General features: G+C 41.4%; 3 protein-coding genes and 1 long non-coding RNA gene across 4 annotated transcripts in view; 1 reads left to right on the forward strand and 3 right to left on the reverse strand.

Moving 5' to 3' along the window:
* Window positions 1-11,342: 11,342 nt before the first annotated feature.
* On the reverse strand, window positions 11,343-31,236 carry LOC130200294 (uncharacterized). Its single transcript, XR_008832976.1, has 2 exons — window positions 30,531-31,236; window positions 11,343-11,823 (listed from the first exon to the last, which is right to left on the reverse strand). It is a non-coding gene; the product is annotated as an uncharacterized LOC130200294 (long non-coding RNA).
* A 16,592-nt stretch (window positions 31,237-47,828) lies between these two features.
* On the reverse strand, window positions 47,829-56,948 carry st8sia1 (ST8 alpha-N-acetyl-neuraminide alpha-2,8-sialyltransferase 1). Its single transcript, XM_056424446.1, has 5 exons — window positions 56,770-56,948; window positions 55,820-55,964; window positions 51,725-51,834; window positions 49,696-49,788; window positions 47,829-48,721 (listed from the first exon to the last, which is right to left on the reverse strand). The coding sequence occupies exons 1-5, from the start codon at window positions 56,946-56,948 to the stop codon at window positions 48,241-48,243; spliced, it is 1,008 nt and encodes a 335-aa protein (XP_056280421.1). The 3' UTR covers window positions 47,829-48,240.
* A 3,173-nt stretch (window positions 56,949-60,121) lies between these two features.
* cog5 (component of oligomeric golgi complex 5) overlaps window positions 60,122-72,089 on the forward strand; it is a 26,031-nt gene continuing 14,063 nt past the window's right edge. Inside the window, exons 1-6 of the mRNA XM_056424535.1 lie at window positions 60,122-60,190; window positions 61,517-61,656; window positions 62,748-62,805; window positions 63,251-63,305; window positions 63,835-63,904; window positions 64,150-64,270. Of these exons, the coding sequence (XP_056280510.1) occupies window positions 60,139-60,190; window positions 61,517-61,656; window positions 62,748-62,805; window positions 63,251-63,305; window positions 63,835-63,904; window positions 64,150-64,270 (496 nt within the window). The 5' untranslated portion in view covers window positions 60,122-60,138. The remainder of the gene's footprint in view (window positions 60,191-61,516; window positions 61,657-62,747; window positions 62,806-63,250; window positions 63,306-63,834; window positions 63,905-64,149; window positions 64,271-72,089) is intronic.
* Window positions 65,719-71,770, reverse strand: LOC130200351 (G-protein coupled receptor 22-like). The gene is made up of 3 exons (XM_056424571.1): window positions 68,702-71,770; window positions 68,239-68,385; window positions 65,719-66,978 (listed from the first exon to the last, which is right to left on the reverse strand). The coding sequence occupies exons 1-3, from the start codon at window positions 68,822-68,824 to the stop codon at window positions 65,941-65,943; spliced, it is 1,308 nt and encodes a 435-aa protein (XP_056280546.1). The 5' UTR covers window positions 68,825-71,770; the 3' UTR covers window positions 65,719-65,940.

Below are 72,089 nucleotides of genomic sequence, written 5' to 3' on the forward strand. Positions count from 1 at the left end.
ATAATGGATGTTTTAAATGTCCAACAAAGTTAATACAAGTTTTAAAAGGCCATTTTAAACCATCTGTTAACCTTTCAAAATCTATGAAAGAAAGACATGGGCATTTCCTTCCAGGTCTTTGGCCCGATACTAATGTATTGCATGTGCATGCGTGTGCGTGTACGGATTGGCCTTTGCAGTGAATTAAATAATTTAGTGAATCAAAGGAGCATTATTAGTTGTCCCCATTTTGTTTGTTTGTTTGTTTGTGTATTTTATTCAGTCAATCAAATCAAATACAATACAATATTATTCTAGATAATATACAAAAGAAAAAGTCTGAAAAGGTATAGGTAGAAGCAAAAAATGCTTATAAATTCCTATCCTAAATTAAAATCAAAATAAATCAGAAAATTAATATAAAATAAAGAAAAAACAACAAACAAAATAAAATAAAATAAATATTTATATATAGCATACTACCACATACATCTTCCATATAAATACGTTTTTAATCACATTTATAACTCTCAAGAATTGTTTTTTAAATAATTCCCTTGAAAACCAAAAAGTTTGATGAAATGACATGTTGTAATCATGGCTGATGAGAAAGTAAACGTAACCTCAAAGCAGCGATGCAAGTCAGTGGGCCCTTTTACTTTTGGCATTTCATCTCTCAGACAGGGAGAGAGGAACTCTCCCTTGCTCCACACACCTCCATGACCACGTCAGGGTTGCACAATAAGACGATCTCCTCACTCTCTCAGGGTGTCAGTCGGGAATAGTGGTGAACAAAGAGCTGAAAGCACAAGTTTGACTGAATAAAATGTCACACCACGAAGCTGAATCCCCGGACCCTCCAAGCTGTGTCTGAATGAGCGTGATAGGGAATGCTTTCTTTTGCCACACGCGTGTTCTGCCAGGACAGGACAGGTCTCCTGCATTGTCGTGTTGAGAAGGCAAGGTGTTACATTCGCCGAGGCAGTAGCTGTTTCCAGGCTAGAGATCTGATGCGCTGGTAATTAGTTTTCCGTGGCTTCGTGGAGGCAGGTGGGGAGGGGCGTCTCCAAGTGGACAATACCAGCTGTCAGAGTGCCAAACGCCGCAGCTTCAACTCTGTCCCTGTACTCTCGGGTTTTATACCTCTCCATTGACACATTTTCCCCTTTTATTCTCTTCCCTCTTTAACGGATGACAAACTATATTTCACAACTTTGGACGGGTTAAGTATTGAGTCGTCCTGGTGGGCCAGTGGTCCGAGACGTATTCCCACGCCACCGTAATGTCTCCTGGATGACTTTGGCAAGTCTCGGGTCCCTTTTTTTGCAAAACTGCCATGAAAATAAAATAAATTAAAAATGCGTTGTAATTGCATTTAACACTTTAGTCAAAGTGTTCCATCGAGAGCAAGCAACCGGTTAGTTATGTTGACAACTTTGTATAAAAACAGTATTGTAGACTGAAAGAGAGTTTTCTTTTTTGACATTTGCATATGTCTTTACTATTTGATTCTTGAATTTTAATCCTTGTATTTTGTTTTTAGCTTAACTATTATATTCATGGTATTTGTGTATTTTAACATATTTTAAGACATACAGGCTTATTACCTTTGCATTGAAAATGCGGAAGGTTATGTTTTGATCGCCGCGTATTTATTTATTTGTATGTGTGCGTGTTTGCGTGTTATTCGCATAACTCAAAAAGTATTAAACCGAATCTCATGAAATTTGGTGGGATGATTGGTTATTATCCGGGGACATTTGATTAGATTTTGGGATTGATCGAGTCAAAGGTCAAGGTCAAGGTCATGAAAAGGCCAAAATATAGCTGAGGCGAAGGTATGCGCTCTACCGAGTGCCCGTTCGAGTTTGTATGTTGTGTCGACTTGCCAACTTCTCTTAAATACAATTTGAGTTCAGGACATAGAAACTAGTTGAGAGCCAATAGAAAGTCATGCATATCTTATTATATTTGTATAGTATATATTATTATTGATTTATAATAAGGCAGTGGCTGTAAGCATTTTTTAAATTGTAACAAATGGTTATATTAATGGTTAATAAATCATTTACCGATGCTTCATGGGTGAGCTGCATGCCATTAGTAAGATCAAGTTTTGGGTTACCTGTTTTGAAATTAAGTCAATTACATCATAAAGCATGAGTAAAACTACTTATTAACCATTCATAAAAAGATGTATTGGCGCTTATAAGATTGTTCAAAACGGTTTCTTATTAGAAATTGGTCCACTTAAGTTTCTATTTTAAGATAAGAGATTCAACATATTGTATGTGTTTCCTCTGAGAGGCATTTACAAGTTGTATGCGTTGCGTATCTGTTGCTCGGATATAACCGGCCAGTCGGGAGTCAAATGTAGTGCTCAGTGCTGTTCCTTTTCCCCCCCTAAATCTTGTCCCCACAGACTTGCAATATTTAATCCGTAGAAGAAATAAAACGGTTGTGGCCTTTGATACAAATCCATAATTCCCACAATCTCATCCAGGATTGTTGTAATCCATCCTATTTGATAGCAGAAAAACCCCCAGAGACAGTAAGACATCGAGTTATGGAACAGCGGATAAATGGGAAGGAAAGGAGTGATGGGAGAGAGAAATACAAAGAGGTTGATCTATTCCAGGAGTGGTAATCTGCCTAGAACACACAACGTCAGCGAAGCCACATGTGTCTTTACATGTCACCACGACACCGTGAAAGAAACAGCGGTGCGCTCAGTGGTGGGGATGAGCTAGAGAGGAAAAGAGATCGCTGCAATCAATGGATGCAGGAGCTTTTCTTAGCATGGACTCACTTCACAGGCCGGCAGCACATATCATAGGGCGGCCTCTAGTGTGTGCGTGTGTCTGTGTGTGTGTGTGTGTGTTGCAGGGGCCAGTGTAACAAATTTCCCCTTGGGGATTAATAAAGTATATATCTATCTAATGCAGTCAGTTGCAGTCCTCGAGTGGATATATTGCACCTCTGGAACATGTGCGACGAACATGCACGTCTGTGCATCGGAGGAATTGGAAGTCCACTGAGAGAGAGAGAAACACGGCGGGCGGTCACAGGTCGATGTGTGTGACAGTGAAACCGTAAATCTTTGGTGTTCGCACATCATCTGTGGGGCCTGGAGAGAAGAAATGCTAAGAATAAAATGTGGAGTACCTCCCCTGGTGGATGGTCTGTGAAGAAAATAGAGCAAACGAACAGTGACATTCAACATAACTTTGGCCGGGCTTTGATCATCCGCCCTCAGTAGTTCTTCTCTCAAGGATATTTACGTTGGATTTAGATGATGAACTGTGAGATGATGAAAGAAGAATGTGGATTAATTTATGGATATGTGTAACGTGGTCAGGGTTTTGCCCTGTTCTGTTACGTCACTGCAAAGAAGGACAGTAACAACGGTTCCAACTCAAGTTTTTTGACTTCCTCCGAGACAGTAACTTAGTCAGTTCAGATTTAATGGAAGAGAGGCAGCATCGTGGAGCCTCTTTATAGTGTGCAGACTCCATTGGGCTGACGAGACTCATCCATATTTGCTGAGCTCAGACACGCACATTTCTGTGCCTGGATTCACAAAAATGAGCCACAATGCCTACAGAGCTCAAACGCTGCTTTCCAATATCTTCCAGAAATGCATCGTACATCAACAATTGATGTTGTGAATGGTATTGAAATGAAGACGCTTTATTGAACCGGACTTGGTTGCCCTGTGCTGACCTTCCTGCCATGAATGGAAGGAATCAATTCCTTTTCCAGAAGGTTTAAGCCTAAGTATCACTCACACTTGGTGAAATCGGCCACAAATAAGTTAGTACAGCAACTGATTTATTAATTATTCAGTTGTAGTAATATTACGGAGTGAGCGATCCGTGGCTTTCATCATTTCTTTCCAGCTTCCCAGCCGTGAGGAGTCGTCGCTTCTTTGTTATATTGTGGTAAATTATAATGGACGACATTTTGGATTTTGGACTGTTCGGGAAGAGATTCAACAAAAGAGAAACAAGTCAAAGAGTGTACGGCCACACTGGCGGCTAATTAGCTGAGGACAGAGTGCAGCGAAGGCTGATGGTAAATGGCCGGATTCATATCGTGATATCCAATGTGCCTCTCGTTCACCCATTCACACACACATTTACACAACAAGCGACAATGCAAGGCACTGGTCCGACCATCTAGAGCAGTTTGAGGTTTAGGTTTTTACCCACGGACACTAGTGGACCGGAGGAGCTGGGATCCAACCTGCAGCTCCCTTTGGTATGCATTGTTTACACCAAAACCAGAACATAAAGTGAATGCTTTTTATCAAACAAATCTTCACTGTTGGGTCAAAAATAACTAAAAGTCCCAGCAGACAGTATTCTTTTCATTTGTTCTATATCCTCAATCATATTTCACAAAAAGGCTTCGATAAAAAGAGAGACGCACTGCTTACCACCAAGGACTGATTTGGATACCCAAATCTGTTTAAGCTGATCTAATCCTGACTGGCTTTCGATGCGGATGAGTGCAATATGAGGAAGTGATTCACTACACTCCATTTCTCTGTTGCATCTCTCAAAAGCAGTACAAGAAAATGATCATGCTCATCCCGAACTATACAATCCATCTTTTCCTACAATGCCCCTCCTGGACTCGGCTGTCCCAGAGAGCAAAAGAAAAACGCTGTGAACTCCAAACCAATCATCCCAGGCCCAGTCGTTAGCCACCCCAGATGTTAATACATGCTGCTCATTTGCATATGGAAGATGATTGGTCAGAGCTTGTTACTCTCACTCGGAGTTAAAACTATTCCCTTTTGTGTTTTTTACCTTCGCATTGAAAATGCGGAAGGTAATGTTTTGATCGCCGTGTATTTGTATGCGTGCGTGCGTGTTATTCGCATAAGTCAAAAAGTATTAAACCGAATCGCATAAAATTTGGTGGGATGATTGGTTATTATCCGGGGACCATTTGATTAGATTTTGGGATCGATCGGGTCAAAGGTCAAGGTCAAGGTCATGAAAAGGTCAAAATCTTCTTTTTACCATAGTGCGGTCAATTTATATCCAATTGGCATGCAACTAATGCCAAAATGTTCATAATGCAATGCCCAATCTTGTGATATGCGAAGGTATGCGCTCTACCGAGTACCCATTCTAGTTTAATAAGTGTGTCTCTCCCTTGGGAGGGGAGCTTCCAGACTACACATGCAAATCTCAAAAGATGAATGCCATTGTGTGTGTGTGTGTGTGTTTCAATGCACTGTAATTGTATCTGCACGCAAGATGATGCCTTTAGAGACGACGCGGGATGTTTCCTCGGAGAGGATAACACGAAATATTCAATGAAGCCAACGCGGAATCCGATGGTAGTCTGCCTTAAAGTGATTTGGGAGCCGGCTGATGAACAGAACGCTCATTTTGTTTTCGCCACATTGGGTTTTATGCCATTAAGCACAAATCCATTGATTTGTACCCTTCCGCGTCTGAGTGTCGAAATAGAAAAAGAAAGAAAGCACAAGCTCCAAAGTGATGTGTGTTTTTGTGTGTGAACAGCCTTTTTATACGAGTTTAAAATCACATTCCGAAGAGAGGCAAAAACTTGCCGCAGGAAAAAAGAAAATCAGGCAAGAATGGGTGTTTTGTTCTTTTTGAAAGCAGCATATGCCTGAATATGGGACACTACATCGAGGTTGTTGCACTTATTGAGATGGCGATATATCACGACCCTGGCATTCAGAGAGTGAATGAAAGCCATCTTCCTAATAAAGACAGAGCAGAACATTGTTCCCGACTCTCTGGAGGCATGCTGCTTCTCCGCCTTGATGAAATGATGCTGCCTCGGCAAATGACGCGAAGCTTCTTTTTTAGACTCTGCTGCCGTCACTCAATTCTTATCCACGGCCTTTTTCAAAAGAGAGGTCTTTGTAAAGCTCCAGCCCTGATTCGACACATTCATCCTCACTTGCTTTAAATGCGAGGCAGCAATTTCTGAGTGTTTTCTGCAGGCGTTTATTCTTAATATCCGTCGTGGTGAAGCCAGGTGAATATCTATTTTATGAAGACAAAAAGCAGTGTTGACTTTCTTTTCCAACGGCGTCTAGTCAGCGACCGTTGGCGAGTTTCAGCAAACACGTCTTCTTTTCTTTTCAAACTGGCTGTTTCCAACATAGGAAATTCATAAGTGGAGATGCTGAAGGACATGAAATGTTATACAAACATGACAGATTAGGGGGAATAAAAAACAACACTCTGAGTCAACATGTATTGAAAGAGTCAGCTGTTGTGTTATGTGATCCATTTGTATTGATGCCTTTTATTGATATCCTGGTGTGTTTACTTGCAGATGAAGACAAAGTAAACTGTCCTTCCGGACAAACAGTATGGTCATCAGTTAAAATGTAATATTTGAGTTAACTGCTGCTGACACCCGGTTTTTCCATGCATGCTTAATAATACATATAATCAAAGGATTGCAATTGTTGTTGAAATGTGTCTTTCTCGTATAGTTAAAGTCATGTCAGGGCAATCATTACTGGTTGAAATGCCTGTGATTAAAATGTTAAACTACCAGTCAATTTGGTGGAATCAGAAAATTACGGACGACAAGTGACAACAACATAAATTGAAATATCGTATTGCTGGAATGGGCCGCTCAAAAGCATGTCCTGTTTCCATGGCGACGGCACCACTCTCCGCTGCGTGGTATTGACCGACAGCTGCACGCGCCCAGTGGGTGACGAAGTATCATTGAAGAAGCGGCATTTTCTGCCTCCGTCCTACTTTCTAGGAAACGCAAATTGATCTGTGACTATATGCTGCCATTATTTCTCCTCATCGTGCAATCAATGAATCAATCAGACACGCCCCCACATAAGAGCGGCGTGCAGCAGTGGGTTGTGCTCGGTGTGTTGTGCTCGGTGTGTTGTGCTCGGTGTGTTGTGCTCGGTGTGTTGTGCTCGGTGTGCATTTGGGTGTATTGGTGGTTTCATCAATAGCAAAGTGTGCCATGCCTCCACCTCTAAAACACTCATTTAGGCTCTCAGTCGGGGGACCGCCTCCCACGGAGCACTCAGACGGACCATCAGCCCCCTACTGATGGGCACACTGTGAATTCAGACTCTGGGGGAAGGTGCACAACCAAAAGAAACTCAAAACACTTTTCTGTAATTTAAAATTAAGTAAAGAAGCAAATCGTCAAATGTGAGAAGCTGCATGTTTGTCATTTTGCTTGAAAAAAAAGACATAAAAGGTTTATGAAATACATTCCTGGGAAATATGGTTGATTGGGGCAGTAATTACCTTCGCATTGAAAATGCCGGAAGGTTATGTTTTGATCGCCGTGTATTTATTTATTTATTTCTTTCTTTATTTGTATGCGTGTTATTCGCAAAACTCAAAAAGTATTGACCCGAATCGCATGTAATTTGGTGGGATGATTGTTTATTATCCGGGGACCAGTTGATTAGATTTTGGGATCGATCGGGTCAAAGGTCAAAGGTCAAAGGTCATGAACAGGTCAAAATCTTTCGCAGAACTCAAAAAGTATTGAACCGAATCGCATGAAATTTGGTGGGATGATTGTTTATTATCCGGGGACCAGTTGATTAGATTTTGGGATCGATTGGGTCAAAGGTCAAAGGTCATGAACAGGTCAAAATATTTCGCAGAACTCAAAAAGTATTGAGCCGAATCGCATGAAATTTGGTGGGATGATTGTTTATTATCCGGGGACCAGTTGATTAGATTTTGAGATCGATCGGGTCAAAGGTCAAGGGTCATGAACAGGTCAAAATGTTCTTGAATCGCATGAAATTTGGTGGGATGATTGGTTATTATCCGGGGACCATTTGATTAAATTTTGGGATCAATCGGGTCAAAGGTCAAGGTCAAGGTCATGGAAAGGTCAAACTCTTTTTTTACCATAGCACGATACATTTTTGTCCAATTGGCATGCAACTAATGCCAAAATGTTCATAATTCAATGCCCAATCTTGTGATATGCGAAGGTATGCGCTCTACCGAGTGCCCATTCTAGTTACTTAGTTTTCAGAAACTGTTGTTATGCATCTAGCTGTCTGAAGGAGTATGTTATCTAATTTGTGGTAATTTATTGAGGGAAGATTACAGCAGTTATTTGCTAAATTGTTCCTCACTTAATCCTTAACAACTCTGGATTATGCAACCTTATTACCTTCGCATTGAAAATGCCGGAAGGTTATGTTTTGATCGCCGTGTATTTATTTATTTATTTATTTATTTGTATGCGTGTTATTCGCAAAACTCAAAAAGTATTGAACCGAATCGCATGAAATTTGGTGGGATGATTGTTTATTATCCGGGGACCAGTTGATTAGATTTTGGGATCGATCGGGTCAAAGGTCAATGGTCAAAGGTCATGAACAGGTCAAAATGTTCTTGAATCGCATGAAATTTGGTGGGATGATTGTTTATTATACAGGGACCATTTGATTAGATTTTGGGATCAATCGGGTCAAAGGTCAAGGTCAAGGTCATGGAAAGGTCAAACTCTTTTTTTTACCATAGCACGATACATTTTTGTCCAATTGGCATGCAACTAATGCCAAAATGTTCATAATTCAATGCCCAATCTTGTGACATGCGAAGGTATGCGCTCTACCGAGTGCGCATTCTAGTTGTAAAATGTTCCCAACTAAATTGTCGTTGACTTCCCTAAGATGGAAATGATGTACTTATGTGTTGTTTTACATATCCATCATGCACATATAATCCTCTGTGTATGCATGTTTTTAGTAAAGTCATGTATTATTCCGTGAGCATACCAAATAAATAACACACTGATTACAACTAAGCCGACATGAGTTGACGCCTGGGAGGTGAATTCTTTTTAACAATATTTTTCACTCTCCGGGCTTAATTCTAGATGCACAATGAATGCTATTTATTATGCATGCTATTTCTTGTCAATTAGCGGTAATCAACCACGATGAGGTAAGATTGTGCGGAGCCAACAGAGCATAGTGGTGTTTATCTCAATACTAAGATGAGGGAGGAACATTTCTGTGGAAAATGTGAGGACTCAAATAAGATGCAGTGATGGGAAAGAGTGATTGCTGGAATAACAATAGAGGGAAATGTGTAGCTGGCTTTGCTGGCTGCAGGCAGAGAGCTGATCCAGTGTGCAGCGTTGCCCCTTTGTTGTAACAGAGCTCTCATGTTTATTCATTTAGGCATCATGGCCAAGAGGTCAACAAAGGGGTGTTTACAGAAATTCCCCAATTCCCATAATGGCATGCGGGCAAACGACACTATCACAATACCAAGAGGCGGCCAAGTTTGAGCCCTTAGAGCTCCCTTAATCCAACAGATAATTTGACCAAATTAGCATTCAAATGATATCATGTCGCGGGTGCTGCGATGCGTTTTGAAACATTTCGTTTGCGTAGCTGAAATGCTTTGCTTAAATGAATTGTTTATACACTCCCACGACCTTTGGCTGACCTTAAACATTCAGTCTCCAACAACTGCTGATGTGACCTTTGAGCTTTTAGTTGACGAGGGCAGATCTGAAGCGGCTTCACCTGGCGACACCCTCCATGCCGTAGGTTTAGCACAATAGCGATTGGTTATTTTGGACAAATGTCACCGTCCCTGCAGCCGATCGCGTCATCCTTCCTCGGGACGGTCACTGAGAGGTACTCGGGAATTCTCTCTGATTCTCTTCCTGAACCCTGCAGCATCAAACATCTCACGCCTTGCTGCACGTTTAGCTTTACACTCAGTAAAGATAGATAGATAGATAAATACTTTATTAATCCCCAAGGGGAAATGTGTCGTAGCAGTAGCAGCACCAATAAACTAAACACACGAGAATAAAAAATATATAAAATATAAAATATAAAAAACAGGGATGAAAGATATAGATGTATACAAAGTAAAATATAAAATAAAATATATATGTATATATACAACCTATATGCATACACAACACAATACTAATGACTAAAATTAAATTAAATATACAAATATTGTACGGCAATCAACCAGATGCAGTCCACCCTTTACGTCCATGATATAATCCACACTATCCCTCTGAATGCGACCGAGGAGCATTGGCACACGCACACACGTAGACACAAAACGTGACCTCTGATATCCACACCCACCCTCTTGTAGCACCATCTTTCTTCAAATGTCATATGTGAAGTGCTCGCATCCTGGGGACAATGAGGCGTATAGGGTTTCCTGGCAAGACTTCGCAGCATCCAAACTTAGAAGTGACTCCCTAAGGATGTTGGTATGTGTGTGTGTGTTTGTCGATAGGTTGTAAGTATATGCCGAACAGTAAAATGAGCTTCTTGCCAACAGCTTTGACAGTATGTTCTAGTTATATCCTTCATGTGTTCTGGAGGTTAGAGTACCAGACCACAGCACGCACAGATACTACATCTGATGTCTTTTCATGAGCGACGTTATCCTTGCAATGATTTAATAGTGATCAAATTCGATTTTAAGTTTATTAAGCGGAGCACGTTCTCCAGAGACTGCTTGAGCTCCGCCGTCACAAGGACAGACACAGGAGAACATTCCTGCCCGCTGCAATAAGACTGTACAATAAATCTCCTCCTCAAACATCAATAACCTTTGCACTGCTTCACTTTATATACACTTCATATGCTTTTCATTTTCATTTCCTTTATTATGACCGTGCTTTTGCTGTTAGAGCCCCTCGACTTTGGAACAACCTCCCGGAGGGGATAAGGCTCGCAGAATCAGTAACTTCTTTTAAATCACTTCTTAAAACCCATTTTTATAGAACAGCTTTTAAGTGATCTAGTCTTTTTATGCAGAACTTTGGTTCCTCTAATTTATTTGTCTGTTTTTAATTTATTTGGTTTTTTATTTATTTATTTTTTATTTTACATTTTATTTTGAATTTTCATATATACTTTTAAATGTAATATTGGTTTCTTGCTATTCCACTTGTTTTGCTTTCTTTGACTCTCTGTGGAGCACTTTGTAAACATTGTGCTATATAAATAAAGTTATTATTATTATTATTATTATTATTTAAAGTCTTAAATGTAATATGCCCTCCTATTTCATTGCATTGTATTGTATATATTGTAAACGTGCTTGCTTCTGCAACAAAAGAAATTCCCCCCTGGGGATGAATAAAGTATATCTAATCTAATCTAGTCAATCTAGTTAATCATTCCTCCTCCTCTCACGGTGATCCTTTTATTTTGAAAAAGAGGACACGTTCTTTTTTTTGGAAGTCTAGTAGTCAAAGCTACCATTAGAAGTTATAGATACAGTTAAGTTCAAATCTTTTTAGTGCGAAATTCTGTCTTTTTCCCCCCCAAATGGAATATCATTTAGAGCCACTATTCCAGAACCAATGTATTCATTTTAATATTTGACTCAGTACATATGAAATGGCTTTATTGTACCAATCAGGCTCAATCACAACAACACAACTCATTTGGGGAGAATTTCAAATATGCTTACATGACAAACCAACTAGTGGAAGCAGGCGCGGCAGAAAAAGGAAACATAATTAAAGATTTGCTTCACATATTGCTCTAATGATCCCAAAATACATCCTACCCATTTAATTTGGAGCCAGGATTTTTTGGCAATTACGGATCAAAAAATATTTGCAGGCCAACTTCTCCCTCTTAAATACACATATTTCTTTCATCTTGAAGTCACACATATCTATCAGTGTCACTCCCACGCTGGTTAAGCGCCTCGACTTCAAGAGCTCACCACTTGAACCCTGAAAATAAAACAGAAACTTGAAAGGACACCGACTCAAGTGTCAATGGCATCTCGTCCCACTGAAGTCCCTGCTGTCTACGGGGGCTCCAATGACCTTTGGAAGGAAACAAAAAGTTCCACTCATCTTCACCCACTACCATCAATCACAAATCCCTGCATAATATCTTGGTAGTAATAACTTGTTGAACAACAACAATAAACCTTGCATCGCTTTCACTTTATATACTATATATGAATATATATACACGTTCATTTTATTTTTTTATTTCATTTATTATTTAAATTCTTGAATCTAATAGGTCCTGGCCTGCTAATAGGTCCTGGCCTGCATATATATATATATATATATATATATATATATATATATATATGTATATCTTTATATATATATATTCATATTTATATATATATAGGTTTATATATATATATATGTATATATTTATTTATATATATATATATATATATATATATATATATATATACATATAGTAAGTAGAGGGTAGTGGGGGAGAAACAAATGACCATTTCAGCAGGTGGAAAAACATTTTATACATATTTTTTTTGTTCTTGGTTTTCTAGGGGCTACATGATTGAAGTTCTTCTGAACTTTACTGCATCTTTTGTGTATATTCATGCTCTCTGCCATCACAAAGAGCTCTCAAAGAGGGAGTAACTATTAATTATTTTTGGAGACTGCAAAATGAATCATATCATAACTGTGATCGTGGGTTTTCTCTTCCATAGTTAATGACTATATTTGGGGAGATATTTATGTTCTTTGTGTTCGCCGCTCCGACTGGCACATCAAACAAGCACTTTCTATTCATAGAGTATTCACAGTCACAATCTGAAAGAGTGCAAGTATGCTGTTCCTAAACATGGAAAATGTACATGCATAATAATACACCCTGAGTCAGAGATCACATTTGCTTGTATATGATAATGTTCTCATTGAAAAGGCCTGAAATATACGACAAATGATGACTCCAAGAACTGTGCAGTTCGTATTGCATTTCTACATGTGTGATAATGCTAAAAGCAATATAGTAACACAAGACTCGTAAAGGGGTTAAAGGGCTAAAGAGGGTGCTTAATGCAACGTGACAGAGACGTGCGTGCTTTTACACAAACACACACATAGCTTAGGGACCCAGGCGGGGGGTGAATTCACCAGTAAATTCGAAGTGAGCCATACTGTAAGACATTGTCGACAACATGAAGATGTGTTTGCAGTTTAAGAATTTGACAGTCGATAACCTGAAGCCAAATGCAACTGTGCACAATGCATCAAACAATAAGACAACACCCACCATGGGGAAAAACAAACAGGCGCCTAGTCAGGCAGATCAGCATGGGTCACCATGCGACATGGCAGCATTGAAACAACATAATCCTGCGACTGCCACTACTACTGCTTAACACATGACCTAATGCACGAATAAGTGCAGCAGCTCTGCTTAAACTAATGCCAAAGTCAGTTGAGCCAATTGTGTGAGCTTATAAAGCACATTAATTGTGTCAGTGTTCCAGAAGATTAAACGTATAAAGCAGAATTCTTCATAAATTAGCTCAGAAAACTATCATTTTAGAAACAGTACAGCCTGCAAACACCCTTGACAGCGTAATGCTAGTAAAGTGGCACTCTTGTGAGAAAAGCTGCTTTTCAAAATGATGGTGTATTTCATAAGAAGATGTTAAAATATATCAGCTTAAATATAGCACACTCCTATCACTAAAACAGAAACCCAGTGGCACCCACCTGAGACCCGGTACCTGGTTTCTGCACCTATTCTATACTTATAATATTATAACCAAAACACAGTGGGAGGGCTATAACTATTTCATCTTTACCTTCGCATTGAAAATGCGGAAGGTAATGTTTTGATCGCCGTGTATTTATTTATTTATTTATTTGTATGCGTGTTATTCGCGTAACAAAAAAAGTTTTAAACCGAATCGCATGAAATTTGGTGGGATGATTGGTTATTATCCGGGGACCATTTGGTTAGATTTTGGGATCGTTCGGGTCAAAGGTCAAGGTCATGAAAAGGTCAAAATCTTCTTTTTACCATAGCGCGGTAAATTTTTATCCAATTGGCATGCAACTAATGCCAACATATTCATAATTCAATGCCCAATCTTGTGATATGCGAAGGTATGCACTCTACCGAGTGCCCGTTCTAGTTTTATTTGTTATTATAATGTATTTCCTGATAAAATGTTTTATTAGAAATGTACATTAACATTCTCACGAGAAAACAGCATGAGACAACAATAATAGTATTCTGGTTTCTTCGAAAAATTTTCCAAATCATAAAGCGTTTACTGTTAAACAACAATTCGGGGGAGAGAAATCCTTCCAAAGCTTCACCTGGGACCCTGTAGCTCTACCTTTATCTAACGTGTGAATATAAATTACGCTAACATTCGCCTCGCTACTGTTGACATTGTTAAGTCAGTATCCTTGACACTTAAAATTACTGCTTGCGCTTCTTTTTTCCGCTACATCCGTTCAGTTGTTTTTGTTGTAGCTATGAAGGCCTAATTTACCTTACAACATTGGTTTAAAAGATCAAAACAACCAAAGCTAATAAGCACATGTTAACTAGCTAGCTAGTAGGTGAAGGAAATCAAATGTTGGCACACTTGCAGTTGCCTAGATTTCATGGCCTGAAGTTAAAGTGGCGCTAATGTTGTTTAGAGGCTAAATGTGTTTCAGACTGAAGCTAACACTGGCACAGCGAGGGGAGAAAATCAATTTACCAATCAATTGTTCAAGAAGTAGAGGGAAGAGAAGTAATTTAGCTCAACCTTCGTCAGCTAAAATATTCACACCCGTAGCTTATTCTACCTGTAGCTTATACATACATATTGTTCCGATAATACCAATCTGCATAATGGGTACTTTACTTTTTGATGCTGTAAGAACACTTTGTCATTAATGTTTCAGTATTTTTATTTCAGTTATTATTTGTACTGCAGGAGTCAATCAACATCATTGATGGGCTTGGAGATTTGTTTTGCTAATTCAAAGTACTTTTGTACTGTTGAGTTATAATGTATTTGTTTATAAACTCATATATGTTCAGTATGTCAAAATGAATCCTACAAAGTAAGTTAAGATATTAGATCAACTAAATTAAGGTAAACAGTATAACCTTTCGAACGTAGAATTATCATACTAGTAACTAGAATGGGCACTCGGTAGAGCGCATACCTTCGCATATCACAAGATTGGGCATTGAATTATGAACATTTTGCCATTAGTTGCATGCCAATTAGATTAAAATTGACCGCGCTATGGTTAAAAATAAGATTTTGACCTTTTCATGACCTTGACCTTGACCTTTGACCCGATCGATCCCAAAATCTAATCAAATGGTCCCCGGATAATAACCAATCATCCCACTAAATTTTATGGGATTCGGTTTAATACTTTTTGACTTATGCGAATAACACGCACGCACGCATACAAATAAATACACGGCGATCAAAACATAACCTTCCGCATTTTCAATGCGAAGGTAATAAAGGATGTAGCTCAAACTCAAAGTACAGTACTTCAAATAATAAAAGTGCACACTGCCATTTCTCAAACATTTAAGTTGAAGTAATGCTAACTGTTAAATTGATAATGGGCAATCTGTTGTATGAATACTAATTTGATTCAAAGTGGTAAAGCTGCACAATTATAATGATGATTTAATAGCTCTCTCATTTTTATTAACTGCATGTTCCGTGCCATGAATTTTATTCTTAAATCGTCTAATAATATTAAAAGACAATTTTGATACTCATTCTTGTGTCATACTTTATACATGATTATTGCTCTGTATACCTTTTTTTTGAAAGAGGGGTTAGCATGTGTTTTATAGCAGTATGGCGGAGAATATTAGCAGTGCAGTGTGACTGTGCCACAATATACACGCTTACCCTACATGTCTGCACGTGCCTGACCAAACGACATGTCACATGTAAGATAAAGCTGCAGTACCAGTTAATTTAAGAAATACTGAGGCATAAATCCATCGGAGCACAAAACATATCGATCATCACAGACACATGTCGAGATGCGATTCTTATCGACAATCTACGTGACGAGAGGCAAGTGAGTGTATGGCCAAAATAGAAATTGCCTCATTTACAGTACAAACAGGATCACTCTCGTGGGTTTTGCCAGTAGTCAATCAATCATGTGCGAGGTAAAAACATTGCAGATACTGTGTGAGTGAACAGAACCACAATTGAGGTCCAAAAGCTGTTAAACCAACAGAACAATCTCCCAGAGAGTGACGGACACGTCGTGGCTGTGCTGTGGCCCAACAGGTCTGGGATTGATTATACTGGGAACATTGCTGGTCACTGTTTAATAGTCGTGTTTCCAACGACGAGAGGCTCTACGGAAGACAACACACATATCAATATCTCCATATGTCAGAGTCAGCATCCAAGGGGAAGTTAGATGTGAAGGAGGATTGATTTTTGTCTTTCATTTCCTTCATCTCACTCCCGATTTGCATTAACTCCCATCTCTGTCCCCTGTTGTCTCTTTCTAACGCCTCATTCCTACGGCGACTTGACGACGACAAAAAGCAGCGGAGAGAAGATGTGAGATGTTTGTCAGAGATCCTGATGAATTGCTGTCCTTCTCTTGGCTGTGGAGAGGAGGAAGAGGGGGGGGGGGCTGCGCCGAGAGAGACAGAGCACAGGGGTTGGGCGAAGAGTGCGACAGTGGCTAAAAATAACCCTATGTGTAGGCTATGTGTGTGTAGGTGTGTGTATTTGTGATGCAGAGTCTAATCAAAGCCAATATACACTCCTTTTCTTCTATTCTTCTAACTGCACACACACACACACACACACTTGCACAAGCAAACACATTTGAATAGCCTTATTAAAAATCCCCCGCCCCCCAAAAAACGGCGCGTTTGTTCTGATCACGCCGGCTTTCCTTTGGTTGCTGCCCATGCGTCTCCTCCACAGGGCATTTCACTGCGCTCCCTGGAACCAGAAGAGACAGGCCCCCATGTTCCGACCGGGGGGCCGAGGCTTCCAGCTCAGACAGAATCACCCAACTCTCGCTCCACATCCATCCATCAGTTTGGCGAAACCAAAATGTGAATAATTCCGCTCGGAGTTCTGTGTCCGTCCGTCCCTGCCGAGTGCAAGTGCAGCCAAGCCAGGCCTAAATATAAGCCTAACATGGCACGGCAGACGGTGTGACATTCAGCCTCGGTCCACGTAGTCGGGAGGAAACAGAGAAGCACAAGAGGACACGAGAGATGCTGATGGAAAGAGAAGTGGAAGAGAAGCAGGTGAGAACAGGAGCCATTAATTGGAGATTGGATGTTGGCTCAGAGCGCCACCATGTGGACCGCGGGGACCGGCTCTGGGGTTTGCAGAGATGGAGACATGTCAGTGATTTTCCACAGAGTCAACAGAATGGTTTTGCCAGGCAGGGTAAATACACAGCCTCACATAGTCATTTCTCCAAAATACACACATACATGCACAGTCACACACTCATAATCAAATCTCTACAGAGCTCTACCTGGCAACAGCATACAAACAGGATTTTTTTTTTCCCCTTCTCGGTCTCACACAAAGCAACATGCACGCCTGACTCGAAACGCAATGCGTTTATTTATGCATACACAGAATAAAAGACGCAAATAAAAATGGAATATGACATGTGATGTCGAGAAGACTTAGCAAAGCAGGCCTCGGTGAGCTCTGGGAGGAGTGTGTTTTGAGCTGTACAGATTAATCAGCATAAATTAAGTGAGCCACCCACTTTTTTTTTTGTCTCCACATCAAAAAAAAAAAATTACAACAAATAATCCCTATGTGGGTGGCTGGGCTGGCGAAAGGCACCTACCATGTGGCTGTGACGTCCTCAGTCCGATTCCAGACTCGGACTTTAGTCACATGTGCCTTTCTGTCTGTGTGTCTCTAATCTACGATAAAAAAACATGAAATTCTCCGATATCCAAGACCGTTTTTTCTGTGTTTGTGTGTTTGTTTAAGATAAAAAGGCAGAAAATGGATAAGATAGTAAGAGAGAGAGAAAGAAAGAGAGCATTTTGTTCTTTCTTCTAGTTCAAGGTAAGACCCATCGGCATCAGTTCATCCCTTAGTTCTCTATAAATAAGAAATGTGTTATAATTCGACCCAGAGGAGACACGGCAAACTAAATGCTCCTTACTAGATTTCAATTGGACTAATTTAATGTCTCATATTAATATCGCCCAAAGTGGAGTCTGCTCGTCGATTGAAGTCGGGGGCAGCACAGGGGTGGTCATGCCCCCCTATTCGGTGCCAGATCAGAGGTGCGTGTTTCTGCGTTTGTGTGTGTGTTGTAATTGCAGGCCACGGGCCTCATTAGCATTTTAACAGCGAGCCTAGCGGGGAGGCAGACTCACAAGATTGGCTAATGACAGAGATGAGATAATTTACAGACTGGGCGAGGGTGAAGGCTGCTTTCCCTTCACAAACACAAGCTCATGCAACGTGTGTGATGTCCATGTCCCTGCCCCCTGCCCTTCCAGACACACATACCGAACACCAAGATTTAATAGGCCAGGTAAATGCCAACCCAATGAAATTAGCACAAACGGTGCAGAATGACTCGAGTCACATCGGACCATATTATCCATCCAATGTTTACTTAACCCTCCTGTTACCTTTAGGGTCAATTTGACCCCATTCAATGTTTAATGTCGGTGTTCTTTCGGGTCAATTTGACCCCAGGCTGTTTTTCACTGTGTCAAACATATAAGAAATATCAACTTTTTTATATATTTAAAGGGCTATTTAGGTAGTCAACAAACAAACAAAAAGTACCTCACACTTAAACTTGGGAAACAATATTAATTCGAATAATTTTCTGGAGGTTTTAATTGCTGGGGTCAAATTGACCCCGAGGGTAAAATATGTCAGTAAATATAAAGGTAACAGGAGGGTTAAACATTGAATGGGGTCAAATTGACCCGAAGGTAACAGGAAGGTTTAGACTTTGCGCTATGAGAGATACTGGGTTGCTTTCAGTTCAGCGACTTGGCATTAAAACCTGGTGACAGTATGAATAAATGAGAAAGACATTAAAAATATATCATGAATAGGCAAGTGAAGATATTGTCAGCAGGATATAAAGTTTTCCGTTTGGGGGGGATTGTGAGACTACCCTATGAATTGTAAGCATTTCACAATGTGTGCGACATTAACACTTAAATGCATGTTGTTTTATTACATTCCCACATACCTCATATACCTGAATACTTACAGTATACGATCCAGATTAATAATATACAGAAAATACAGAAGGACGTAGAGCGAGGCGGTACGGGCACGAACGAGGACAAAGCAAACACAAAACTGAAAACACTTTCAAGGCTGTTTCTACTGGCGAGTGAAGTGTCCTCGCTGCAGCTTAAAAATGCTTTTAGTTGATAAATTAAAGCGACAGAATTTCAAAACTAAAGCTGGGAGAGATGAACAAAGCAACTGCTGGACACAGTAAGAGTGAGTCACAGCCACGCACAGCAGAGAGGGCGAAACAGCCACTTATTCTTCCACCTTACGGCTCTGTCGAGCTCCCACACAGGGATTGAGCTGCATTTGCACACATGCACTGCCACAAAGGACAACACGGGGAACATTAGGATGTTTGGAGGTATACAGGCTTCTGTTATTGTGTATTTGGATCACCCATTCCACCCTATAGACCCCCTAAGGACCATCTTCTTCGACGTATTACAAGGAAAAACATTTTTTTAATGGTACACCGAATTGTTTTTTGCTCTGCAAGAGCAGTCAGTTTATAAAACACATTTCTGTTATTTTCACAAGCACAGACATAGAATCCCAAAACATATTTTATTATCTCTCTCATCTGTTTACTGATTCAAAAAAAATCTCAAAACAGGAACAAACTAGAACGGGCACTCGGTAGAGTGCATACCTTCGCATATCACAAGATTAGGCATTGGATTATGAACATGTTGGCATTAGTTGCATGCCAATTGGAAAAAAATTGACCGCGCTATGGTAAAAAAAGATGTTGACCTTTTCATGACCTTGACCTTGATCTTTGACCCGATCGATTTCAAAATCTAATCAAATGGTCCCCGGACCAATCATCCCACCAAATTTCATGCGATTTGGTTTAAAACTTTTTGACTTATGCGAATAACACGCACGCACGCATACAAATACACGGCGATCAAAACATTACCTTCCGCATTTTCAATGCGAAGGTAACAATATAAAATGTACAAATTCACATCGAAGCTAAAAGCAGCCAATTCTAAATCGACAATGTTTAATATTCACAGTCACATTATTTCATTTTTTTAACTGTGGATTCTATTAAACTTGTTTAATAGAAAGTTACTCAAATAGGTCCTTTTATAAAACAATTTACAAAAGACACCGATAAATCAAACGAGCTATGATTGAAAAAAATAATCACTCATGTCGAAAAATATGTTGTTTACTTTGACATGAATAATTCAGCAGATGATTCAGAAAAACCCAAAACAACTCGATGGTGAATTCAAGTGTCGAATAAGCAATCGAGGTTTGTGAGCTCCACAAACTGTTCAGAAACAACCAGAACTTTACAGTGAATGGTTTCCTGAAGGACGTGAACCACCGTCTCCTCGACAGGACTGTGGCAGCTCCTTTCTCTTGCTGGAAAGAGTGCAATTACACTGATGGACGGATGAGGGGGAAATGGAAGGAAAGAAAGGTCTGTTTGTTCTGCTTGAAAATGGAGCCGGGAGTGGAAAAAGAAACAGTTTGACTGGTTGGTTGATGTAAAGTATTAGCACCGACGGACCAGAAATGACTGCAGGTGCTCCAGGAATAGACCCTACGGGAGTCATCCATCGTGTGGGAAGGAAAAGTACCTCAAATATCAGTCTTGTTGCAGTTCTGTTCATTTTTCGACGAGTAGGAGGCTTACATTTGAAAGAGAAAATACACACCCACGTGCCCTGGTGTACAGTTCTGTTCCGACATTTTGCAAATAATAATAATCATGTACACTTGATCCCATAGTGGGGAAATTCGAGCAGGGATTGAACCGGGTACCTTGTCGCTGCGGGGAGTCCACCCTCCCCATGAGCTACAGCCAACCCCAATGGTTAAAGAGATGAGTTGTGACATTCAATTGAACTCACGCCTCCACCTCCACCTCCACCTGTTATTACAACCACTTTAGATAGATAAATACAGTGAGGGTTGAAGGGGTCGGTTGTTTATGAGTATCTATGTGGCCCAGAGATCCATATAATTTGCATGATTATGAACAGCAGATAGGGTTGTCAAGGGAAACAGACTGGTGGGATGTGAGAGAGAAGAGAGACAAGAGAGAGAGAGCTACAATGCAGAGGAGTAACCCTCCTTAGTCTCATCTAAACGATCCAAATAAATTGTAAATTAATAACATCCAGTTGTGAATCTGTTAAGTATCGTAACATTTCTTCTGGTGTTCAGACGTCAATAAACATCGGACGTGTTGTTGAATGAAGCTGGTGTTGAACGTGAGGCGTTTACAGTGGAAGTCAAGTAAATTAATCTGCAATCCTTCAATGACTTAACATTCCAGTGCTCACAATGTGGACTAAACAATGTTAACTATTTGGATCTAATCTAATCAAATGGCAGAGGAAACACATCATGTAAACAGCTGAAATCCACTCCACATAACTCAGCCTGCCCCCGAGCCAGAAAAGCTGCTCCTGATTACAACGGGCAGCGCGCCAAGTCATAAAGAACGTAAGTAAACACTGAAGCCCGCCACAGAACTTCATGACTTTATTGCACAGGCTGTGAATTGTCATCATTTAATGTGGTAGAAGACCACAAAAAAACATGACACGCTGAAAACCTTCATATTTGCTTTTATATACGCGCATCTAATGGATTGAATAGTGAACCGTAGTTTTAAACTAATTAAAATGTGCCCAGGGTATCCTCCAATTGCTCTACTTCACCCGCTGACTGGCTGGGAAAGTAATTACTGGCCAAATCAAAGCAATCACACACGTGAAGAAGAGGGCAGCACAGCCGAGGAGACATGCAACGCTTCCCATCCATTGCTTTAAAAGCCAGTTGTTGTGTCCTTGATTAATTGGGGGCACGTTCAGTCTGACAGCCTGCACAGGTAATGTGGCTCAGGGGTCTCCTGACACGATGCACGTCAAAGGCCTCATAAACATGAGCCTTTGGTCAAACAATGAACCTCTGTGACTAATCTTGCTTGACCACACATCTCTTCTCTCTTCAACAACTACAGCTCACACTTATTTTTAACCAACCTTCGACACACATGGATGATTACTGATCAGGCCGACTGGGCCCAGGCTCAGTGACAAGGAGATGTAGCGATAAACAGACACAAAATAACTACAAGAGACTAAAGATGACGACAAAGAGACGTAGCGATAGCACAAAGAGACCCAAAACAACTACAAGAGACTAAAGATGACGACAAAGAGACGTAGCGATAGCACAAAGAGACCCAAAACAACTACAAGAGACTAAAGATGACGACAAAGAGACGTAGCGATAGCACAAAGAGACCCAAAACAACTACAAGAGATGAAAGATGACGACAAAGAGATGTAGCGATACCACAAAGAGACACAAAACAACGACAAAGAGACCAACACAACAACTACAAGGAGTCACAAAACAACTACAATTAATCTCAAAATGAGTACAGAAAAAGGCAAAACAATCACAGACAGAAAATAGCTTTGAAAACAACAAAACAAATACAAAGAGACACAAAATGACAATATAGACACAAAATCATAGAGGTGTGTGAAGACACAAATTATCAACAAAAAGACGATTAATAACTGTAGTGTGTAATTTACTCCTATGTAGGCGAGGTGCTGGGGCCTTTTAGATGTCCTTAAAAAAAAAATGTAGACTATTTTACCTCGTACAATGTAAAAAGTTTTGCCCCATTTTTTTCTTTTTAAACAAGTATCTGGACTGCCAGTCTAAATGTGAGTAAGAGTGAAAGAATCATGCATCTTCAGGTAATAACACCTGGATACACTAGAACGGGCACTCGGTAGAGCACATACCTTCGCATATCACAAGATTGGGCATTGAATTATGAACATTTTGGCATTAGTTGCATGCCAATTGGATATAAATTGACCGCTATGGTAAAAAGAAGATTTTTACCTTTTCATGACCTTGACCTTGACCTTTGACCCGATCAATCCCAAAATCTAACCAAATGGTCCCCGGATAATAACCAATCATCCCAGCCAGATTTCATGCGATTCGGTTTAATACTTTTTGAGTTATGCGAGTAACACGCATACAAATAAATAAATAAATACACGGCGATCAAAACATAACCTTCCGCATTTTCAATGCGAAGGTACTAAAGGTTAAAATGTGTATCTGGTGTTGAAATGACTTTTTGAATATCCAGTTAGACGCGGCCGTGCTGCCCGAGGACATCGCGTACACGTAAAGTATAACGTGTATGTTTGTGTGTACTGCACTGTACGTGCTGTACTCTCGTCGCTGAGCTTGTGTGCTTTCTCTCTCACAGTTCTTGACGATTCTTCAATATTATGGACCGACAAGTTAGATGCACGCTGTATGTAACGTGACATTTGCGGTGACAGATCATCCAGCCGGTGGGAGCATTCGTGACTGACTTTGACGCAGAACCAGAGCGACACGCTGGCACATTTCTCCTGGGAGAGCCAACAGAACCACAGAAGTCTCAGGATAGAACTGAACCAATTTAGACCCGGCCGCCGAAAGGGAGTGCGGACAGTTTTTCGACAGGAGCGGCACCGAGGGGCGAAAGTACCACTGTGGGTTAAGAATGTGTGCTGCTGTCTCACGCGCTGCTGCAGGCCTGCTGATGGACGCGGCACGAATAAATAAACACTTTTTACCTTCGCATTGAAAATGCGGAAGGTTATGTTTTGATCGCCGTGTATTTATTTATTTGTATGCGTGTTACTCGCATAACTCCAAAAGTATTAAACCGAATCGCATGAAATTTGGTGGGATGATTGATTATTATCCGGGGACCATTTGATTAGATTTTGGGATCGATCGGGTCAAAGTTAAAAGGTCAAGGTCATGAAAAGGTCAAACTCTTCTTTTTACCATAGCGCGGACAATTTTTATCCAATTGTCATGCAACTAATGCCAAAATGTTCATAATTCAATGCCCAATGTTGTGATATGCGAAGGTATGCGCTCTACCGAGTGCCCGTTCTAGTTCTCTCATTGAACGGCTTCGAATCGAAAGGCGATGACGATCCGTCTTCATCCGCGGGGAGCGGGAGGATTGTTTGCGTGCAGTCGTTCTGCCGCTTCTCCATCTTTTCCACACGCATCATCATCTTAAGGCGGCGAGACGGTGTGAGTCATCCTTCCCCGCAGAGCAAAAATCAATATTCTTCTTTTATTCCTGGTACTGGCAAGGCAGAGGGAGCGTGATCGATTTTTCCCAGCTCTTGTTGCCATCTTCGTCCATACGTGTGTGTATGTGTGTGTGTGTGTGTGTGTGTGTGTGTGTGTGTGTGCTGTGTTTATTGTTGCACTCGTTATGGTATGTTACATCAGGGGCCTTGAACACAGAGAGCGTGATGTGATGTTTATGCAGTGACATTTCCATGTGCCGTACATGCACTTGAAACAAAAGTAGGCTGTGGAGACTGATGCCTCTCTCTCTCTCTCTCTCTCTGTGTGTGTGTGTGTATGTGTGTGTCTCTATGATTGCACCTCTCCACCTGTGAGCACTGGGTGACAGATATCTGACAGGCAGCGTGTCCAGCAGCAGGCTCACATCGTCCTCGTCTCCCTCCCCATATCGATCCCCCTCCATTTAGCTCCTGCCAAAACTCCCAGCTCTGCATTGACTCAAGATAATTACACCTCATTTTAAACCAGTCGCACAACAAAGTCAGAACGAGGCGACCACTGGCGGGGCGATCAGCTGGAAGGCCTCCAATACAAGTGTTTTCATCGGAAGTTACACTCATTCATCCCTGGAGGGAGCTGATCTGTTTGGGGGCTGGTTGCTTTTAGGCCAAACCTCAAAGGTGACTCATTCACATTCATTTAAGAGAATAAATGAAAGGATTCAACCCTTATAAGACATTATCTATACCTGAAATTGATTTTTTTTCAAGGATTTTTATTATTTTTTTATGTATAGGCAGAAACCCCATAACAAATGGCTCATTTGAGAACTTTCATATTCATATTTTGAACAATGTATAGGAGCCTGAAGTGAATGTTCACAGTTTTAATGAAATTGCAATTTCATCCGTACTTATTATTTAAAACAGTGTGCCAGAATGTCTTTGTGGAACCAAAACATGAGACAGAATCGTGTGAAATTAAATGGGATTTTGTTTGTTTATTCTTGAATCATTTGAATATTTTTTTATTGACGAGAAAAAAAGCACTAAATATATATTTACATTCTTACTTATCTCTTTAATAATTGGGGAAACCCTCTGATTGTTTTAAAGACCTGTTTAGGGAGGTCGCGACCTTCAGGTTGGGTACCAGCTGGCGCACAGCCAATAAAGCAATATAGATTCAAGTATTCCAGCAAATATGTTTTTAAGTGCTGTGAACTATGTAATCTATGCAGCCAAGCTTATACCTCGCTCTCTTTGAAAGACACATATTAGTGTATGTTATTTTTCATACTTTGTGTGAAAATTATAACTCAAGACTCAAGCTTACATGTTATTTCTCTTTCACAAGCTCTTGTGAAAAGTAATTTTAACATCAAGGTTGTAGCTTTACATACTGTCAGCATATGTCACATCTTGCTACCCTGCGGCACAATTAAACATGTATGCTCAAACATGCAGTTTGTATTAAAAAAAGAAAAAAAGAAAGAAATCACACTATCAGGCTTTTTGAAAAAGTGATGAGTTTTGTGGCCACTCCCCCTCACGTTTATTCACCAATCAGCAGCCATGAGCCCCCAACCTGTTATGTAACAGAATCTGACATGAGAATCTGCCACTTGGGCTACATGTAGTAACAAGACTGACAACCTAGTTTGTATGTGTGTGTGTGTGGGGGTGCATGTGTGTGGGTGTGAGAATGGATGAGTCACAGTCTCCATTTGCTCTGTGCTCACAAATTAACACGGAATCGATGAAATTGAGGAAAGCTGCTGTGTGTGTTCCTATCCTAGTCTATGAGTTGTGTGTATTGTGCGGTCGTCTCAAATACTTTGCATGGCAAAATAGGAGAAGAGGAATTGTGTGACTCCTGTTTGCACTTCTCTGCTGTTTAGTCCTTAAAGTGTCCACAACCCTCCGTCTAAAAAAACAACTTGATATTTGCTCCAGCGCCCGAGAGGAAGCACTGAGAAGAGGAACAAATTAAAAGAGGCCAAAAATCTGCTTGTGCTCCGAGAAAACAGCAAGAAGATTATTTGCCTTTCGGAGTTTGTTTGTTTGTTTGTTTGTGTATTTTATTCAGTCAATTAAATCAAATACAATACAATATTATTCTATAAAATATATAAAAGAGAAAGATTGAAAAGGTATAGGTAGAAGCAAAAAATGCTTATAAATTCCTATCCTAAATTGAAATCAAAATAAATCAGAAAATGTATATAAAATAAATAAATAATAAATAAATAAAAATATTTATAAAAAAGAGTGATGTTTGCCCGATGAAATATGGGTTTTAGTGGTATGACGGAATCAGGTCTTCTCTCTCTCTCCCTCTATGGTTAGAGCAAGTTTATCTGTTCACGTCCTTGACACAGTTAGAGGACTGTCGCCGCACGCTGCGAATTCCTCCCCTGGACAGTGTCTCTCACACACACACACACACACACACCTATCTACCTGCCTATCTCAATGAAACTGCTGGGTCAAGGCCCCCCCGCTCCGTCTCCACAGAGGAGAGGAGAAATGGGGAGATGAGGACGGAAATAGATGTGACACGAACATCCTTCAGCTCCTCGCCTCGGACTGTTTTGACTAATGAGCCGCAGTAGCAGAGGGGTTAACTCCCAAAGGGTGCACACGGGGTCACGTCAATGCCCCCTTCTTCTTGCCCTATTTTGTGTGTGTGAGTGTGTGCTCGTCTGAGCACGTGTTAATGTGTGTGTTCGACATGAAGCGCTCACCCCGGGCTGGACACGGCTCGTTTTTTTTCCTATTTGGGTCACAATGCAAATCTCTAATGGAAAGCTGTAGTGGGTCTAGGACCAGTACACGGTGTTATAGTCATAATAACCCATCACAGGGAGATGGAGCTCGGAAACTAGACTCACAGACCCCCGACGGCTCAACGGGAGCTCTCTAAGTGGCTAATGACCACGTTGGAGTCGGACTGGGCCTAGGTGTGAATGTGTGTGCCGCCGGCTGGATTAGTGCCGAGCAAACACCTACACTTGAAAAATAAAAGCACAAAAAAACAGAAGTACGGACAATAATGCACACACGGCATTCTGGGCCTTTTAAACAGAACACTATCCGCCCGCACACTGCAGGGGGAAGACGACAAGTGCACTGCGGGTGTAGGTCAGGTGCGTTGGATTATATGAGTGGAACACCTCCGTGTCACTTCACAAGTGGAACGCAGAAACACTGAACAAGCAAAGTAAAGTAAATGTGAATAATACATAAGAGAACTAGAACGGGCACTCGGTAGAGCGCATACCTTCGCATATCACAAGATTGGGCATTGAATTATGAACATGTTGGCATTAGTTGCATGCCAATTGGATAGAAATTGACCGCGCTATGGTAAAAAGAAGATGTTGACCTTTTCATGACCTTGACCTTTGACCCGATCGATCCCAAAATTCAATCAAATGGTCCCTGGATAATAACCAATCATCCCACCAAATTTCATGCGATTCGGTTTAATACTTTTTTACTTATGCGAATAACACGCATACAAATAAATAAATAAATAAATAAATACACGGCGATCAAAACATTACCTTCCGCATTTTCAATGCGAAGGTAATAACCCAACCAGAATCTATAACATCAACATCCTGAAAGATTTCCTCCAGTCGGATAACACAAATTATAATATTGTGCTTGAAACGTTTGTTGTGCTTTGTGTGAAAAATTGCTTTAAAAAATTTTTTTTTTGTAGAGGGCTACGTAGAAATTCATCATCTATGTCATTTTGAGCAATTAATACTCATTTTCAACCGGAATCATCACTCAATTCATGAAATCATGAACTAAATGCTGCTTTCTTGTGACACTCGTGTCTCGCCTTGACGCGTACTGCAAAGCTAAAAGGCATTTTCATTATTCGTGGTAAAGAGGCCCACATATTACTTGTTTCGTGCAGTTAAATTACAAGTATATCAGATTAAACTAGAGGACTAACGGAGAGATTCAGACACTCATCCATATCTGCCGGTTACCCACAAGATGGCTGCTTTGACAACCTTTCTGCTGCCACCTACTGCTCAGGAAAATGGTCAAACCCTCAATTTATCTTCACTTTTTTATTCATAAAATGGTCCCCAACAGGTAAATCTATACATTTAGACAGTAGATAGTCGTACTATTATAGTCAGCACATTTAATTAGCCTCAATAACCAATGACATCGTGGATGCCATCTCACCCAAAGACAAATATATTTAAATCATGGTGCTAAGCCTATTTTCACCAAAGCATTTACATAACAAACCATATGCTCTTCATGCTAATCATTCGGCATGCTGATTACCCACCTACCTACCCCGGACCCCCCACCATTTCCCAGTTGAAAATCCCTTTGAAGTTCCACCCATGAGTGGAAAAAAGGCTGAAATATTTACACTTTAGTCACTTCTCTCAACAAAGGGTCTCTGCCAGAATCCCCCCTTGCGGGAGCTTAAATCGCAGCTTCCTCTGCTTTGATTCATGCGAGGAACTCTTATAATCACATTTCTCCAGGGTGCGTCCTGAAGTTCACGCCGAAACACACGTCAGCAGACGGCTCGTCATCGACGGTAGTCGGCTAAGTATTTTTATGGTGCGGGCTGGAGAGGAGGACTTGAGGATGAAGATTACCCCTTAATTCCCGTCACACATGCCTGACATTTATCCTCGGTGTGTTTTCACACTCTAAGTAGGGCTCGAACTCACACCAACACAAACACATCCACTCACACACCAGATTCTTTTAACAGCTCCAATTAGAAGGAGGCTGTTTCCAAAAGCCCCGTCCGAGCCAAATCCCAGCTCTTGGCCGGTGGCCGTCTCTCTTCGCGTGGAGCCGAGTGCCCAAACTTCCTCCCGTGAGTGCGTGTGTCGACTGAGGCGGGGACAGACGGCGGCTGAAAGTGACTCGTTCTGGAAGGAAAATAATAAGATGTTCGCTCGATCCGCGGAGAGAAGTTTACTTTTTCACTCGCACCCCCCCTCGAGAAGGGAGGTCAAAGGTCAGCCTGTGCCGGCGCTGGGAGTCACAAACAAATCTATTTACATTGTTTTGGGAGATTCTGAAATATATTTTTGTTTGTTGGGCATATCTCAAATCTCATATTGGTCAAACTGCTGAGTCAGACATATTAGTGGTGAAAATGTTGTTACGCAGTGGTTTAACTAGTGTCCTGAACCCTGCTAATGTACTCACATCTTTTACCCCTGGGGTCAATTAGACCAGAAATTTAAATGTCCAGAAATGTTTTATAATTAAAAACATTTCCCAAGTGTAAGTGTAAGGTAATGTATGTGTGTTTGATGACGACCTAAATATCCCTTTAAATAAAATACCCCCCCCCCCCCATTTACCTTAATGTGGAATAAAATATATTGTTGGTGTTTTAATGTTTGCAATATCTTGCCTTTTTTATTGACTATCGTAATTGTGTTTTTCCATCATATTTTTGGAAATCAAAGATTCATAGTTTTCATGAACACTCTTGTCCATCTCACGAGGAAGGAAATCCTTGGATCATCACGTAAAGAACAACGTATTTCAGTCATATTGGAGAGAAAATTGTTATGACGCAGATTTTTTTGTTTAGATATCTGCGTTAGTTGAGTGAATTTTCATCGAAAGAGCTTCTCCATTCAAACCGAAGAACAATCTGATCATAGGAAGCATTATTACCTTCGCATTGAAAATGCGGAAGGTTCTGTTTTGATCGCCGTGTATTTATTTATTTATTTGTATGCGTGTTACTCGCAGAACTCAAAAAGTATTAAACCGAATCGCATGTAATTTGGTGGGATGATTGGTTATTATCCGGGGACCATTTGATTAGATTTTGGGATCGATCGGGTCAAAGGTCAATGTCATGAAAAGGTTAACATCTTTTTTTTACCATAGCACGGTCAATTTTTATCCAATTGGCATGCAACTAATGCCAAAATGTTCATAATTCAATGCCCAATCTTATGATATGCGAAGGTATGCGCTCTACCGAGTGCCCGTTCTAGTTCTTCATTATATTGATGTGTATGCTTACCTGCAGACACATTTCACATTGTTAAACTAATCTCTTTAAAAGTATACCAGTTGAACATGATCAAATTTCCCTTTACAGACGATACCACCACGTCCATCCTGGAAGCTCCTGGATACTTTCTCGGAAGTTATGAGATCTGTAAAAATGTAATACAACTGAAGACAGTGCAGCGGAAAGTTCAGAGAGAATAAACTATTGTTTCAAGTATACAGTTAACACCTGCAGCGCTGCACTCGTCGGGGATCGATGCTGTGGCACAAGGGTTTCCATTAATCAGTCAGCACCCCCCCCCCCCCCTTCCCTCGACACAGTGCACCTGTAGGTGTAATTGCTGACCGTCACACTTGACAGTTGGACCACGGGGTGAGCTTCTTAGATTGACAGGTGCTGTATCCCTCCAGCAAACAGTGGACCCGGGGCCCCGGCAGCAATAAGAGAAGGTGAAGTCGATGAGTCACCACGGAGCAACAACTGTGGCCATTTCTCAGAAGTATCAGCCTCTGAAATCAGACAGCCGAGACGCAACGAGAATCAAGATAAAAGCAGTTTTTAATTTGAGTTTTCTCCCTTAAAAGGCATGGGACATTTAGCGTGGCGCCTCATAAGCCCTCAAAGACACCATACGTTTCTTCTTTAAAACCCCTCGCGTCAGATGTAGATTAGCTAATCCTGGCACAGTAAATCACAACTCGACTCAAACAGGGATCTATTCACAGCTTCAGTACACTTGTAACACGAGACTGTCTTAATAGTACCAGTAGGCCAAATTGTTGGCGAGATTGCAACATGGTCTAAAAGTGGACCACCTATAAGCAACCGCACTCCCTCTGGCATCAACCAGGTGACCTGCATGGGCTCTCAGGGTGTTGGACTCTACTGCCACCTGGTGGCGGCTTTAAATACTACAGATGAACGCCAGAGATGAGACGTCGGCGTGAAACTGATATTTGAAGATACATTTTTTAGTGTGGCTCACATTGCATTTTAACTTACTTTAAATTGTGTCAACTAGTGTGACGTCATGGCTCAGCTAGCATCATTTTTCGAGAAGGGCTTCTCTTTAAAAGGTCCACTCACATTTAACACAATTTAGTTAATCAGCTAAATATAATGCTAATATGTTTTTAAAGTCCATGTTGTACTTAACAGTTCGAGGAAAATCCAGTTTAAAAAGGTGCCACCTATCTTATTTACGTAATGCACAACAATGCATTTCTCTCTTCCTTTACCACTTGTATATTATATAGTTGTCGTTAAGTTATTAAAATATATCAGTTTATACTGTGTGGCGTGGTGGCTACAACCTAAATTAGTTTTTAGTTTGCCCTAATCTGAATGAATGGCCTAACTGACATTTTCAATGAGTAAGAGACCCAACATTTGTTTTTTGGAAACATAAAATAGTAAAATTTGAATGTCTAGAGAAACTGTTTTCAGTGTAAGACAGACACATCAGGAGCTTGCCTATAGCACATGAAGTGCATTGCTTGGATCCATTTACCACCAAAACAACAATAAAGTAACAATCGATGGAGGTATCTGCGTATCGTTGAGTTCCCGTACTTCACATGGCATTATACAGGGTTCTTACACATTTTGACCAATGCATTTCCACGACTTTAAACCAAATTTCCATGACCAAACTGAAATCTCGGTATAAATATGAAAAATGTAGCGTATTGAGAGCGTACGCCGGCTTATATTTTGAGTGTCTTTCTTTAAAAAACATTAATTTCAAACTCTGCGTAAATGAACATGTGATTATAACAAAGTTCCATTACTTTTCCAAAACCTTTATGATTTAAGTTTTTTCCATGACTGTACGAACCCTGATTATAACATTACCATGTGATTAGTTCTGCATTTGGACGATGACGCAACAAAAACATTATTCCAGTCAAACAGTTTCATATCACAAACAATATTTATTGAACATAGTTATTTAAACTACACTCAGTATGTATCACTTGATAATTTCAGTTTATATACAGTTATCTTTACAATAAATGGCGATTATTTCGCGAGGATTACATCTCACGCACGCGACATCACTTTGACTTTAACTTCTCGGAAACAAGTCAAGAGAACCAACGGGCAATAAATGTCACCTTTGCGTCAGTCACGTGAAGACCGACATCCTCGGTCTCCTTCTCCTCTCACGCAGAGTCATGTGTCCCGGGAGGTTGACCTGGAAAACTCTCAGACAACAGTAACTGTGGAACAGCACGTGCAGGCGCAACATTGCATCACAGTGTACTACGGTTGCCGTCAATGACAATGCAGTGCAACAATACCTGCCCCGGGGTTACCTGGATTTCACAATCCGCGGGCGGGCGAGAGCTTGAGGGTGCGTTTGATTCGTTCATCAGGGCGGCGGCGCCACGCAGGGCTCGGGAGCGCTCCCTACTGGGCGGGCACCAGCCAGTGCGCCGCTGTGAGACAAATAAAGCCCAACCATGAAATATGCGACATTGCAGCCAATCACATAAACACGGGCTTATAAAAAAAATAACACACCTGGAGAAAGAAAGAAAAAAAATGCAACTCTATTACATTCATGTCACGCATTTACAATGAAATGTCACACCTTGTTATCGGCGCTTATCGTAAAGTCACGGCTGGAAAAGAAGGCCAGACCAGTTTCACAAGGCCACGCAGACCAGTTCATTCCGGTTGCCAATACAGGTCAAACACTTCCTCAAAGTCCCGCTGTTGAAAGGCGAGACAGCCGTCGCAGTCCGGGTCCTGTGGATCAAACACCATGGGTGGAAAAGAAGCACTGCACAGATTCGGAGACGTTTCGCGAGACACTGGAACAGTCTGGACGTCGGCTGTCATGTCTTCGTACACGTTACCCATCAGGTACTGTGTGGTGTTTTCCGGCGCCATTGCTCCCGACGGGAGGCGGTCGTGACGGGTCGTAGAGGGCCTCACCTCCCGCGTGGATTGGGCCTCCCGTTTCTCTTTCTTCCCGATGTCTCCGAGGAACTTGGCGAGTTTAGCCAGCTGCGGCCTCCTCTGCTCCCGGCCGAGGTATTTTCGGATGGTCCTCAGCCCGCCGGCTCGATACCGCTTCAAGGCCTCGTCCTCCTTTGTGAAGACGCGGGGCAGTTTCCACCTCAGCTTCGATCCGGGTTTCATGGTTTTACGCAGACAGTCGGATCTGATGTACTTCGATCTGGTGTCCATTGCTTCAATACACATCTCCGACCAAAAAAGCACCGGCGGAGAAAAAATGTCGACTGCGGATGAGTGACTTGGCGCCTTTTGTTGATCCTCTGGAGAGACGGTTAAAATAGCCGTCGGAGTTAAAAGTGTAACAAAAAGCTGTAGTTATTAATTTATCAAACAAACTGTGCTCTTTTTTAAATTTAAAAAGCAACAAACTCGAAGATTATGTATTAAATCTCCGGAGCTTCGACTCGACACGTCTCAACCTACGATCCTCCCAGACTAATCCGATACAACGGAGGGGACACGTTGCAATTTATGCAATAAAACACCCACAATCCCTTGCGTCCCGAAACAGCACAGCCATATTGTGGTGCTGCCACCTAGTGGTGTGGAGTGAAACATACAAAACCCTGACTGATACCTCAACAAGGAGACCAAGAGTGCGAAAGATAGATAGATAGATAGATAGATAGATAGATAGATAGATAGATAGATAGATAGATAGATAGATAGATAGATAGATAGATAGATAGATAGATAGATAGATAGATAGATAGATAGATAGATAGATAGATAGATAGATAGATAGATAGATAGATAGATAGATAGATAGATAGATAGATAGGTAGATAGATAGATAGATAGATAGATAGATAGATAGATAGATAGATAGATAGATAGATAGATAGATAGATAGATAGATAGATAGATAGATAGATAGATAGATAGATAGATAGATAGATAGATAGATAGATAGATAGATAGATAGATAGATAGATAGATAGATAGATAGATAGATAGATAGATAGATAGATAGATAGATAGATAGATAGATATGTGTTTGCTAGTACCTTACATTTTAGAAATAACATGCTGAAATACCATACAATCATATTTCAAATGTTTATGCCATTTTAATTTAGTCTCTTTTATATTCACTGAAGAGCATAATACAAAACTTAATATCAATCCATCCACACCAGAACAAAAGATCTTCACATCTCACAATAATATTACAGTGATATGATTGATGACTTAGATCACATGAAGTGTAATTATGTCCAACAATATTAAAGTGATCTTTTCAGTATTTTTTAAATTCGTATATTATTTACGTGTGTTCCACTGGATGGCAGGCTCCGAAATGAAATGCATCTTGTACACAATGATTACATATTTGCTGTACCACCAGAGGGCAGCACGAAGACGACAGAGTGGACATATTGATAAGAGTACATTGCATATACTCTCTCATGAATATCTGTTTCCCTCATGTCTTTGAACACATGATATCATGCAGTCATCATGTGTGTGTGTGTGTGTGTGTGTGTGTGTGTATGGATTGCAATCGGATACTTGCAGTTATTCTACACCCTCCAAGCTGTTCTGATTTCATGACTCTGCTCTTCAGAGCAGCAGTGATGCAACAATGTTACTGCAGGTTTTGAACTGGCATTTAAACCATTACAATCTAAAAATATGCTGTATGCTAAAGCTCTGATTTGGTTGAAAAATCAGTTTTCAGCTGGGCTTAAAATTACCAGCTGATGTATTTATAACAAGGATCCAGTGTCTTAAATATGCACATGATGGCCACTAGACAAAACAAAAGCTGGCACTCAAACAACTAATTATAGAGCGGGACTTGGAGACAGAAACAGCTTGTATTGCAGAGTAGAACTAGTTATCTCCAGTGTTATCGTATATAATTTAAAAATAACAATGTAATTAAGTTTATTAGCATAGGACAAGGAATACACAATGAGTAGGACAAATACTGCCTGATGGAACTTTGGCTGGAGTTGCTTTGTGTTAACAGGCCTTCTGTTCTCTGCGGTTGCTCCGGCTATGAATTGACTAACCTCTGTGTTGGGACATGGTTTCACAAACGGCCAACTGCTGATAATATCTTGAGCAAGATGCAGAATACTTATGGTGTTGTTGCAAAGCCCACCCTGTGCTCAGTGGAGCGCAGACAGACAAAAGATGAATATCTCCCGTGGGGATTTACAAAGGATCCTCCAACACAACGCTCACTGACGGGCTCAGTCCCATTTCTGGCCTGGACGTCGCTTGGTGTTTTTCTCAGTCCATCACACTTGAGCTCTCAGGCTAGAGACAGAGGGGGAATTGCCTTTCTTATTCAGTTTCTGACCCCAAACTCTACCATACTGTTCAGACACTTTGTTGTCTGGTTTTGAACTGGACCATGAATTAGTGCTGAAGTTGTGTGTAGGTCTGTGCACTGGATCAGCAACGCTCAACAATCAAACAATTAAATAGAGGAATGTAAACCGGTAAGACAATGCAAGGCAAGTTTATTTGTAGAGCACATTTCAACAACAAGGCAATTCAAAGTGCTTCACATAAAACCTTTAAAAGCATCACAACATAATGCAAAAGTAAACCAGATCTTGTTATGAATTAAGAACATTTGTTAAAACATTTAAAACAGTCAAAAAGCAAGAAATAGAATAAAAGTTGCAATCCAGCTGCATCATCATGAAATGAATTGCATTTCTCAAGGTTTATGCAATGGCTTTCGAAACGCCTGCAGCTATAATATAAAGCATTCAACTCAAGTTCTCGACAAGATAATTGTGTTTAAGTTAGTTCAAGATGATTGAAACAATTTTCGACCAGAGGGAAAAGAAAATCATATTCTTCTCACACAATATCTGATATACTATCCGCATATCAAATTATAAGGCTGAACGGATGGATTACATTATCTGGCTGATATATTTACTAATCTGTATACAGCTCTGGCTTGGTCCACAAACTCCCACAACACTTTAACTTCTCCACCAACCACCGATGTACTTTGTTTGATTGTTATTTTATGTTAGACAGTGAGCGTAAGCTTGCTTATATATATATATATATATTATATATATATACATATATATATATATATAAATATATATATATATATATATATATATATATTATATATACATATATATATATGTATATATGTATATATATATATATAAATATATATGTATATATGTATGTATATATATATATATGTATATATATATATATATATGTATATGTGTGTGTGTGGGCTGGGAGTAGAGCTCTAACTGTACCGTCATAACATAAACTAGCTTAAGCACACAGCTGCATTATTGACTGTTAATTGTCAGTGAGGTTCTAGTGTCAGCGGCCCTCTCATATTATACAAAGTCCTTTGATTTATCGTTAATATACATAATCCTTGACAGTTTGACATGAGCTTGTTTACTGGAAGTGTTTGCATTGGCTGATTAAAAGCTGTAAGGCGTAACATCACATCATGACAGGATAACATTCAGGCGCCGTTGGGTGTTATTTGTAAGCGCCCCTCTCATAAAAAGTCCTTGTTAATATCAATATTATTCAGTCAGATTAAGAGTTGTACACTTATTCACGGTGCAAGGTTTATTCTTTCTATCTCCTGTTTTTAACAACAAGCTGGTGGTAATTATGTAATGAACAAAACAATGTGAACTACTGTCCTCTGTGGAATGTGTTTATATCCCGTGCAACTATACTTAGTTAGTTTGAGTTAATGTGATTAAATACAACTTAATTAATACATGTCAACCAAATGAAATATGCAACTAGCCATAACTGATTTTTGGCCACTTTGAGTTGTTATGGAAAACGAGTTCACGGAGTTGCCTGTTAACTTATCTTACATGGAGCAATATTAAGATGCATTTGGAGTCGTGTTTCTCAATAATAAGAAGAACATTGGGCCAAACAAGTGGCTAACATTTACATTTAGTCCATAACTGGATGTAAATCTTCAAATAAGGACAACCTTTGAGTAAAATTATGCAATTTCGGAAATCTAGAGGGAGAAAGAGCAGGCAAATTAAGATTTGACACATCAACATGTCTTACACATTGGAAGAAGCAAACTCTGTCAACAAAGGAATGGACAGAGAGCTGGTCCTCTAAGCCAGCTGATCCACCAAGGAATTAAAATATGCTGCTGCTGAGAACACATGGCGGGTGTTATCTATGCATTTACGGTTTCTTTTATAAAAGCACTTTCAATCTTCCTCCTTCTGGAAAGTGTCTTTACTTTACTGTAACACGGTGAATGATAGCTATGGCTTTTTTGGGGACGTTTTATGTAGGATGCATGGAGGTCCTTGTGGGTGTATTTGCAGGTTCACGTGCAGGATAGGACAGAGTTGTGTGCGAGTGATATTCGCGAGAGCTGGGCACAGTTCAAGTTTCCTCCGCAGTGCAGTGGCTCTGTAGAGAGAGAGGGGGGGGGGGGGAGAGCGAGAGAGAGAGATAAGCTAAAAGAGAGAGATAAGCTACAAGAGAGAGAGAGATGACTTGCATAAATTGCCCAAGTGCATCAGATAAAAACACATCACTCAATGCACAAACACACTCTAACCACCACCAGCTTTATCAAGCACACATTTGTGTGATTTGATGCACACTTTGCATGTGTGTAGACACACACATGCAAAGTGTGCAGTCCCACATATTTAAAATGCCACAACATTAAACTGATCTCCCTGTCTCTCATCTACAAGCAGCTTCAGTTCGTTGATTACATTTTGTATATCGTCTTTTCCAGAGGAACGGCGTCCTCGCTCGTCCCAGGTTGCACACAGCTGAGCTGTTCATCTGCAGACTAGAAAGGTCATCTGAATATCACGATGAATGATTTATAGGTTATGCTACAGCCTGGAAGTCTATGGCACCCCTGTAAATGTTGATAGCAAGCGACTAAATGATTCGTGGTGAGATCTTCATTCCAGCGGAAGCTGGAATGGCATTAGATGTCTGGCGGAGAGACAGCTGGTCTGGCTTCATGTACACACGCGTGTGCGTGTTTGTGCACAAGGCAGAACACGATTTAAACAAGCTCCGTCATCATGGAACATAAACTGACAAATTATTTAAATGATCCCGATTGAAGGTCAGATGAAATACTGCTTTGTGTCGCCCGAGGCGCCTGTGATTGGCTTTAATTAATACAGCGTGTGTTCCCCCCAATGTGTGGAGCCAGACCTGTCGTTAGCGCTCACACAGATCTAGCTCTGTGAGACATTGAATGACCAGAGAGGACTGGATAAACATTTGGCAAGTCAAGGGAAGTGGTGACATAACGCGGTCACGTGAAGCTGAGCAGCGACGGGTCGCTTACCATTACTCGTGCAGATGCTGCTCAGGTTGTTGCTTCATGTTTGTTCGGATGAACTATGAAGACTTTTGTGAATCCGGATGAATCTAAATTGAAACTAGAACGGGCACTCGGTAGAGTGCATACCTTCGCGGCTGCCACATTTTGGCATTAGTTGCATGCCAATTGGATACAAATTGACCGTGCTATGGTAAAAAGAAGATTTTGACCTTTTCATGACCTTGATCTTGACCTTTGATCCGATCAATCCAAAAATATAATCAAATGGTCCCCGGATAATAACAAATCATCCCACTAAATTGCATGCGATTCGGTTTAATACTTTTTGAGTTATGCGAATAAGTAAAATAAATACACAGCGATCAAAACATAACCTTCCGCATTCTGAAGGTAATGACATTTAGCCCCATCATCAGCGTGTGGGCGCAAATAAACAAATGTTAGGATGCTAACGCGCTAAACTAAAGTCATGCAACGGTTGAACGTGCTAAGATAAACATCGACATCTTGGCATCGTCCCTGTGAACATATTAGCATACAGGTGTTAGCATTGAGCTCAAAACACTATAATACTGCCCCAAAGAGCTGTGAGGATGACTCTTGTTCTTTTAATGCTCGATGTTTATGAAAATATTATTATCTAGAAGTATTATGAAGTTGTGAAGGTTTGAATTGTAGATGCATGTTTTATTTATTTGCTAGGCATCCAAGCCAAGGGGTTTCATGGAGATTGCTTACTGTTCATCATGCTGAAAATTGGATTCGCATATTTACAGTCTAAAGAAAGTTCATCTCCTCGTCTTTTACGCGATGCGTGATTAAATGAATGCACATGTGCTTCTGACATCATAGACAATACATATAACATATTATTTTGAGAAAAAAGAAATTTCATTTCATATTTGTTAGTGTCACAGAAGATGCTTCTCTTGAGGGAAATATCTTTGCAATTGACCAAATGGAAGAAATGAACAAATTTGATGAAGCTATTTTTAAATGATCTTGTCTAGAGTGAGCGATTAGTGAATATAATGTCAAATAATTGGCTAATATTTAGATATACAAGCTTTAATTGACCAATCTGATAATTATCTTCTCTCTTAATCAAGCATTTGTTCTTCTCTACTCTCCTTTATGATTTTTTCTAAACAGACCGTATCATTATTATAATTACAGTAAATTGGTAAAATTGTTCTAACGTAAAAGGCCTGTTGTCTATGGTTTGGTATTTGTTGCCATGCCAACAGAACAGGCAGCACAGGAGAATATCTCCATTTCAGTGTAAAAGCAGAGAAACATCATCGGCCTTTGTGTGGGAGATACTCCACCCCATCACACATGGAAGCGTGGGTGTGTGTGTGTGTGTGTTTGTGTGTGTGTGTGTGTTCACACAATGCAATTTTGCTCCATTCACTCCACCATGTTTCTTTTTGGCCACAGCAGGCGTCTCCACTCCCTACGCCCACTGGCCACCTGCTGCACCAAATGCATTCTGGGATTTCTCAACCAAACAGCTTGAGCAGATGAGAAGCTCAGACTCTGAGTTTCTGTGTTTATCTGCTAACATGCCAAAATGGGCTTACAATCTGGGTTTGAAGGAAGCTTTCTAATTCTGCTAACAGGAACTCTAGGTAACAGTGCACTACTTTACATGTTGTTCCTGTGTGTGTAGCAGCCTCAAATCAAGAGCCACTGTTCGTGTGTGTGTGTGTGTGTGTGTTTTGCTGGTGTGAAATGAATGCAGTCTCCCTCAGTGTTCACCTCACTCTGCTGTGACCTTGGCTCTAGCGGGATGTGTCTAATGAGAGCTATAAATACCCTCGAACAGACCTGGCTGGCGTTTTGCAGGACCCACACAGGACGCACACAAACACACACACATGTAGGCATGCACGCAGCCTCCCGTCACTCCTCCCACGGAGGGTGACACGCAAGAGGAGGGGAGCGAGGGAGAAACAATTAAATAACGAACAAAGCCCTTCAGCATTGTCAGACGCAGACACCCCCCCCCCTGATCCCCCACCTTCTTTCTCTTCTCACCCACTTACCATCACTCTCCAAACAGTGATGCCGTGCACCTCCAGCATTATGAGTCACAGCTGCATGTGTGGGAGTCAAATATCCCCATCAATACTGATCGCATCGACCACACTAAATGAAAGAGTTGAAGAGGGGGGAGGGAGGAGGCGTGGTGCAAAAAAAGATCAATCAATCAAGGCTGTTCATACTGTGCCATACCAACACGATACACACCTCCAAAGAGGGTCGTTCCCTTTGGAGGTGAGTACATCTGACTGATTGCGGGGTTTGCTCTATGCAGGTTGTTGCTTTCACTTTCACCAGATTAAACCACTAGTGTCCCTCTCGAATGGAAACCATTGGATTCAGTCTTCCTTACTGGTTTGAGAAAAAATATGATATTGTCCGGAGGCTAAGCGGATGTGCCTTCTTTCTTTTTTAATGTAATGCACTAGTTAGGAAGGAGAACAAAAGGACACATTTAAACTTGTATTAAAAATATTCAGCAAGGTCACATGTGTGGTTATGACTTCAAATGAACTGCATGTTCAGCTTCTAAGTCCCATTAAAGCATGTTATAGACAGGGTTATTGCCTCTGTGGCAACCCGACTTCACACCACACACATGGGGGCGACACTCTGTTGGCATCAGAGAGATTCGCATCAATCGATTTTATGGGCTTTTAACAATTAATAGCTCCAAATCCACAAAACCACCCTAGTGTAGATGAAGAAAATCTGAAACGGTGGCTTTAGGGTCGGGGACCGGTTAGATGCCGCCATGACTGGCCAGTCTGCAGTCGACTGGCGGAATTTAGCCAGTGGTCAATTCTCTTTCGTCCTCTCCATCTGACGGAGAGTACTGCGCATTGATTTGCCGGAACAGCTCTCAGACGGATGTCTGAACCGTTACATCAGCAGCTGTATTTTATCATCTTACTTCTCATTACCAATGCTTTTAACAATATTGATTTTTCCCCCTCTTTTCTGAAGGCCATACAGTTCCTTTATCAAATTAGCAATGTCCAGCCTCTGCCCACAGCTGGCGCCAAGCCAGGTAGCACACTCAGATACTGTGAGTCCTGGTTCAGAGGGGTGGGTGCTGCATTGATCCAAAAGGAGCAGGACAACTTGATTGGTCCTGAGATCGTCTCACAACTGCCACTTCGTCAACGTTTCACTCAGCTTCTGTCCTGGTTTAACTCATCTTCATCTTTTGCCAGAAGTCTCTTACTGGCAATAAAAGCACCAACTGTCCAGACATGTGGACCTAACTAAGATAGACTACGCTGGACTGAGCCCAACAGAATAGCAAAAAAGGTCAAAAAAAGAATAGTAAGAAAGAAGAAGTCATAATCATCTCTGGGTTTGTCACTATTGTTCACGTGCACAACACAGGCATCTGATACTTTCTTAACATGATAATATGGATTAGCATCTTTATCTCGTTAATGTTTTTTTTAGCCCCCTCTTGGTTTGAATTGTTACCCCAGAATCACATTCTGCTAAATCAGCTTTTTTCCAAAGTGGCCAAAGTTTCACTGAAGCCCCGAAATCTCATCTCCTTCAAGTCAATTTAAATATACCACATGGACCATCTCCAAATTACCCTCATTCTTTGGAAATCATCCCAGGGGCTTTTTGCTTTTTGGCTACGTGTTGTACATTATAGATTGGATGGGGGGATGAGGGGGGGGCATGAAATCAGGGAGAGAGCTAGATGACAGATAACAGATTGTTTTTGTCGAGCCCTCATTTGTCATATGGAGACACAGAAGACATGAGCCTGCGACCCACATTTAACAAACACTGAGGAAAGACCAGGACACTGCAGTGAGGCTCAGTGTTCGCCTCTCAACTATGGAGGACTTAAAATGACTTAAGTATAAATAAATAAATGAATGCATGAATAAATAAATGCTTAAATAAATGCATAAATAAATACAGGAATAAATAAATAAATGTATAAATAAATACAATAATAAATGTATAGATAAATACAGAAATGTAGAAATACATTTATTTAATGATGTCCTGTTGAGTTATAACTTATAGTTATTCATTCCTGTATTTATTTATACATTTATTCTTGTATTTATTTATTTATACATTTATTTAAGCATTTATTTATTTAAACATTTATTTAAGCATTTATTTATTCATGCATTTATTTATTCATGCATTCATTTATTTATACTTAAGTCATTTAAAGTCCTCCATACATACATTGAAAATGCGGAAGGTTATGTTTTGATCGCCGTGTATTTATTTATTTATTTGTATGCGTGTTACTCACATAACACAAAAAGTTTTAAACCGAATCGCATGAAATTTGGTGGGATGATTGGTTATTATCCGGGGACCATTTGATTAGATTTTGGGATCGATCGGGTCAAAGGTCATGGTCAAGGTCATGAAAAGGTCAACATCTTCTTTTTACCATAGCACGGTCCATTTTTATCCAATTGGCATACAACTAATGCCAAAATGTTCATAATTCAATGCCCAATCTTGTGATATACGAAGGTATGCGCTCTACCAAGTGCCCGTTCTAGTTAATCTATATTTCATATTTCAGTGTAACTGAACACAACCACCATTAAAAAGTAAACATTATACTGCACACAAAAGCTTGTATTTAGGTCCATGTGATCGATTGTTCAGCTGGACTGTTTGCTATGGAAAGGCAGTAACTCTTCTCCGTGTCCAGGGTTTCTATTATGAGCTTCAATAGAGCAGAGCTGATGCATGCGGAGAGGGACGGAGAGTTTCTTAATCCCCCTCAAGTTATCATTTGCTACTTTCTATGGGTATAGGTTGCCATCCTGCCATAAATAGACATCACATATCCACTTGGCAAGTGCAGAAAAAGTGAGTTGTGTCTGTTTTCAAACTGCCACATTCCTATTTCTTTATAGAAAATGGTACACAGTTGTTGTGGATAAAGTGCATGAATCTCTTATTTTTGACAACTCTTAAGATTTTATTTGACGATATCAGATATCTGACATAATAATGAAAATGCTGGTATTTTAGAGGCTACGATTATAACCGTGTTAATCATCTCAGTTTGGCGTTAGTTAGGTTTTGGGAAAACGGTGTGACATAAACTAAGTAAAATGTAAACAACATACTATATGTGCTGTAAACACATTATTAACTTCATTTGAAAATAATTCAACAACACCGTGGGGTTGAAAGACCTAATACATTTCAGACTGGAACACATTGGTGGATGTAGCAAATGACAGACCAACCAATATAACGCCATGCTGCGAGTCCCTAAAACTTTTATTCATGGCATTGAGTTTTAGTCAAACTATTCCCAACACACCCAGTAATGCACAAGTTAATCTGCACCTTCCACCACACTGTCAAACTGCATGTGCACCTTTTCTGATCCTGGCTAAAAAGAAAAAAAACACGTCATCATTATCTAAAGGTGGAACTGTCCCTTTACATGTAATCCAGCCTCATTAATTAAATCTCCATCATCTGCAATATGATCCATCCATCCTCTGAGCTGCATCACCTCATCGTAGACCGCCGAGGGCCTCGATTCATAAAACAGCTGCGTGACGCTAAACAGTGCAGCAGGAAACTGGGTCCTGGGAAACATCTGTGGAGCGTCTGCTGACGCATCTTTAAAAAATTCACGTCCGCTCACGGAGTGAACGCACGGGACAAAAAACGTCAGAAAAAAAAAATTCGCCATAAATCAAGACATGCACAGAACAGAAAAGAACATTTGGGCTAGAAAACAACTCATTGCCTAAAAAAGTGCAGAATCGTGACCATGTGGCACTCCAACATCACGTGAAAGGAAACCACACAGATCATTTTTTTAATGTTCCTTCTTTTTATTGGATACCAGTGTTTATCTTTTGATATGAATATTTTATTACCTTCTTTCTTATTTATCCTTCAAAGTTTATTCCAAGTGACACATACAGTTGTTTTTAGTCCATTTTGAAGCGTAGTTTTTGATATATATATTTAACATGCTCAGGCAGGGTTGTTCCTATCAGATGACATGGATGAGCAGAGGAGGTGACGTCAGGGTGGCACACACAGCAATGCCTTACAGAAGTTTATATAATTTTTTTATTTAACAAATTCAGGCAGTCAAGGTAAATAAAGCACATTTACACCGTTTAAAAAAAACCCATCAAATATTTAAACAAGTAGGAATGTTGAGACCAGCATTAAGAAATAAACGAGTCAAACAGTCTTTACAAATTATTCGTATTTGTTTGAATCTAATTTACTGAATAAAAAAAAACACAAACCAAATTGTGTCAATTATACATCGGAGAATAAACGTATCGCGTATAATTTAAATTGGAAAATGAATGACTTTGGCAGGATCGTGGTAGAATAATAAAAAAAGACGAGGTCACCCAAGAGGAAAAGCAGAAAAAACTCATTCTTTTACGCCTGAACACTCAGTAGTTCCATCAGATTCAAGCAAATACCAACATTTATATGCATTTACTATTTGACCCACTTCATATTAAGGTTGTCATTTATGACACGGCATGTCCTCCCAATGATGGGATCTCTACGTGCGAGACCCTCTGCTGTGGCATCAGCACGAACTTGCTGTTTTCCCACCAACTAGTAGAAGGCATCATCACGAGGGGAAAGAAGCGTACAGAACTAGTCGCTATATGCCTTGCTCAAAGGACACGGCATAACACGGCCGCGACGGGGATCAAACATGTGACACCAACTTGGTCACACTGCCGCCACATAGAAGTGTCCAAGGAAATGGACAGTGCTGCCATTGTGTACGAGCCCGTGCTCGATTTCCTTCAGTCATGTCCTGTTTTTTTCTTCCCCTTCTCACCTCTGACCTCATGTTTACGCTTTAAAGAAATAGTTTCACGTGATGATTTTTACATGTGCTATACTATGAAAGGGACAGCAAGGAAACAGGGGGAAACAGCGAGCGTTGTTTTTATATGCTGTGGAATGATGTATTATCTGACTTCCAAATGATTATTAATGACTCATCATTAAGAATTGATCACGGCTTCCATTGTGGCCATGAGGTCGGTGGTTTCACCGCAGGCAGAGTGAAATCAGTGGATCTATGCTGATTTCTTCCTATTTATAATTTAAATATTTGTACAGTTTAGTCAATTTCTGCGGTGATCTGACTTTTAACGTAAATTCCTAGTTTAACTGACAAGTGCTAACTAGTGAGCTTTACGGGCTCGCCGTTTCCCCGTTTCCAGTCGTTATGCTAAGCTAAGCTAACTGGCTGAAGCTGCATATTTACCATTCAGACCGAGTGTAGCAATCTTCTCATCGAACTCTTTCGAAAGCTAATGAGTGCATTTCCCCAAAATGTCGCACGATCTCAATTCATTTTCTGGAATTTGATCCTGACAACATATGATAAAACACAAGCATCACGATGCAACTGCAGAGCACATGTTGGCGATTGAAATGCAAAAAAACTAAACAGCACTGATGATACGCTGCCCTCGTTGGTGATATTGCTCCTACGCGTTCTTCCAAAGTAGATCAATAAGGGAAAAAAAGTACGGCGGTCACTTTAGTGCTTTAAGTATCAACTGACACGTTGCACAGACATGCAAGCTGTGCAGGTTGCAGCAGGAAATGTGATGATGTTCTCTGTTCATTTTGATCTCAAGTAGCTTTGAAAAAAAAGTATAATTTTAAAGAACGCTGAGAGATCTAAAACGAATTGGCCAATGCACCAACGGACCGATATTTACATATAAGAAACATCCGCTTCTTTTATCAGATGGGAAGGAATGAGGGCACCAATCCGAACGTAATGGAAATAGATACAAAATCTGTGTACCAAAAAGCACATGCACGTTTAAAAAAAGAAGAAGAGCATGCTTTCTCAAAATTCACACGGTCACGTGACTCACGTCTCACTCATTCGCAATACTGGGCAGGAGAGAAAATAATAAACGGAGCAATTAAAAAAACAACACACGAAGAAAAACGGGGGTTCATCAGCATTTAGACTCGAAATGATTTGATTGAAATTCATCTTCATTAAATCGGTCCAGCAGGATGTAGCCCTCTTTAAAAAAGGTAATTTCACAATGTCAGGGGTCACCATCACATATCGATCGATCAGCAGAGCGAGAAGCTCGGTCAGCATTAGAAATATCCTTCACTTGTAACGATCCGCTTTGCCGCAAGTCTCAAAAGGCACCGGACCTTTCTTTCCGTTCAACCAAAACAATGAGTGAAAGAAAAAGCATGAAGCACTAAACTATCCACGTGTTCTCCACCTCCAGTCCAAGGAGTCTTTTCAAGGATTGCGGTACACTCCATGCAGAGTATTGACAATATGGCACGGTCACATTTATCCCTTAAATAACATGTTTTAGAAAAGAAACAATTTCAAATCACCGTTTCCATCTACAAGACCTGCGAGTATAGAAAACCAGACGTGTCTGTCGTGTTGGCATGTTGTTGTTTTTCCCTTGTGCAAAAGAAATAAAAAACTCAGCCATTAAAATGCCCCCTTTGAGACATCCAGTCTTATTTTGCTGCCACTCCCTCTCTTTATATCAGTGTCTAGACATTTTAGAGCACAAGGACAGTGCTGGAGTGGCTCTCAAAGAGACCACTGTTCCCTTGGCTTGGCACTTGGTAAGTATAGGACGGATACCAAGAGGTGACTTGGTAACGCCCCCCCCCAATTGCACCAAACAGTCGCTGGTGATCTCCACTTTGAAGTGAGGTACCGATCCACGCGTGAGGTTATTTTGCCACAAAAATTGTCCCATTACATATTTTGAAAAGGCATTCTGCCGTCTCTTCGTGGGCCTTAAAAAAAGAAAAAAGAAATTCACATTAATCCTGAAAATCCCATTTTGGCAAACCCAAACAATATGCGGAGAGCAGGACGTCCTCGTTTCCTCTTTTCGGTGACGAGCTCGACAACTCGGATCAACATTCTGGGACTTAAACCTCCGTTTCTGACGACTCCTGCTTTGCCGCGAAGCTCTATTTGGAAGCAGAGAATGCCAATCGAGCGCTCGGTTGAAGAAAAGCGGAGGGAAAAATCCTTTCATGCACACAGCAGCCTGCTTTCACTCCTCTCCCCCCTGCCAGTCTTTCTTCTTTCCCTCCATTACATTTCGATGCTATTCAAGCCACGAGGAACCAGGATGCCATTATCTCCCCCTTGTTCCTCGTATTTCGCCGGTCTTTCAGTGCCTTTTATTATTCCCCCTGGTCCTCCACTCCTTCTGTCTCTGTTTGACAAGACCCCGAGAGGAGGGGGGGGTCCAGCTGCCTCTTAAATCAGTCAGATACTGTCGTCAGCATAGAAGGGAAAAAAATGAAATAAAAATACATCCCCCACCCAACCGACCCCACACATTTTCAGTCCCAGCTGAGGCCTCACACAAACAAACACACGGCCACATGTTCAGATCGGGTAATGTGTGTGTGTGTGTGTGTGTCTTTGGCTGCATGTGTGTGTGTGTCCTCTCCCTGATGCTGCTGGTCTGGGTGGAGGACATTCTCATGGTAATGATGGATTAGCTGGCGGGACAGCAGGAGCACGCATGGCCCCCAGATGCAGCGTCGAGGTTCCTCAATATGCGCGTCCGTGACGACCGCTTTGCTCAAACGTCTCCGCCCGCTCCACCCCGACCGGGCCGCTCTGGCTCCACTCGTTCCCGGGAAGCTCTAACCGCCTCCTTCCTGTAGGGGGCAGTGTCCCAGTCTCATGCGCAACGTGCCGCTTTTGTGCAGCCGCCAAAGCTGGACGAACTCCTCGGGCATGGCGTGGAACCACGTGTAGGGCAGGATGTTGTCGTAGTAATGGTGGCTGACCGGCTGCTCGTCCAGGCCCACGGGAAACGGCCAGAAGCCGTAGGCCGTCACTTCCTCGCACAGCCCCAAGGCCAAGCTGACCAGGTAGAGCCCCGTGGACAGGCGTTTGGCGTGCACGCTGCGGGCTTTCCAGAACTTCCCCACCGTGCGCAGGAACTCGGGGTTGGCGAAGAGCATGGTGAGGTTGGAAGACGTGTCCGCCAGCGCGTAGTACGCCCGCAGAGACGGGTCGGTGCCGGTCTTCACGGAGAAGGCCGGCATGTAGATGTAGCTGGAGCCGTAGACCTTCATACTGTCCACGAACACCTTCCGCGACCACAGGAGGTTCTGAAATCTGAGCGGGAGAGAGACAGAGAGAAAGAGTTATTCCATCCGAGGCGGAGTCGCGACCCGATGACTCGTCGACTCGTCCGCGGAGCTGTTTGTTTGCTTGCTGCCCTTCTGGGGAGGAAAGGAGCTTCCTGTGTGGTCACAAGACGACAGAAACACAAAGGGAGATTCCGGCGCACACACACACACATACACCAGCAATACTAAATATGTCACTTACGAACATTACACTGTAGTGGTTAAAGACCTGAGCCAGACTGTGGGAAATCAGGGCAAATAAACATATCTGCAAAGATTATATTGGCGACATGCAGAGATACGGCAACCCGCACGGGCCAATTGCATCATCAACCCAGCTTGTGATGGATTGCGCAATCAGAGGTGAGGCTCAACTCTCGTTTCTGTATTTGAACAGTAAATAGGCAAATTCAGCGATTTTGACTATAAGATGTTCGAAATTAGTCATGCATAAAGATCGGTGGACAAATATTAATATAAATTTGAAGTTATCATTATTTATTTTTTAATTTTAATTTTTCACTTTTTTTACCCCTGAGCGCACGTCCCTGACACATAATAATAATAATAATAATACATACAATTTCTATAGCGCTTTTCATAGTACTCAAAGTACTTACTTACTGAAAACTAAGTTCAACATTAAATGATTGGCTAAAATAAATGTTTGACAGTATAAAATAAACAGTCACTGGGGGAATTTTTGCTTCATTTCACTCTTTTAAATCCTATTCATGTGTGTTTTTATATTTCTTTGAGTTACTCTGATATCACCATGGATGAAGCACATTTCAATTTGTAAACTCCGTTTATGCCGCATGAAGTTAGAATTATTATTCCTTTATCACCACAACATAACCCTTTAGCTTCGGTATGCGTGATCGGACGACGTCCTCTCTTCTGAGAGTGATCAATATCTCTTCACACGTGATGCATGTTTGATTGATTCTGAGTGATCACCTTTTCTCTATGATGCTGGGGTTGGCTGTAACCAGGTGAGTTCTGGTTCCCACATCCTCCACGTATTCCTTCGACAGCGGTGGAAGGTTGCACCTAAATGAACAAAACAAAACATACATGGTTTATTGAACATTTCTCACACACACATGCACCATATACTGAATATGCACCTACAGTGGCTTAAAGTTTACGTTGACTTATCTCAGGAACCGTTCATTCAGCAGTTGGGTCACTCCCTAACGCTGACAGATTACTCTCTCTATCTGTTGATGATGACCAGACATGTCCGTATCTCTACGAGGCAGAACGTACCGTAATGTGAGCTGGCTGGTAAAAAGTAAAATGAGAAACATAAGTCTGTGTTACCAGGCGGGTTGGTACTCACAGTGCGTTGCATTTATTACCTTCGCATTGAAAATGCGGAAGGTTATGTTTTGATCGCCGTGTATTTGTATGCGTGCGTGCGTGTTATTCGCATAAGTCAAAAAGTATTAAACCGAATCGCATGACATTTGGTGGGATGATTGGTTATTATCCGGGGACCATTTGATTAGATTTTGGGATCGATCGGGTCAAAGGTCAATGTCAAGGTCATGAAAAGGTCAACATCTTCTTTTTACCATAGCGCGGTCAATTTTTATCCAATTGGCATGCAACTAATGCCAACATGTTCATAATTCAATGCCCAATCTTGTGATATGCAAAGGTATGCGCTCTACCGAGTGCCCGTTCTAGTTAAAAATATGCTTTATTTTCTCTTTTATCCAGACAGCTTTAAGCGGCACATTTTGGAAATTAAGTTGCAAGACACTTAATCCTACTTTGTACCACAGACGTGCGAGATGCTTGGACACCGGGATAATCTGCTATTACTTTGTCATTTGGATTGCAAATAATACAATTATAGCAACACAGCTATTACAGCACACCAGCTCCTCTGAGGTGCTGACCGTTGGGTATTGGTGCAGATGGTCTGAAGGTGGAGAGTGCAATGTGTTGCTGAAGGCAGACGGGGTCTTTTGTTTCCGCTAAATTCCCATTCATCGACATCTTTTAAGCTCTTTAGTCGCAGTGTCGCAGTTTTTGTCAGGAGTGTTTTATACCAACATCACCACTGCCAAACTGTGAGTCTTCAAGCCTCCTCGTAGTTGCCAAACAATGAGATCCTTTAAGGGGTTCAATATGTGCACACACAAAGACACTCAATGTGAAGCAGAGCACAGCCACAGCTTTGATTTGCAGATACTCTGGATTGCAACAAGCGTCAGCTCGCTTCCTCGTGCGGCAATGCATTACATCATCCCTCCTTTTGACTGAGAATAAACTCAAAACAGACTCAGTAAACGTGTGCCAATTGAGGTTGTCATGTGACGAGCATCACGCTGCCTTTTCATTGGCTGGACAATGATCGGGCTCGAGGGGTTTCGATAGATTTCTGCCGTGTCAGAATTCTTGGTTGACCCTTTGCCGTTTTAAGGTCTGATTGTAATTTGTGAGTTAGTTTTAATATTCGAGGGAGATTTTGCATGTTGTGTCTTGTGGCTGAGACGGAATTGGATCGGAATGCCGGAACAGACATTCCAGCCATCTATTGCTCAATAATAATCCTTTTAAAAATCTTTCTTACTTCTTATCTCATCGTAGACTTGCACGAAGAAAAACTACCTTCAGTTTCGGAACTAGTGATCTTGTATGAAAAAACACGACAACTTTTGTTATCAATAAATGAAACCATGCTGAGGGTTCAGGGAGACATACAAAAAAGTGTAAACGCTCCAAACTTCTCATGTTTTAGAAGCTAACACGGAGTTTGCTTCGAGGAGAGCCCCCCTTTTATTTCGCCCCACCGTATGGTTTTATTCTGCCTCGTCTTCTCTCATTCGGTTCCGGCTCGTCTTCCTCACGCCCTACATCTTTTCTCTCCTCCCGTGGCCCATTTCTACGTCTCCGTCCCTCCCCTCTCGGCTGCAGTCGACACCGGCTCTCCTCTCGGGCTCCGGCCGCCCCCTCGGAGCTTCTTTATCCTCACCGGAAGATGAAATCGGCCCGGTCGATGTCGCGTCCGCATTGGCTGCGCCGTAGAATGCCGCCGTTGCCCACCACCGCGCACTTCTTCAGCGGCAGCTGCAGAGGGTTGTCCTGTTTGGGAGGGAGACGTGCGACTCTGTCAGCGCGCACAAAAGCACCCGGACGTGAACACGCAAAGCCACCTACACAGAAACAAACAGGATTTTCTCTTTACGCTCAAATGTATGCAGGTGCATGAGTCACCCTGTGCTCAGCAGAGGACCGGGGCTAATTTCCCTTGACGGACAAACCGGCATCGAGATATGAAGTACGGTAAAAAAAACAGTCGAGGTCGGACAGATTATGAATGAGATTTGTGTCTGGCTTTGAGTCTGTATTGTGTGGGGAAATTATTTCATGAGATAGAAGCAAATCCTTAAAGAGAAAGGATGTACTGCAAAGTAAAAAAAAATGAGTTTCTCATTCCTGTAAATTAACTGGATGCAGAAAAATGGCCAAGAATAACTTATTAAATGTGAACTTTGAGCTAAACGTTCCCACATTACCAGTTTCTCAAAGAAAAGACACGCCGAAGATAGAAACAGACCCTTTTTAGAAAGTGTCATCTCTTCTACGACCCTTTCGTTTGAACAAAATCTGTTAAATTTGCATTCGTAATACCACAAGTGGCAGCGATGGGTGTCTCAACCGTTCATCCATTCAGTTAGCGAACTTTACCCATTTAAACTGTTATCCATTTAGCCACTTTTAACACTTTACAAGCTAATTATTTAAACTGTTGATCCATTTGTTTTCGCTAATTGAAATGTTTATCCATCACGTCTGGCGAACAGTATATTCCTTCTCTACTGGCAGACTCGTTATGTGGATTCAGATTTAATGGCAGACTTCTACTCAGTCCACATCTGGGGAGCTATAAGACGAGGGCACAACTAACCCCTGGGATGGGAGCCACTGCTCTATAATCATTTGGGGTAAATCCTTGTCGAGGACTGTTTTAAGGCTGCTACAGAAATACCACGCTTCACGAGGCGAGGGCCTAAAATGTCCCTTCTCTTTGCCTTGGCTGCTTTTAAGTCACGGGCGTGGATTAAGTGAGACGGCGGAAACAATTGTGCTCATTATGACCCCCGGAGTGCACACACTTAAGAATACACAAACCCACGCACACACAAAGGGACACACACACATGTCTTTATGCCTCAGGGTCTCTTTTAGACCGTAACAGGGTTGAGCCAGAGGACAATGCTCCACTAACAGGGGGGGGGGCGGGGCCTAAACTCTGAGAGGGGGACCCTTCTTACAGTAACACATGGTCCATGTTCTTGATCCAAGATCCTGACATATTTTGGTTTGGATTGCGCATTGCAATGTAATTAAAGAACAATATCATTCACAATTCTCCGCTTGGTCCGACCAACCAAAGTCGAAATAAACGTCACGTCACCGCGACGTTCAACTGAGAAACAGATTCACGGAATATTTGTCAAACTTTGCAGATGCCCGAAGAACAACTCATAGGAATCTAGTGTACAGTCCAGTTAATCGTCTGTATGGATGCCCTGTTTGAACTAACCAGCAATTAAGTGTCACAACCAGGCAAGCGCAGATATACCCCTAGTGGTGCTCAAGCTCCTCCCCTTTTGCCCTGGATGAGAAAACTGCCCCTTTTTCTGGAGACACATTTTTTCTTCATTCATCAGCATTTAAAAATAAAAATGACTTTCTCCGTCATCAATTCCCTCCAAATGTGTTTTGATATCCGACGGGGTTTTTCTTTTTTTTCCTTCTTTTTACACGACTACCCATTAGCCAATCAGAACTCTTGTACTGTCGTTGCCGTGTAATAATTCATATTTATTCATAAGGAAAATGTAAGCTAGCTGTCTAATCCTGCCAAGAGGAAACGCAGGTCGAGGACCGCAGAATTAGTGTCATGCTGCTTATGTTTCAACTCTGTCAGAAAACATTTTTGGCGATGGGTGCCCTTTTTTGGGGTTTGAGCACATGCCCCCCAAAATGTCTGTGCACGTGCCTGGTCACAACCCTAATTGGCACATTCCCTGGCAGATGCCCAGATACTGTGGCTGCCACCAGCTCGGTGTGGTTGGCTGTCTGCGTTCTAACCTGCAATCACAGCACTGGTAGTTGAGAAGGCAGAGAATACATGTGTGTGTGAGCTGGAGATTTGTCCATCACACTATCATTACCTTCCTTCTTCTTCTAAATTTAGACCGAGGGAGCGTCAGATGGAGACTCACACAAGCGACGTCGGGAGTGTCTCCGTAACCCGCGGCAGGGAGTCGGACACGGAGCTAAATAACCACCGGCTTCACCCGCAACGTGCACATTAGCCGACATCCCATAGCATCACCCATCCGACCACCCGCATAATGATGTAGATTAATAAAACAGGACGTTGCTGCTGGGAGGACACATTGCTGTTGATTTTTTTCTTGATGTAAATAAAATATTTCTCAAACAATCTCAAAACCCGTGAGAATATTTTTCGGGACTGATATGTACGACATGGAAGTGTGATTTTTATTTCTCTCGCTGTTGTTATTATTTGCTTTTCCTTTCTGTAAATATGTGTTCTGTGGTGAAAAGACAAAAATAAAGTGTTACAATATATATATATACATTTTTTTTTTTTGGGATGTATATTATGGATTTCCTCACATAATCAATTACACATTCCTGTCAATAAAATGCCCTAAAACAGGTGATTGATTGTTGTAGTGTCAAGCCGGCAGTCCGAAATCCCTAAATAATTAGCGATATAAATCAGAAAAAGAAGAACATCTTCAAAGCTTGACATCTTTGGCATTGTTGCATTATTGAACTTATCAAAACCAAAACAATGAGCAACTCATTGTTTTAGCTCTAATTTGAATGAACCAATGTATTGTGAATTGAGTGCATACATATATAGTAGCAATAAAAACCTGCAACGTAAGAAATAGTTTCATTAAATTCTGGGTCTAAATCGCACCCCACTCTTCATATTCTCTCCTTTTCATGTATTCACCTCCCCCATCCCTCATGAATGAACATGCGCAGCTCACGCCTGCAAATTAGGGTCACATATTCATCGCTTTTACCAACCAGGATATTGGACCGCGAATCTGTGGCATCAGTAATAGGGATCCAATCATTAGTCCTGAGATGCATTGCCCCTGGATACAAAAACCACGGCAACAGCACCTACACCTGAGGTGCTCATTGCTTTTGCTCTTTCCAGGCACAAACACCCTCATCCACATGCGCAGCCACACACGGACACAAAGCCACGTCGAAAGAGCCCAGAGCGAATGTACAATCGTAAAGTCTCTAAATGGAGAGGGGAAACAACATGGGAGGGAGACGCTTGGAGAACATCTTCCGGTCTTTTCCCCTCGTGTGAAACGAGTATACCGAGGTGGGAAAACAACAGGATGCATCCAGAACGTAAACACTTTACCACCTGTTACATATCATGTCACGACAGAAACAGGCAAAAGGTGTACCGAGCACATCGAGGTGATTAACAGGGTTCTGACAAATTTTGAACAATGGATTTCCATGACTTTTCCATGACTTTTCCATGACTTTAAACCACATTTCCATGACCAAACTGAAATCTCGGTATAAACATGACAAATTTAGAAAATGCCGGCTTGTATTTTGCGCGTCTTTCTTTAAAAAACATATTAAATATTTCAAACTCGGCGTAAATTATAACAAATTTCCAGGACTTTTCCAAAACTTTTATGATTTCAGTTTTTTCCATGACTTTTCCAGGCCTGGAAATGACCATTTTAAAATGTCATGACTTTTCCAGGTTTTCCGTGACCGTACGAGCCCTGATTAATGTAAAAGTGGAAAGAGTGAGATGGAGCATCTTTTATTCTTGCTGTGAATAGATAACCCGCCGGTTGAAACCCACAGGCCCCACAACAGTGGTGTGTGGCGCTGAGTGGAAGAGAGATCGATTTCCATCAGACAAGACGGAATATAATCGGATTTTCGTCCTTTTTCAAGAGCGCATCTGCCCGTTTCGGAGTAATGCGTCTCGTGGGGACACCGAACCGTGTGTGTGTGTGTGTTGACATACCTTCACAAGCAGCGGGTAGGTCTCATTGTTGACAGCGTGCGAGTGGTAGAACTCCCCGTCGTACCACAGGACCTTGCCCATCGGCGAGTTCTCCTTGGTCACCGCAAACCTCTTGCGCGGATCGCAGCACTCCGTCAGCAGCTTCCTGTGTGGAGAGGATGTAGGAAAGAATGCATCTGCTCTGTGGTGATCTCAGGACAGTTGGACTCAAGGGTCACATATTTTAGGTTTTATGTGCCTGGAGTTTTAAGGATATCAATATTCAGGAAAAGGATCATGAAATAGTTGGGACTGTATATCCAAGTAATCCATTGGACACAATCTGGAGTCAGAGTTGTAAAGACCTGGATCTGGAGGTTTTAAAACTCTTGATTTAAAACCACAGCTCCAAACGAGGATCACATTCTCTCCATCCGCTGCAGGTGTCACTGTCCCTTATGATCCTAATTGGCTTTGCCCTGGAGAATATACTCATATTCAACTGAGGACAACACAAGTTGAAACAAGTTGGCCACAGTGTGATCAACAAGCCCCCCCCCCCATTTGTATTTTTTTTGAAAGATTGGGGTATTTTATGAAAGGGTGCATATCCATTTGAACATGGTTTATATTAGTCATCATATCGATATCTATTGGCATTATGCCCATATGTTAAGGGACTTCAAATACAGACAAAGGAGGTCAGCCCCCACACACACACACACACACTCAGTGGTGATACATATTCCCTCGGACCCCTATGTTCGCTGTTTAATACAACATATGATAAATGTGCTTTATTTACCTTTAGTGTGCTAAAGGGGATACAGGTTAAACAAGAAAAAAATAACACATGAGAAATGTATTCAGTTGTCTTATTATTGGACCTCCTGGAGCCCGCATAGGGGGCCAGCTGGGGGCCACCGGGCCATCATTTGGGAAACACAGGACAGAAAAGAGCTGAGACGAACCTGTAGAGCTCGATGCCCGTCTGGTTCTTCTGCCAGGCGTCCCCCTGCCTCAGCACCTCCTCCACGATGTCTTTATCGCGGGGCAGTTTGTAGACGGGGAAAATGTAGAACCAGCAGAGCACCAGCACGCACATAGCGGCCCACACCGGCAGCTTGCCCCGGTAGCATCGCACCAACATCTTCTCCCCGCCCCCCCCCCCCTCCTCCCCACACACACACACCTTGTCTCGTGCACAGATCGAAACAACCGGCGCGCGTAAATTGGAACCGGTGCAGTAGGACGCGGGCTCAGTTCAAAGCTGGTTTCTCCGTCCCGCTGCAAATCATCACTCCCCTCCTCCTCTCCTCCTCCGCCCCCCCCCCCCCCGCAGACGGGGTGGAGTATGAATGGAGCTGGCGAGGCAGGCGGTTGCCCGGTGGTTCGGGTCACGCTTCGGTCCGGAAACCCGGGTTCCGTTGGCGAGGCTCTGATGGAGAGAAGCAGGAGCGTCGAACCCCGCGGCGGCTCACACTCGGCGGCGGGGCTGTGGTGCAGTGTCTCGGGCTGTGCAGGAATCCGTCGCCGCCGCACAGGTCCCGGTGCATCACCACCATCATTACAGGCTGGCTGCAAGGAATCATGAGGACCCCCCCCCCCCCCCCCGGTGCGGTCCACGCTGAGCCCCTTTCCCCTGCCCTCCCGGTCCTGTCCTCGGGCCTCCGAGTCCTGCTGCGGGGTCTGCGGTTCGGGCCAGTCCAATTCAGTGCCCCCGAAAACTCCCCCTCTTTTTCCTGTCAACACCCCCCTCTCAACACCCCCCCTCGGCCGAGACAAAGTACTTCTTGTGCTCTTGGAGGCGCTTCAAAACGGCCAGAAATGGCGCGGGTTACAACCGAAGTAGACCTTCAAAATAAAAGCACACAACCAGAGAATACTAAACAGAAGCGAACAATCTCCTCCTCGCAGAGACACTAGAAGTCTCCTGAGGACATGTTTAATGTGAGAGAGCTGCAACACGGTCCAAGATTAGCACATGATGTAAACACAATAATACTGAGGACACTGACGTTATCTATTTTTGTACTTCTTTATTACCGAACTGCTATGTATTATCATCTATACACTATCATTAATTGTAGTTTATTACATTACATTACATTACATGTCATTTAGCAGACGCTTTTATCCAAAGCGACTTACAATAAGTGCATTCAACCTCGAGTACAAACGAAGGACAACAAGAATACAGAAAGTAACATTTCCTTAACATAGTTAAACTACAAAAGTACCATAAGTAAGAGCCATTTAAGTGCCACTGCACTTTGGAATGACCTTTTCATCTATAGGACACTCAGCCTGTACATTCGGGCAGGGGGCAGCCTAGTTGGGTGCATTTACATTTTTATTTAAAGTGTTCATCGATGTACATTGTCCCTCTCGAACAAATAAAAACTTGAAACTTGAAACTTAAAGTTAAAATTCTACAGCTTTTACAAATACTTGTTCACCAGCAATACATTTAAATGCTTCATATGCATCAGGCCTCTTTTGCGTAAAAAGCATGGATAGATTATCAAACTGGACAACTTGGTCATGTTTTCTTTTCAACGTAATTTTAATTGAGTCCCTTTACTTTTTTATTATTATTTCCTTTTTCAAATAGGTAGAGGGGGGGGGGGTCTTGTCCATGTGCTGAGAGGCCCATTATCTCATCAACTGTCCACGGCAAAAGGGACTCTCGAGACAATATGACGTAGCCTTTTTTTTCCAACTCTCAGATAATTCCTCAGTGATCGTTTTCCATTTGAGCATTTACTGAAGATACACAGTTATATTCCATGTTCTATAACTACATCAATTTGAGCGTAGGTATTATTGTGAAAGTCCTGCTTCAGTTGTCCCGTTTGTATTCCCGGTAGCTTGTGCACATGAGAACATCCCGCTGAGATCAGCGAGGGGACGCGCTGCCGCCCCCTGCTGGCCTGTGTCTGCACTGAAGGAAAAAGGCTTGAAGGTGACAGAGATGCTGCTGCAGCTGACCGTCACAGTGACGTCACACACCCCAACTCCAAACTAACTCAACTTATCATCAGCGTTTTAAAATCACGACATTTTAAACTAATTTCTCTTTTACTAAACTATGCAGTGCTCTATTGTGCCAAATAATGTAGAATAATTTTCATTTCTGTTCCGATTTTTTCAGCACAATAGCGATGTGTAAAATAAACCTCTGCTCCCCTCGTGTGGCCAAAGGCGGTTCTCGGACTGAATTGCAGTTTTTTTGTGTTTTCAATTAAAAAAAGAAAAAAATCACATGGGTTGAGGGCATTTAAAAAAAACGTTTTATTCTTGCTGTCAACGCATGAAAAAAAATCCAGTTGTATTGTTTTTAATTAGACTTATCCTGCCCAATTAGTCCTCTTGTGGAAACAATATATGCTAATGCAACAGTATTAACTACACATTCAAAGGCAGCCGCTCATACAAAAAGCTTGTGCAATAGAGGTAGGAAGCTAACATCATTATTTATATCATAATTTTTTAATTATGATATAAATAACAAGGACATCCGGACGTCCCACACGTAGCTTTTTTAAACCTCTCAATAAGTTTTATATTTTAATAATACATTAATGTTGAAAATATCTCATTCATTATTTTTTCTCATTTGAAAAAGCTGCAAAGTCGAAGGGAGGATTCTTTTTTTTTAAATGTCATGCGATCTACCCGCACTGCCTTCGCGATCGACCGGTCAACTACACAACTATCCCTTTACCTAAAACAATGTCGCTAGCCAACATTATTCTGATTCTGAAAAAAACCAAGGACCCCAAAGACCCGGCATCTTATTATATATGGAGGACAGAAAATGACTCAAGTATAAATAAATAAATAAATAAATGCATGAGCAAATACTGGAATAAATAAAGAAATATATAAATAAATAAATACAGGAATAAATAAATGCTTAAATAAATGTATAAATAAATAAATACAGGAATAAATAAATGCTTAAATAAATGTATAAATGAATAAATAAATACAGGAATAACATTTTTTAACAATGAGTGGACCAAAGAAAAGAAAAGTCAACAGTGTGTGTTTAAAGCGGAGTGGACTGCTAAATATCTTTTAGTCACACAAACACTCTATTCATCTGATACTGGCCCGGCCCGTCGGTAACATTGTAAAAGTCCTTGTGGCCCCTGAGCCAAAAGGTTTGCCCACCTCTTGGTGTCCACAGAATTACGTGTATCTGCACACTCCGGTACAGTAGGTGGCGGTAGGCACCTATGACAGTTGGATGCGACCCGCCATTTAAACCCCAAAGAAGAAGAAGAAGAAGAAGACGCGCTCCGCCCATCAGTTTAAACGTCACATGCGGAAGTATGAACATGGAGAACTGCAGAGAAGCTTCAACGAATCCACTTTTGAAAGAAGGTAAAGCAGCTGTGTGGGCGGTGATACGTGTCGTACTGATTGTGCTCAGCGATAGTTAACATGTAATCAACAGCGTTGATATATTTCCACATTCGTCCCTTTTCCGAGCCAACGTCACCAGCTCATACGTGTCTTCATCTTAGAATAGTGACGTGTTTTCCACATAAGCACATTTTAGAAGTGCAGTTGTTTCTGCTCATTCGTACTGCTTCGCAGCAATAACGTCTACGTTACACTGGTGACAAACTAAAAAACGAACAAGCGAGCGAGTTACAGAGAGAACATGGTGGTGTTACGGTTTGAGAAGCGACCGTGTTAACTGGCGACTTCGAACTGAATGCATGCGTTGTTGTCGTAGTTACAGACAGCTGTTAAAACTAGACATAGAACACGTAGCTGCCTTCGTAAATGCCACATGATTTAATTTGAATAGTATATATTATTATGGATATGATTGGGTGTGACAGTGTATTACTAAATTAAATCAAGCGGCATTCACGAGGACAGCTGTATGTGTTCTTTGTCCTATTTTTCGAAAGACGGACGCGTTCGGCTAAACAGTCCCCAAGTGACACGATCGCCTCTTAAACCGTAACACCCTCACTGCTCTGGTCGGCTTTTGTCTCAGAAACAAAAAATACTAGAATGGGCACTCGGTAGAGCGCACACCTTAGCATATCACAAGATTGGGCATTGAATTATGAACATTTTGGCATTAGTTGTATGCCAATTGGATAAAAATTGACCGTGCTATGGTAAAAAGAAAATTTTGACCTGTTCATGACCGTGACCTTTGACCCGATCGATCCCAAAATCTAATCAAATGGTCCCCGGATAATAACCAATCATCCCACCAAATTTCATGCGATTCGGTTTAATACTTTTTGAGTTATGCGAGTAACACGCATACAAATAAATAAATAAATACACGGAGATCAAAACAGAACCTTCTGCATTTTGTTTGTTTGTTTGTTTGTATTTTATTCAGTCAATCAAATCAAATACAATACAATATTATCCTATATAATATACAAAAGAGAAACACTGAAAAGGTATAGGTAGAAGCAAAAAATGCTTATAAATTCCTATCCTAAATTGAAATCAAAATAAATCAGAAAATTAATATAAAATAAAGAAAATAAAACAACAACAATAAACAAAATAAAAAACAAAATATATTTATATATACTACTATTTTCAATGCGAAGGTAACAACAGAGATGAAAGCTGAAAGCTTTAGTTCAGGAACAATACACCACAGAAGTGACCTTTTGGAATAGTACGACCTGTTGTGAATGGTTATGCGACGTGCTGCTGTGTTTACAGGGTGCTACGCGGATTTCCTGGCGGATGACTTCGATGTGAAGACGTACACAGCTCAGGCGATTCACCATGCTGTCATTGCTGAGCAACTGGCCAAGCTGGCACAGGGCATCAGTCAGCTGGACAAGGAGCTGCACAGCCAGGTACAACACACTGCTGCATCGCCTCAAGGCTTTCATCTTCTGGTCCTGATGTCGAAATGAAGCTTCATTACTCAGCTTTGTTTCAAATAGAGCATATATATGGCAGGTATCGTATAGAAGTTATAATGTTAGTATCGTGACAACCAGGTAGAGGCAGAACAGACTCAAGGAAAAGTCCATGAGGACTGTTCAGGCCCCAAAAAAAGGAATTTGGTTCATGAATAACTTTAACCATATATAATGACAATGTATATTTGTTATTACTATTATTATAGGGCTTAGTCAGAGCAGAGGACCTTTTGTTCTTAAACTGTTTATTGTCATTAATTAGATTTGTGGTCAGAATAATAAAATTCAACTGAGGCTTTAAACAATGAACTTTACTTAGTCAGTGTGAAAGGAAAACGAAACAGAAAAGCCACAGACCATAACTGCTTTGAGTTGAAACCCCAGATTATGTGGAATTATGTTTATAACCTTTTGGTGAGAGACATCTGGCGTGTCAAATGTATTAAAACTGATTATAATATTGTTATAGACAGGGTTCGTACGGTCATGGAATTTTAAAATGGTCATTTCCAGGCCTGGAAAAGTCATGGAAAAAAACTTAAATCATAAAAGTTTTGGAAAAGTCATGGAAATGTTTGAATATTCACATGTTCATTTATGCCGAGTTTGAAATAATTAATATAAACAGATGGATTTGCACATAAAAAATCATAAATTTATATAAGTGTTTAAAGGAATAAACATGAATAGAAATGTTTATTCTTTTAATCAAACTATTGTCTCATTCATTTATTTCATTTAAGGTAAACTGTATGCTTTGGAATTCTCATTTTTTGAATCCAAAATTCTCTAAATTCTTCATGTTAATACCGAGATTTCAGTTTGGTCGTGGAAATTTGGTTTAAAGTCATGGAAAAGTTATGGAAAATCCATTGGTCAAAATGTGTAAGAACCCTGTATAGAGCAGGCAGCAATTTGATGCAGCTAATTTTAGCTCACAGTGGAAGTTATACAGAATATTGCTTTTAAACTACTCCATAATAACAACCTCACCCATCTAAGGTTATACTGCTTCTTTCCAGGTTGTGGCCAGACATGAAGACTTACTGTCTCAGGCGACTGGGATAGAGTCCCTGGAAGGTAAAGAGTTATAACATTATAACTTCAAGAACACACTTGGTAGCTTCACAGGCATGCACAATGGGCTTTAGAATGTTTTTCCTTTTCCTGAATGTTATTGGTTTCAGTTAATTTCAGTACTCTACACAAATCGATTGCAGATACTATTAACTGTTTTAGATAAGTAGTCCATTATCATCAATACACCCAATTTGACTATTTCACTCAACAGCACCGATCTTATAGTTGGCAATCAATGTTATTGTCACTGACCTTAACTTTTTACCAAGATCTATTTTCTAATTGTTTGTCCTGGAGGTCTGAATATTCTCATCATCAGTGTGATCATGTATTTATTGCAGATCGCGGGGGGAGGGGGCATCATTTTTCAGATTAAATCTGCTAAGAAAGTAGCTTTTAAGATCACTATCATTTTGTACTGTGAGGAACATGTTGTTGTTTTCAGGCATCCTTCAGATGATGCAGACAAGGATCAGTGCTCTGCAGGCTGCTGTTGACAGGTACATCTGTTTTCTTTTGTTGATTCTCTCAGTTTTAATTTGAGTCCATAAAGCCCCTGAAAACTAAAATGTTCTCAATGTCATCAAATATTTATGACTTAATATGCCATAAACGTTAGAGTTTAGCAATCCAAAACTCGTCACATTTGTATTCACATTTCGCTTTAGATGCATGACGTGACCTACTTGCAATACCCTTCAAGTATTCACCCCCCTTGGCATTTGTCCTATTATTCCTTTACAACCTGGAATTGAACCTGATTTTTTAAATTTGGATTTGATGTAATACACCTACTCAAAATAGACACGTAAATGTATTCATCCTCTTTGCTACAAGTGCTGCATAAATAAAGTGTTGAAATAATATTTATTATCCTACACAACAGTCAAAAAGCATGTTTTATGTTATAAAATAAATAAACACAAATGTTCTGTAAAACACAACAAATAAGCTCAAACTAAAGACGGTTCTTTAAAGTTCAGGTTCTAAGAAGGTCTTTATGTTGCTGTTCTATGCTCTTCTCTTCAGGATTAGGACGAAGATTGTCGACCCATACAACAAGATTGTGGCCAGAATCACACAGCTCGCCAGACTGCAGGTCAAATCTCCAGCACACGCGTCATGATGATAATATTATATTTATTTTTCTGTAACTGTGTTCGAATGTGTATTTAAAAAAAGGTGGCAGATTCAATCAGTCTGAGAAGAGATATGTTGCCAGTTATAAACCAAGAAATTGAAGTTCATAACTTGTTGAAAATCACCTTTATTTGATCTCATTGTAGGTCAATTCTCTACTTGCGTTTCTCACTATCTTCCCCCTTACATCTCCTCCTGCTTCAGATGGCCTGTGACTTGCTGCGGAGGATCATTCGAATCTTGTACCTGAGCAAGAGGCTCCAGGGGCAGCTCCAGGGGGGCAGCAGGGAGATCACCAAGGCCGCTCAGAGCCTCAATGAACTGGGTAAGGACACGCATGTATATTGGTTATCTATTGTTCACATCGGTTTCTAGAAAACTGGAAATGCACCAATTGCAATTTGTTCGCACGATTCTGATTTCTTAAAAGTCTGACCAGTCGATTCCTTTTCATGCCATCCTAAAAGAAAAATAGTAAACTAGCCCAAAGTCAGTGTTAACTGTAATTTAAGTCTAAATGTTTTCTTGTTCTTGTCATCTACAGTGGTTATTTACATAAACACAATTAAAATATTATGGGATTATTAGGGATCAATCCATTATTGTACACATACATGTATTTAAATATTTGCTTTGATGAGAAAAAGAAAGTTCAAGTAGAAGTTGTAATCCTTTAATTGAAATATCAAATTGATATGATCATACCTTTCGGTGAAATTCACCGTTTTGAAATCAGAAGAGGTCATCCACGTGAATCGTGTAGATTCGAAGAGTTCTTGTTTTTTGGGGGGGAGGGTGGGTCACCTGGCCCGTTGCCGTTGAGATTGCAGTGAGATGCAACAATTTTTTTTTTTTTTAAAAAGATACCAGAAGTGAAATGTTTAAGTACTTTGTCTCCAATGCAGAAAGTCTGTAAAGTTATGTAACTCTACAGCTGCTTATCCTGATGAACCCTGTGTCATCTGGTCAGATACAGACTAACGGCCTCATAGTGATAATCAATGCTATGATGGCACTATGTAGTTTCATTCATATCTTGCTGTAGGCTAATACTAATATTACTGCCATTTGGTAAGTGTTGAACAAGTTGGTAAAAAGTAAACCATACAGATGTTTTATTTCTTCTTATTATAGATAAATATACCAGTTTCGTATTTATGGTATCATATTGTTTTTATGGTATCGTATCGGGTATCATGATATTTATGGCAGGTATGGTATAGAAGTTATAATGTTAGTATCGTGACAACCAGGTAGAGGCAGAACAGACTCAAGGAAAAGTCCTTGAGGACTGTTCAGGCCCCCAAAAAAGGAATTTGGTTCATGAATAACTTTAACCATATTTATATATTTGTTATTACTATCATTATAGGGCTTAGTCAGAGCGGAGGACCTTTTTTCTTAAACTGTTTATTATCATTATTTAGATTTGTGGTCAGAACAATAAAATGACCGTAGTTGTAGTTCTAAAAGCTTTGAGGCTTCATCAAACGATGTGGATGTGGTGACGACAACAAAAAGTATTTTTCATTTTCCATAACAAATGGCAATGAATTCTCCTCTGTGTCTATGACACCTATTTTGTACCAAGGAAAAACTGTAATTGCAATCCTTGAACACATTGTACACATACAGCTGCAGATAGTTTCACTCTTATATATTTTATTCCAAGGAAATGTCTCACCTCTATCTTTTATATTCCGTTGATCTCAGGGAACAGGTCTTTTCTGAAGTCATCATTTCGGAAGCTGCTCATGATTGCTGTACTCCATTGTTAATGAGCACTTTAGTTTATTTCTCCACCAGTTTGATTTCTTCAGTTTTGTTCCCCCAAATACTTTCCCCCTCTCTCTTTGGATAAACAAACCTCCCCATCTGCCTCCATGAGACCAGCTTTCACATGTTTTGCCATATGCAGTTACTTTTATTTTAATAAGTGGAATGAAACCAATTCATTTAAACTCTACGCACATATTTATATTTCCCTCCATCCCATTACTCTACCTCTTGTAAGCATAGACATTTTTCTCTGGCGTCCGCGTCCTCGAAGGCGACCTTTTTATGTCTCCTCGGATCAATCCACGAATTGTGGACGACCGCTTTGTTCGGCGTCGGGTTCGCGTCCGCTACGGACAGCACCCGTTTCTTCATCTTGCTTTTCAACACCTTTTGGAACTTCTGCCGCGTGAAGGCGTAGAGCAGCGGGTGAAAGACGGTGGTTCCGTAGGCCATGACCAGGAAGCCCAGGCGGAGGCGGACGGTGACGTCGCTGTGTAAACTGGTGCTCAGGATGACGGTGTTGAGCACAGTTATTGGGGTCCAACAAAGTAAGAACGTGGAGATGATGAGGAGAGACATCCTGAAGACTCGTTTCTGCCTCTCCCGTCTCTCCCGATGGCGCTTCACCGCTCGCCTGAGCGCGATTATGACGGACACCGACACCCGCATGCCCAAAGGCGCCCGGACTCCCGCGCCGCTCTGCGAAGCGTCCGTGGATTCCGCCTGCGTCGCGGCGCTCAGAGAGACGGCGTTGTCGCTCTTTCGCTTCTGTCTCGGCAGGTTGCGCGGAAAGCGCGCGCCGATGCGAATATTAAGCGCCTGGAGAATTTTGTAGTAAGTCACGAGCATCACCACGGCGGTAAAAAAGAATATCGGGATCTGTGCGAGCAGGTGGTAGTACAAACCCTGCTCTGTGTAATACTCATTCGGATGAGCTGCCGTGGCGAGTGTCTGGTTCTGGTCTGACTCCAAGTTGACGAAGAAGCTGACTTCCATGAAGGGAACCAGGAAGCTGACGAAGGATAGAGCCCAGATGGAGCCCAGCAGAACCAGAGCCCGCCCCATTGTGAGCACGCGGTTCGCCGGCCGCACCGAGATGTCGTAGCGGTCCGCGGTGATGGCCAGGACGGTGGCGGCGGTCGCCACGCTCGCGAAGGAGACGCAGGCCTCGTGGAAACAGCAGATCATGGCCGTGTCCGTCTCCAGAGGAAGCAGCACCACCACCGCCGTCAGCGGGATGCAGCACACGCACACCTGGAGAGAAGACAGGGATTCACGTCACGACCCAAATGCGTTATATTAGTTTTCGTAAAATCGTGAGGTTTTCTTTCCAGCACCGGTTTAAACGAGAACACAATGCAATTGCAATTCGAGAGTGTCTAATGTGATTATATCAATCAAGAGTCTATACTTTAACCATTATGAATGGCAATTACTGAATTGCCAAATGGAATTATTGGCTTAGTAGAAACCCATGTGAACCTAAATAACTATCCGCCTATGGCCAAGAGGTGGGAACGGTCAGAACGGTGAAGTGAAAGAGGGAAATATAGCCATGATGAGGACAATATCATTAGTTTAAGGTGTGGCTTTGAATTTATAATGGTGGATAGCGTACTTTTTAACTTGAATTGAGGTCAATGTGTGTCTGAAGTAAAAGTACACAGTTGAGTTGCAGATTCTCTCGTGCTTTCAGGGGGTTCTGAAGGTAGTTGTGACGGTTCAATGGGTTGCAGTAGTCGGAAGATTTCAATATCTTGTTTTTTTCCTGAACCAAATATTAATTATTACCTTCGCATTAAAAATGTGGAAGGTTATGTTTTGATTGCCGTGTATTTATTCATTTATTTGTATGCGTGTTACTCGCATAACTCAAAAAGTATTCAACCGAATCACATGCAATTTCGTGGGATGATTGGTTATTATCCGGGGACCATTTGATTAGATTTTGGCATCGATCGGGTTAAAGATCAAGGTCAAGGTCACGAAAAGGTCAACATCTTCTTTTTACCATAGCGCGGCCAATTTTTATCCAATTGGCATGCAACTAATGCCAAAATGTTCATAATTCAATGCCCAATCTTGTGATATACGAAGGTATGCACTCTACCTAGTGCCAATTCTAGTTTCACAGGTGTTTCTGACCGTAGACGTTACTTCTGTGTGGGACTCGACAGTTTCATGGCAGCAACTCCACAGGCCAAACATTCTGCCCATTTTTAACTGGCACCAGCAAACTGTCTAATCACAGTTTGTCCCCCTCTTTTTTTAATTCAAATAAGAAGGAAAATCTTCCACATGTCCTCTTATAATTTTGCTGCAGAAATATAACCCAAGTTCTAATCAACACCATGGAGAAGGTTGTATCAGCATCTGGTTTAAGTAGTGAAGCTAACTTTGCTGCATTCAAACTTCCAGTCCCCCTTTTGCTAACACTCAGGAGTGTCGTCTTGGTATCCAAACACATCCTCTTGACAAAATAGTAGATTTGAGATGTTAATAGGAGGGACTCGCCAACACATCCACCACGTGCAGGTTCATCGTGATGATGTTTGAGACGGAGCTGATGAGGTTCTGTTTCATCCAGTAGAGGACGAGCACAGTGAGGTTGGAGCTCAAGCCCAGAATGATCTCCAAAAGCAGGACGCCGGTCAGAGAAACCTGCCACAAAAAGAACACAGTGGCATTTTAGTGTGATATTTAATGTTATTTTAGTCCAAATAATACATGATCATCATAATGTGGAACTTTTCATTTCTACTTCATCATACCAGGAAGTTTTCTTTCTTATTTACTCGCTTTAGTATCCAAAATCCTAATTCTCAAACTCATTAATGAGCCGGACATTAACCAGTTTCCTAAAAAAAAAATCATATACCCAAGAATATCTGTGGATTGACTTGCTAATACGAACGTGTCATGCTGTCATGCCACATTAATTAGATTTTTTTTAAAGGCGTGTGAGGTGTGGCATTACCTGGAAGCCGATGGGGTAGATGGGCGTGTCGGAAGTCATCTCAAGGTCATAGGGTTCAGACGTGTCGAGGGCCATCATGTTGCTCATAGTGACTGCAGAGATCCACACTGGGGATGTGTGCATTATCCTGGTGGGAGGAAGAGGCCTGGAGAGCGGTTTGCACCCAAAAATTCAATTAATATTCAAATCACATGAAATTCTACCAGATATTTTCAACCAGCAAACTTAAAGCTGGTTTTCTCTTTTTGCTTTTTGAAAATGTATTGAGGTTTGGATAATGGTTACCATTCAGGACACTTGGGGCTACTGATAATATGACATTCACCTCTCTTCACACTACCGCTCCAGAATATTTTAGTATCTGTGTTGTTTTTGTTGTTGTTCTTACAAAAAAGTGCACACATTTTTATTTTTCACCTGCATTCAACAAACGTTACATTTCATCACTGCATAATCATTCTGGTAGCATTATTTATATTTGTGTGCACATGTATGCAAGTGCTATATTGTCAATGTTGGGTAGAGTGTCACACTAATTACCTTCGCATTGAAAATGCAGAAGGTTATGTTTTGATCGGCGTGTATTTATTTATTTATTTGTATGCGTGTTTCTCGCATAACTCAAAAAGTATAAAACCGAATCGCATGAAATTTGGTGGGATGATTGGTTATTATCCGGGGACCATTTGATTAGATTTTGGGATCAATCGGGTCAAAGGTCAAGGTCATGAAAATGTCAAAATCTTCTTTTTACCATAGCGCGGTCAATTTCTATCCAATTAGCATGCAACTAATGCCAAAATGTTAATAATTCAATGCCCAATCTTGTGATATGCGAAGGTATGCGCTCTACCGAGTGCCCGTTCTAGTTTCTAGTTTGTGTTGGGAGGAATTGGGTTTAACACTAAAGAAGTCATCTCACTGAATTTCTTTGAAGAAATATTTTCTGCTCGGCTGTAGCTCATGGGGGAGAGTGGTCATCCCATAACCACAAGGTACCCGGTTCGGTCCCCGCTGTCCCCATATTGCATGTTGAAGTGTCCTTAATCAAGACACTGAACCCCACGTTGATCCCCGGGCGCTTCACCGCAGCCCACTGCTCCTTAATAACTACGGATGGGTCAAATGGAGAGAAGAATTTCTCTGGAGTAATAAAAGTCTGAATTATTATTCTTATTTTTGTCGTTTCGTCCCTCTCATTGACCTTTTTCCAAAATTACAGCGATTGAAGTTGTTTTACATTTTTCACCAATGTTTCAGAAACCACACAGGATAACAAGTTTAAATAATCCGTCCCGCTTTTGTTTACTAAACCTGAACAAACCCAATGTGAGAACACTAGAATATGTATTCTATGAACTTATGAAAGGTTTGGACTACAAAAATGTGTGACATCAGTGTGATATCGGGCTTAAACTCACCGCTCCCTCCCAGAAGTGTCCTCTCCAGCTCGGCAGCAATCCAAGCCGTCCCAAGAAACCCGTCAATGTCAAACTACTCCACCATATTCGGACCTGACGAGATCAGCCTTTCCTTTCACATTCCCTTTGCGAACCTTTAAAATGTGACGGGGAAACAAAACGTCTTGTGAGTTTTAGCTTCAGGGATACCGGCTACACACGGGCGAAGGGAAGAGTCAGTTTGTGAAACAATACACAGCCGCCCCTCGTTGGGGGGCATGTGGTTTGCAACATCAGTGCGGCGCACTTAGATCAATGCTCTCTTTCACGAATAGCTCCGTCTCGTCACTGTTCGTTGTGCTCGGAGCCTCCAGTCTCATCCCTGCTTTAAAATGAGGGCCGGTGCTAGAACAATCCTGCTGTATCCACTCCTCTTCAGGTATTTTGTGTCTTTCACACGAGTCCTGATATGGTCCACATTACTTTTATGTCATCAGGTTTAAATTTTATATTTCAGAAAACAGTGAAGCTAGAAAGTAGAGAGGGGAGCATCCAAGGGAAATGGAAAACAAAGCTCGTGTGGTTGTTCTTCTTGGCGTCATTGACCCTGCGATCCAAGAGGAGGTGGAGTTTCACCAAAGGGCTGAGACTCTGATATCTGTCATGCAGTCCTTGGAAACCACTCCTAGAGATTGATCCTTCTATCCCGTCATTGTCATCACCTTCCCTTGCGGGTCCTCCACAGTCCTATTCCATCTCTGGTCCTGCTTAAAGGAAAGGATGGACAATTTTAGTGAGAGAATTGTATGAAAAATAAATGTGTTTCATCGAAATCAGATCTTTACCCCAGTTCTTGTAGAGTTCTCATTCTGATACCGATAGTCTTCATACTCTTTTTAACTAGACACAATTAAATTGCTTCTTAATGTTTGGCTGTGGATCATCTTTAAGCTGTATTTTCCATTGCATGAGCTCTTCTACAACAGGAGATCTGGTCTCTTTTGAAGACGGTGGCTTCAGTCAGCTTCGCTCGTGAAGACACGTATCCCATGCCACACATTTGTCTAATTATTTTCTACTCAAAAATAATCACTGCTTGAAAAACAGACGATATAGAAAGTCAGTCGGCCATCTGCGGTGTGATTTTTACAGGGCCTTTGGCGACACGTTCCCATTCCCTCGCTATCGGAACAGCTACAACATTGTTAGTACATGAATATGCCGCGCGTTGGTTTACCTCGAGATAAAGACCATTCCTCAGTGGTCCTCGGCTCTGTTGTAGTGCTTTCTTTCCCCGTAGGGCTTTGCAATGGCAATCCTGGAAAGGTAGCGTACAGGTGATCACCCTGATGGGCTGAGGTTTAGAAACGTAGTCCAGCATCCAAGGATGCTTGATAGTTGGTCCCTTCCGGATGGTAGAAAGCATGCAGCTAAGGAGCAAAAGACATAGTGATGCTGCGACTCTGCCTCTCTTCTGTTTGCTCTGCTTCTGTGTCTCTCTCTGTCAGCCTCCGATAGCGCTTCCTACCTCCCCCTCCTTTCTCTCTCTGAAACGGTCTCGTCTCCTTCTCTTTTTTCTCCTCTTTACACCTCTGCGCTTGACTAATTGGACTCAAGCAATGTAAGACGTTGCTCTCATTTCTCTTGTGTCTTGCTTTCCTTTCCCTTCTCTATCTTTCTTTGTCAGTGAACATATCTCCAGCATGCATCTACAACAGAACACAGATATTTTGTGCGTTTTGAGACCTCGTTTCTTTTTCTGGTGTTTGTTTGGCCTCATTAGAGAGCCGAGGTCGGACACTGTGGCCATGACGATGCTAATGGCGGCATCCTTCCTCTCAGGACTTTGGCCACTCATCTGCTGTTTGTGTTTGCATAGCACTGGCTGGGATAGTACATCTCTTAATTGTCCCAATCTGGCTACCATTGGAGAAGTCGGCGTGTTGCGCGTGCTACCTGGTGAGCCTATCTGGAAGGTAGCTAGTGAG

Source organism: Pseudoliparis swirei, chromosome 10 (assembly GCF_029220125.1).
Source record: "Pseudoliparis swirei isolate HS2019 ecotype Mariana Trench chromosome 10, NWPU_hadal_v1, whole genome shotgun sequence".
Lineage (NCBI taxonomy): Eukaryota > Metazoa > Chordata > Actinopteri > Perciformes > Liparidae > Pseudoliparis > Pseudoliparis swirei.

Bases quoted from the DNA above. Each gene is read 5' to 3' on its own strand.
- LOC130200351 (XM_056424571.1), bottom strand. From the start codon at position 68,824: ATGCACACATCCCCAGTGTGGATCTCTGCAGTCACTATGAGCAACATG. The intron at 68,386-68,701 runs GTAATGCCACAC...TTTTTGTGGCAG, and splicing joins TCTACCCCATCGGCTTCCAG to GTTTCTCTGACCGGCGTCCT. The intron at 66,979-68,238 runs GCGAGTCCCTCC...TCTTCTCTCCAG, and splicing joins TGCACGTGGTGGATGTGTTG to GTGTGCGTGTGCTGCATCCC.
- st8sia1 (XM_056424446.1), bottom strand. From the start codon at position 56,948: ATGTTGGTGCGATGCTACCGGGGCAAGCTGCCGGTGTGGGCCGCTATG. The intron at 49,789-51,724 runs GTGAGGATAAAG...TTGTTCATTTAG, and splicing joins CGGGCCGATTTCATCTTCCG to GTGCAACCTTCCACCGCTGT. The intron at 48,722-49,695 runs GTGATCACTCAG...TCTCCCGCTCAG, and splicing joins CCCAGCATCATAGAGAAAAG to ATTTCAGAACCTCCTGTGGT.